Source organism: Mytilus galloprovincialis, chromosome 6 (assembly GCF_965363235.1).
Source record: "Mytilus galloprovincialis chromosome 6, xbMytGall1.hap1.1, whole genome shotgun sequence".
NCBI lineage: Eukaryota > Metazoa > Mollusca > Bivalvia > Mytilida > Mytilidae > Mytilus > Mytilus galloprovincialis.
Window position 1 is genome coordinate 48900200 of NC_134843.1, and position 54604 is coordinate 48954803.

General features: G+C 32.5%; 1 protein-coding gene across 1 annotated transcript; it reads right to left on the minus strand.

Moving 5' to 3' along the window:
- Nucleotides 1–40024: 40024 nt before the first annotated feature.
- On the minus strand, nt 40025–54158 carry LOC143079769 (uncharacterized). Its single transcript, XM_076255349.1, has 3 exons — nt 54043–54158; nt 42597–44269; nt 40025–40999 (listed from the first exon to the last, which is right to left on the minus strand). Exons 2-3 carry the CDS (start codon nt 44237–44239, stop codon nt 40054–40056), a joined length of 2589 nt encoding a protein of 862 aa, XP_076111464.1. The 5' UTR covers nt 44240–44269; nt 54043–54158; the 3' UTR covers nt 40025–40053.
- Nucleotides 54159–54604: the final 446 nt, after the last annotated feature.

Sequence of the window (54604 nt, forward strand, 5' to 3'; positions counted from 1 at the left end):
ACTCAACTGTTTGATTATTTTATCATCTTCTGCAGGAACGAAAAAAAGCACTGCAAAATCCAGTTAAGTTTTCGATTTTCTAAAGAATACAATGCATTTGAATTTCATTTATCTAGAGCATGGTATGCTTTAAAAAAAAATTTCCAGATGCGCAGGTTTGTCTGTACTCAGAGTAAATTTTCAGGTGACACTGCACCCATTTTAGCCATAGGTTGCACGTGAACCTTAAGTGAGTACATAGGAGAACGAGTAACTAAATAGGTTAACATACGTAACTTAAATCTATTTTTGAATTTATATTTCTTCCTGCGTGACGTTTACATTTTGACGTCAAACATGCGAAGCAATGACTGTGGTTTTTAAATTTGATAGATGCTTTTTTCTGCTTTAGTGTTAAATATTTGTTGTATTGAGATTGTGATACAGTGATGACTGCTATACCCCTAGTTTGACTATTTTACCTATTATGTCTGTTTTGAACACGCATTTTTGTAAATAAAATATAATGAAATTTGATGCGAGTGTCATACAAGTGAGAGGTTTAGCGCTATAAAACCAGATTCGATCCACCATTTTCTACAATTGAAAATGCCTGTATATGACAGTCGGTGTCTAGTCGTTTGATGTGGTTATCAATTGATTTTGCCATTTGATTAGAGACTTTCCGTTTTTGAATTTTTCTGATCTTACTTTTTGCATTAGACACCAAACACCAATATTAAATTATAGAAGTAACTAAAAAGTAAAATCACAAAAATACTGAACTCCGAGGAAAATTCAAAACGAAAAGTCCCTAATCAAATGGCAAAATCAAAAGTTCAAACACATCAAACGAATGGATAACCAATCTTTAGTGATAGTTGTCTCATTGATAATTCTATCACATATCATTTTTCTCATTTCAAATGATTTTATCTGCTGTTGTAGATATTATATACTTTAACAATCCAAAATATCAGGTGCAATAACTAACAGATTTTATACAGCTATGTTTTGAATATTTCTCAAAATCACGATCTTGGTGAATGTCGCTATTAAGGAGCATTCATACTTTTATTCTTATTGTAATTATTTCAATATATAAATACCATTTACGTACGGCATTCATAATTGAATAAAGCCCATACCGCGAGGCAAGCTATAAAAGACAAAATGTTAAATTGTTGAAAAATTTCACGGCCTGATTTATGGACAAAACAATAAAAGAAAAACAAATATGGCAGAAAGCTTTTAACGACAACGTCCTGACTCGGGACAGATCGATTATGCAGATATAAATACTAATGATTTTAAGATTTTTTTTTCCATATTGAAAGAGTTCTGATTACGTAACTTTTCAACATTGATACGTGTTTTCAAACATCTGTTGTTTAAGTGTTTTTTACGATATAACGATTTTTGTTTTGTCTTACTCGTTTGTCGGGTTGGTTCTTGTGATTCAGTGATTGTCGTTGACTTTACTGTTTATCATAATTCTTTTTCGTTTTTTTTTTCTTTCTGGGATCAAGCTGTTGGTTTTGTCGCAGGAATTGTTCTGCTTTATTCCACGCCATTTAAGAATCTGGTGAATATTAAAATCTCATTGGCAATATTACCACACCAGTTCTATTGTTTTTGTATTCTAATTTTCTTTCTTGGTCACATGTTGAGATTAAAGAAGTTTCTTTGATCCCATCGGTAGATTGGAGATAATGATTTGAACTATATAGTTATGTGTTTTTGTGTGGTATTTTTTTTAATTTTTTTTTTTTTTGGTTTTGGTTTTGTTCTTCGTATCCATCCAATCCTTTTTTCAATTGTTTTTATCTTTTTGTTCTCATGTTGCACTGTTACACCACCCATTCAGTTTCGAGGGTTGACATTTTGTTAGTATTAATCACCTCAATGGTATATAAAGTTATTGTGTGTTTGATTGCTGTATTGAGAATCATTTTGTACCGTTCATAGTGTTTTATTGTCATTTTTTTTTATATAAAAAGGAAATGTAGATTCATGGTATAGCCTAGCCGAGAAAGTTTATAAACATGATTACTCCCGATGTGGCCGTCACAAGTTTTAGTCCGTTGTTGTCGTTGGTTGTTGTAAGCATGACTGTTTTTCGTTTATTGTTTTTAGAATATCGTTCGTTGGTTCTTTCTTTCCAACTTTTTCAAATTTGTTCATGCCTTTCATAGAATAAGGTACTATACTTTACGAGTTTTGTTCATTGTTGAAGAAGGTCCTACGATGACCTATGTTTGTTTACAATCTCATTGTTTGGTGTAGGGTGGATAGTTTTCTCATTGGAAATCACACCAAATCTCTTTGCTTTTATATTTCAATTTTTGTTTGAACGCACTGTATTGAAAAATATCTGACATTGAGTTTACTTATAATCCATTTTTTTATTTTCCAGATATTTTTTTTCCTGGTCGAAAAGTGAAAATGACATAAAGATGGACATAAAAACAACAAATTATACACAAAGAAGGAAGCAAAACAATGGAAATAAACGCCATGAATAATCAGAAAGTGCCACAGAGGAAATAAACTAATGTAAAATAAACTTTGTCATTGAGAGAAAATGACATCTTACAGATAATGAAGCTAGATGAGTTAAGTAAATTTTCTCAATCTAAAGGAAACTCTGACACAATTAAGTTATTCTGTAAACGACTAGACAGAGCAAATAATATGTATACATAATGGTTATGCATAGCATTATTTTCATGTTGACATCTACAAAGTTCTGTATGATCACAAAAAGTCCGAAAATGGTTGTTCGTTGTTGTAGAGTTTTATAAAGAAGAACTGCAGAAAAAATCAATTATTAATGTCTGTGCAAAACGTGATTAAGGAATAATCATAATTGATAAAAAGTACTATAAGTCAGATGGAGTTTTCTAGTCTGAATTGTACTGACTGGTTGGAAATAGAGAATTCGAATCGAAGCTATTCAGCTGCTGATTTTAGCCATCAGGTCAACAAAAGAAACGTAGCCGCTGTAGTGTTTGTTGGCCTAATGATAGCCGTTGGTTTAGTTGGCAATATATTGGTGATCATAGTTTTTACCCTGAAATACAAAAAATCAACTTATCGTGTATATGTTTTATGTTTGGCTTTTTTAGATACATTAAACTGTTGTTTTACGCTTCCATTTGTAGTGACATATATTTTGTTTTCTCAAAATTTTCCAAGCGGAGCGTTATGCAAAATTGGGCATTTTGTTGGATTTTACATCGGTCTTGCATCGCCGTTTACTTTGATTTTAATTGCATTTGATAGATACAGAAATATTTGTCAGCCATTATGCTTGCAAATATCTGAAAAGAAGGCAAAAGTTTACTGCGTTATTGTTAACATTGCATCGTTGGCAATGTCCTGGCATGTTCCTGTTATATACGGAAATACAGAATATCAAGTTCCAAATACACATTTAATCGTTACGCGTTGTTACAAAGAGGATAATAGCATTGCACAGAAGATAACTTGGTGGCAGTATATAATATTGACAGCTATTTTAGTAATTGTTGCAGTTCTTCTTGCTGTTATTTATTTCATTATAATGATTCGTGTCCAACATAAATCAAAATATTTTACACAATTACAGACCACCAAAGGACGTGCAAAGTCTTCAACCGGAAATGGGCGTGTTTCATCTAATACAAGCGGAAGCAGAAATTCAGATGTCAGCAGAACGTCTTCAAATTTTTCAAATGGAGATGGAACGGGGGCATACGTCAGTAAAAGTATTCAAACAAGGAAGACGACGTTAACGTTCTTTATAATCACTACCGTGTATGTGCTTAGTTCCGTTATCCACCATGCACTAGCCATTGTACTGCACGTGGTTCCAAATTTAGAATGTAGAATGACATTTATTCAAGGTGCAGTATTCTGGACTTTCTTTTGGACAATTTTCATTAATAATATTGCAAACCCATTTATTTATGGTTTGTCTGACAATAGATTTCGTCAACATTTGAAAGCCTTTTTTCATAAGAAGAAAACAACCCCATTAGCATGGACAACACAACAACCGTTTCTCAAAACCAGAAATAGAGAAAAGAAATGAAAATCCTTGGAGAGAATATGAAACACTTGTAATATAGTTTGAGGATTTTAAAAGTATGTGAATTCGGCTTCACGTACTTATTCCTAGATAAAATATAGGCCTAGGTTATTTTCAGGCTCCAAGTTCAGACGAGACGTAATCGCACAGCTAATTGGAATTGGTAGTGATTTAAGAGACAATAACTTGCTTTTTTGACATGCTCGAAAATAAAACGTGACCAGGAAGAGGCTGTTTGAATTTCTGCTGGCTGCCATGGGTAACATTGTTGTTTTACAATTTTTATGCTGAGTGTTGTGTAACGACGGACTTATATAAAGATTGTAGTGCTGTTTGTGTATATTAAGCAACAATGGAAATGTAAGGTTTAACACATATAGTATATGTTGCTAAGGAACTAAAAAGTGAACACTTGTCTTCAAATATAGAATAACAGACATTGTAAGATCTTTGCAAGTTTTGCAATAATTAATTCTTTATTTGCGAAACAAACAAAAACCATTTCTTGTCATGGCAAATACATGGTCAAAACAAACATAATGAAAACTCGATAATAATAGAATACGTGTTAAAGTCATATGAAACGAGTTACTTGTGAAAAATAATGTTTATCCAATTCTTCCAATGCATGTATATATCATGAACGTAGTCTTCTGTGCACGATTTTATCATTTTTAGGCAAATATATCGTATAATCGTGATTTTTTTCTCTCTCTGTCTGTTATGATTTAACAAATATGGCAGCTCATTAAATGCCGTGTTTTGACTCTGAAGTTTACTGATTGTCACCTTATAGTAAACAATCAACAAAAAAGCATGGGTACTGAGCACCTGTTTAACATGTAAAAGCAGATAATAGTCTATTTCAGTGACAAGACAAGACAAGACAAAATATTTTATTTCCTCAGACACAAATGTGTACAAGAGGTCAAAACATAATAAAGTATACATTTAAAACGACAGCAGAGTATAGTACGATAATAGCACGTGATTTTTGTGACAGATCCATGAGTATTGCGATCATCGGATTTTTACGAGAGGGTTCACGCTAAGGTCACATTTCATACGGAAAATATGTCAGCGAATTGCTTCTTGGAAGCAAGCAATTAAAAAAAGTAAACTTCTTCTAAATGTGTACAAATTTAATAATTTACTTCAGAAAAAAGTATATGTACATAAGTTTAATGATGAAAACTATCCATTTTGTAATAAAAAAAAAACATATGCATCATTTTTTTTTTTAATTTAAGGTTTCATATGACTTTAAAAACAGTTATTGGTCTCCGTCAGTTCTAACGACTCTTTGATAAAAGAAACAACTGTTTTTATATCATTTGGTGTTGATGGATTTAGTATGATCACGAGTTTATCAGTTATTTAAGTGTATCAAATTTGATATATTTTTGTATATAATATTTTAGAAAGATTTCTCTTTTATTTTTAACAATTCTACAGTTAAAGAAAAAATGGAATTCATCATCTAAGATATTACATATGTCGCATTTCTTATATTAGAGAAGATGAAAAAACTTCTCCTTAAATTGTCAAGAATTCACAGAAAATTTAGAGCACTACTAACAGGATATGAAAACTACTTATAGTGGCTTCTTATTTAAACAAAATTAGTTAATATTCTATATCCACTTCAAACAACAATGTCTTTCAAAAAAACTGTCATTGCGGTCGAATGTCTGGATAATATGATTTAAATATCAACTATAGTCAGACGTTTAACTAGTTATACACATATAAAATGAAAGACACACACACACACACAAAGAAAAGGTAAAATTTGTAATATCATATATAATGAATACCATTTTTTCTTTAACTTTAAAATTAATAAAAATAATACAAAAACCTTTTTAAAATATCATATCGAAAAATATGTCAATTTTGATACACTAATAACTGATTAACTCGCGACTATACTGAATCCATCAACACCCATTGATATGAAACCAGTCTTTTCTTTTTATTTGTGAAGAGTCATTAGAACTGAGAAAATGGCTCCAATAAATATTTTTTTACACGGATCAGATTATTGATGCTGTATTGCAATGACCAAACATTGGTTTGCGTTTGTTTTTCAATAAAGAATTATTTATAAACAGAATAACAACTTGATAAATTTCATGCGTCCGAAGCGCTTATCTGGATTTAGTTTCACCAGCTATGCGCAATACCGAATATTTTAAAGCCAAAGATGTATAAGAACCGAAATAGTTTTAAAACTCTATAACCAAATAGGATTGAAGTATAAGTTCAAAAACATAGTTATTATTATTCTTGTTTTATTTTAATTTCTTTACATATTTATTGATATCCTTGTTTCTTGTCACGATCCTAGTGTTTAATTGTAATACGATATTGAATATAATTCAAAAGTTTTCCCTTTTTAGATCAAATTATTTCGTGGAGGTGGCATTCACACAAATAGACATTGTTGTAAATTGCGTACTTCGTAACATTTGCTCATTTCTAGCTTTATCGAAGGAAAATTACATCCTGATTGCTCAATAGAAAGTTCTTGTCATTTGTTTTTGGGGTCAACACCAGAGCTAAAAAAAATACTATTATTATGTTATTGATAACATATACATTTTTGACAAAAATTATTGTGAAAGATAAATGAGGGCCCTCATGGGGTTTTTGATTATGTGATTACTTGGCCGTTTTTTTAATGATTATTTGATTATTAAGCCAAATATTTCATGATTATTTGATTACCTAGGACTGTATTTTTAGTTTATGATTATTTGATTACTAAAGATAAGCAAATATTTAATGATTATGTGATTATATTGGCAAAAAAATGGTGATTATGTGATTACTAGGACCCCCCCCCCCCCCATGAGGGGCCTCATAAATTAATCTAGAGTTTACTTGGTTATAGAATCGTAGTAACCTTGATTTCTCCAATCCAACAGTAAATCCCATACTAAAAAGAGGCGTATATTTGGCTGTGCGGGATGTATAAATACTCAAAGTTGGAAAGGGAACGTTAAAATTAATGCCTAGTTTTGAGAGTTTCACTTAAGAACCATTGGGTTCTAAAATTCTTGTCAGCTCGAACATAACAATCTTATTCTTCAATTCAAATTTCCTAAAATTAATAACCCCCATGAAATATTTGTCTGTGGACGTTAATCGAATTATGGGATTAATGTGATCGCTTACAATTAAAATTCTGTAATAACGAAATATTCATAAAATACAACATTGTTCATTTCATATTCTTTGACGTCAGAATACTGAATTGTGTTTCTGTTATACAAATCTTTTTTAATCATTACATGTAGATAATTTTTAGTGTCTTGTCATTAGCACAAAATAAACTGACGAAATGGAGCGTAAAACTTAATTTACTACACTTTGTCTTTTAGAACTGTTTAACATTGTGTTATATGGGAATATGAACTACTAATTTGTCAACTGTTTGTAATGATATGTGTGGTGATTATGTACTGTTTAGATACGTGACTGAACTATGTTTTGTGTGGTGTACAGCCGTATCGAATTGTAGTTTGCGTGAATTACTTCTGTATTGAGGGGTGCTTTGCGTGAAGCACTGCTGTTTTTAACAGTACTTTGTTGTAAATTACTTCTGTATTGAACGGTGTGTTTTTGTGTGTGTGATCTGCTGCCGTATTGAATGACGCCGTGTGTGAAATTTTCTATATTGAGTGGTGCTTAGAGTTAAGTTTTGCTGTTTTGAAAAGTGATTTGCGTAAATTACTGTTGTATTAAGCTGTGCTTTATGTGATGTACTGCCAATTAACCGGTCCTATCAGATGAGTATTGATGTTTTGAGTGTGCTTTACATGAAGAACTGTTGTATTGAAAGGTGTTTTATGTGATGTATTGCCAATTAACCGGTCCTATCAGAGGAGTATTGATGTTTTGAGTGTGCTTTACATGAAGAACTGTTGTATTGAAAGTTGTTTTATGTGATGTGCTGCCAATTAACCGGTCCTATCAGAGGAGTATTGATGTTTTGAGTGTGCTTTACATGAAAAACTGTTGTATTGAAAGGTGTTTTATGTGATGTACTGCCAATTAACCGGTCCTATCAGATGAGTATTGATGTTTTGAGTGTGCTTTACATGAAGAACTGTTGTATTGAAAGGTGTTTTATGTGATGTGCTGCCTATTAACCGGTCCTATCAGAGGAGTATTGATGTTTTGAGTGTGCTTTACATGAAGAACTGTTGTATTGAAAGGTGTTTTATGTGATGTGCTGCCAATTAACCGGTCCTATCAGAGGAGTATTGATGTTTTGAGTGTGCTTTATATGAAGAACTGTTGTATTGAAAGGTGTTTTATGTGATGTACTGCCAATTAACCGGTCCTATCAGATGAGTATTGATGTTTTGAGTGTGCTTTACATGAAGAACTGTTGTATTGAAAGGTGTTTTATGTGATGTGCTGCCTATTAACCGGTCCTATCAGAGGAGTATTGATGTTTTGAGTGTGTTTTACATGAAGAACTGTTGTATTGAAAGGTGTTTTATGTGATGTACTGCCAATTAACCGGTCCTATCAGAGGAGTATTGATGTTTTGAGTGTGCTTTACATGAAGAACTGTTGTATTGAAAGGTGTTTTATGTGATGTGCTGCTGTGTTGAATGGTGATGTGAGTGATTTACTAATGTGTTGAATGTTTTTGTGCGAACAGTGTTTTCCGTAAAGTACTGCTGTATTGCACTGTGCTTTGTGTAAATTACTGCTGTATTGAACGGGTTTTTTTTTTAATGATCAACTGTCGTATTGAATGGTGCCGTGGGTGAAGTTCTGCTATATTGAGCAGTTCATACAAACTTCGGTGAAGTAATGCTGTCATGATTGAATTTTGTTTGATATAATGATGTCCTGAAAGATGCATTGTGTGATGTTTGGTTAAATTGGACTGTGGTGTGTGTTAAGTGCAGTTAATTTTATTTTGTGAACTGATGTTTTTTTTTTAGATTTTTTGTGCTTCGTGTGATTGAGGGCGTAAGCACGAATGAGTTTGTCTAATTTACACCAAGATTTTATTGTCAATGCAGAATGATGGTTTTCAATAATTTAGGGGGGATGGCTTTCAGCGATTTTATCATATGTTTTTTAAAAGCATGATTAATGCATTGTATCCAATTTCGTTTAACGACATATTGGTGTAAGTGCGAATGTAACTGTTCGCTGTTTTCTTATTTTAGCTTGTAGCTTGATGTAATGTAATAAAATAAAATATGAAAATGTTTTAGTTTATCTTATCATCCACTTACTTGTTTTTCTGCTGTTTTATTTATCATGACTTGAACATTTTTGGCCAAATCCGTATGTAAGAAATTGTCTTTAAAGCATATAAAAGGGAATGGATGGAGGTTCCTTCAAAATGAATTTAGTATTATTTAATTTTTTAAGCCACTTTTCTCTATTCGTTATACATGTTACTGTTATTCTCTATATTTTATATTTCAGCACCCCATTATTCTCTATTCTTTATTTATTTGACCTATTTTTCTCTATTTTTATTTGTTTAGCCCTGTGTTCTGCACATTTCGACAATTTTTCTCTATTCGGTAAACTCAAACTAGACCCTCGTGAAATTGACAAACAAACTTGGACAGACTATTTAAGTAGTTTTGGCATTTTGAGAATAAATTTGTTGAGGACAAATCGTTGATATATATTTAAAAAAAAAGAAGATGTGGAATTATTGCCAATGAGACAACTCTCCACAAGAGACCAGAATGACACAGAAACTAGTCATTATTTAATCTATTGAAACTTTTGCAGATTCAGAACGATTTTCAAGTTGACACAATGTATTGGTATCTGTCTACTAATTTCATTTCCGCCGATTGTATTTAACCGCATGATTTAAGTTGCATATTTGTAAGTTGTTTAGAAGATATGTGAGCGTACCGTACAATGTAACCTCATTGGGTAAACAGAGACTTGTGAAAATATGAGACATATCGGCATCATTTTATTTCCTGTTATTGCGGTAATAAAATGTCATTGTGATCATTTTACAATTCACCATTAAAATTATTGGTTGATATTGAGCTCTTTGTTTATAATGGTTCTTGATTATTTATTTAAGGTTTTGATTCACTCTTGTTATGTAACGAGAATATTGATTGATGATAAATTTGATTAAACTGATGTTGGTATGGAAAGATATAGTGTTTATGTCATATATTACAAATTCAATGAAAGAGTTAAATTTTTAATATTTATTTCCTGGAATCTCTTCTATAAGGAATTTCATTATTGATATCAGCTAAATAGTTCTGTTAGGAAACGATAATTCGAAGCGTCATTTAGTTTTTAGAACATATAAGTTATCCTGACATAACATTAAAAAAATCTGTATCGTGTTGAAATAAGGTATTGTATGTGGCAATATGGATCATTTGATATAGAACGCATTGACTGTAAAAGTGAGGCGAGACATTCAAACTCATAAGTCGAAAATAAATTGACAACACCATGGTAATAAAAGAAAAAGACAAACAGCAGTTCACAAAACACAAAATAAACTAAAGACTGCGCAACGCGAACCACAGCAAAACTGGGGTGGTGTCAGGTGCTCCGAAATAGTAAGCAGATTCTGCTCCACGTGAAACACCCGTCGTGTTCCTCGTGTAAGTAATAATCCGGTTTTCATAATTCGATTAGTCACATTCGGGGGAAAGGGGACGGAATTATAGTAACGACAATTGGAACATACCGTCGTCATCTGTGAAACAGATATTTTATAACAGAAATAGAATATCGCATTTTCAAGGAGGTATATACTCCGTATGCTGGCGATGCTGGAATGTTGTAATTGTAGCTCGATCACATGATATAAAGATTGACGATGTCTTACTTACTGTGGCGATAAGAATATAAAAGAAAATAACTATTATATATTCCGTGCTTTTCTGAAGTATTTTAATTGACGGACAGAGTCGGAGATTTTGTACAATAAATTGTAATTCATTGCAGAAAACTTTCTAGCAAATAGTATTTAAATTCTAAAGACAATATTCCTTTCTCCCCGCACTGCGCACAACCCATGTAGCAAACATAATTGTTATCAAAGGTACCAAGTTTATAATTTGATACGCCAGGCGCGCGTTTCGTCTACATAAGACTCATCAGTGACGCTCAGATCAAAATAGTTATTCAAACAAACAAGTACAAAGTCAAAGCATTGACGACATAAATTCCCAAAAGTTGTGCCAAATACGGCTAAGGTAATCTATGCCTGGGGTAAGAAAATCCTTATTACTTCGAATAAGTCATACTTTTGCAACGATTGTCACATAAATTACCTTTAGTAAGATAAAACACCACCCCTTTTTCTTGAGATGGAACACTGACAAAGACAAAACACATTTTAAAAAATGTATGTTCTTTGGTTCTTTGCTAATGTATTAGCATGCTTACTTCTACACCATTAATATTAGTGCATTTCATTCTAACAGGATAACATCTAATAAAATCATAAGAAATAAAACACATTACTGTGAGATTTTTAACAAAATATCGTTTTCGATTTCTGTATTTCTACAAACCTCTGAAATATATATCACATATATATTACATAGATTGGTGTTCAAATAAATAGAAGCTCATTGTTGAAGGCCAAATGTTGACTTTTAGTCATTTGGTCTCGCTGGAGAGATTTCTCATTGTCAATTATACCCCATATCATGTGCACTCACAGACATGTTAAATTCCGCCACATTCTAATACGTTGCTGTCAAAATCAGATCCCGTATTTCAGTAATTGTCGTTGGTTGATCTCTGGTGATGTTTTTGTATTGTATTGTTTCACATTTTGTCATTTCGAGTCAGTTTAAAGCTGATTAACAAAAAACGGTGATTATGATTCTTTATTAAATGAGAAAGTAAAATTGTATGCATAACTTTTTGTCACGGAAGGGCAGGACAAAACAGAGGTCGAAAAACTTTGTCAGTTCATAACAGATGAGGTAAGCACGCCTGGTAAACCATCTAATCTCAAATGGTTGAGACGGAAAAAAGTATTCTGGCACTTCCTGTTGAGCTTTTCTGGTTCAAATTATCCAAAATAAACACCGGGTAGGTCGATTTTTCGTCAATTTACTGAAAATCAATGCGGTTTTTTGTAAAATAGGATTGGAGTTAGAGTTTGTCTCGTGTATAACACGGATCAATAATGTTTTAAAATGACTTTTCTCCAGCAGGTAAATGTGGCCAGTACAGTCAGCTATTGTAGAATGACAGTGATAGCATTGTTAAACTAACGTATATCAGTAAATTAGTATTTTTCTAAAACCTTATAAACATAAAATTACAGTTTATTCTTTTTCTTTACTGATATAATTTCATTAAGCTAAATATATTATAAAGTATGTCATGTAGAGATTTTCTCGTATCGGTTGTGATATTCTGGAACAATGTTGAGATCTTCTGGTGAATGTAATTTTCAACTATATATATATAGCTAAGTATCAATTACATATACAGCCGTCAAAATTCATAAACTTGCCATATATTTTTTTGACATTTCAACTGTCATTTTAATCTTGTCCGTAGTTTAAAGAGACCTTTGCTTGTAATAGAGTCTAAATAGTAAATAACTGTGTTTTTTAAAGTATCAAGTTAAAGTTCTAGCGCTGGAGATTAATAGTCTAGCGTCAGAACTGGGTTTTAAAAATCGTAAGCACGGGACAATTTGCATCCCCTGCGCTATACTTACATAATCAGTGCTTAATGTCTCGCTACATTGAAGACCTGTTAGTGACCTTCTGCTGTTGTTTTTTCTATGGTCGGTTGTTGTCTCTTTGACACATTCCCCATTTCCATTCTCAATTTTATTTTAACTTTAAATCTTCAACACTAGACCTTTATTCTGACAGCCTCATATCGTGGTAGGGGGTTCCTTCTTTATAAAGAATACATAGACGTGCCACAGGAATTGGCCTCTTTTTCCTTGTCAAATTATATATCAAAGGGTAGCAATTTCACCAAAGTAAATGTCAGTGGTTCAGTAATTTTTCTATAACGTTTTCCTATTGTTTATAATCAACATGAACAGGGGTAAAACTGCGCAGATTGTAGTATTGATGTTTGAATGAGTCATTAACGCCCATTGTCTAACTAAATGCATATTCAAGACGAGTACATGAAAATGTTGCATGAATATAGATTTGCTAAGTCATTAATATCATAGCAGTTCTATCGGATTCAAAGAAAGTAAACATGATAATCCGAAGGAGAAAAGTGATTGTGACTTCAATTTTTAGATATTTTGAACCAAGGAGAGACATATTAGTTACAATTATTATTTATCTATGGCATGACATTCTCCTATTTTACAACAAGAGTGAACACACTGAAATGTCTCGCCTTCTTTACTAATCATTGATATTATGTTGATAGTCCTAAATATAAAGCTTTATTACAACTGTCAGATAAACTTAACATTGACCAATGAACCGTGAAAATGAGTTCAAGGTCAAACAAAACCCGCGCGACTGACATATAGATCATACAATATTTCCATACACCAAATAATTAGTTGACCATATAGTATTAAAAAAACCACCAAAACTCAAAAACTTAACTTTGACCACTGAACCATGAAAATGAGGTCAAGGTCAGGTGACACCTTCCAGTTAGACATGTATACCTTACAATCATTCCATACACCAAATATAGTAGACCTATTGCATACAGTATAAGAAAAACAGACCAAAACACAAAAACTTAAGTATAACCACTGAACCATGAAAATGAGGTCAAGGTCAGATGATACCTGCCAGTTGGACATGTACACCTTACAGTCCATCCATACACTGAATATACAAGACCTATTGCTTATAGTATCTGAGATATGGACTTGACCACCAAAACTTAACCTTGTTCACTGATCCATGAAATGAGGTCGAGGTCAAGTGAAAACTGTCTGGTGGGCATGAGGACCTTGCAAGGTACGCATATACCAAATATAGTTATCCTATTACTTATAATAAGAGAGAATTTAACATTACAAAAAATCTTAACTTTTTTTTCAAGTAGTCACTGAACCATGAAAATGAGGTCAAGGACATTGGACATGTGACTGACGGAAACTTCGTAACATGAGGCATCTATATACAAAGTATGAAGCATCCAAGTCTTCCACCCTCTAAAATATAAAGCTTTTAAGAAGTTAGATAACGCCGCCGCCGCCGTAGCCGCCGTAGCCGCCGCCGCCGGATCACTATCCCTATGTCGAGCTTTCTGCGACAAAAGTCGCAGCCTCGACAAAAAACGCATTGATTTTTAGTATATATAGAAAAGTCGACTTACCCTGGCGTGGTAAGTAAGAAAGACAAAGAAAGACAAAGAAATGGTTGAGAGATATATAAATATCTGTGAAGTAGAAAAGGTACTTTAATTACATAAACAGAACAAATCACCTGGCGAAGATGGTATAATATCAGAATTTTGTATTTTATGCTGGGAAAAGATTTCTGTAGTTTACTACAAGACATTTTTAATGATACCATAGTGAGTAACTATGAACATAATAACCGTAAAAGAGGAGAAAGGGAAGATATATTAAAAATAATGGAGACCACTATTTCTACTATAAATGATGATTATAAAGTTATTGTCGATGCTCCAATTATGTTTCTCCCACATGCTTACTTCTACACCATTAATATTAGTGCATTTCATTCTAACAGGATAACAGTCTAATAAAATCATAAGAAATAAAACTTATAACTGTTTCTGTGAGATTTTCAACAAAATATCGTATAGTGAGCAATCTCAAGACGACTGACCCTTTTTGTGTTACTAATAGTAATACATTGCATGTCAATTATCAATTTTAATATGAGGAAGTCGCTACCTTAAATTCCAGCTTTATACCAAAACTATGTCCAATATATTGACTGATTGTTGGTTGCTTAACGTCCAGTGGCAAATATTTCATGCATGTTCATGACGTATGCCCCACATATTATATAGTTTTTGTCTAAAACAAAATAATAAATTCAGATGGAAAATGTTTATGGAACGATCATTGCACTTCAAAAGGCTGGAGGGAGTATGGTATTTTTCTAGTCCAAACTGGTCTTGAAAGGCTATTATATTATTTTTTCTTTCACGCGTCGCAGGAAGGCGGGTCGCCAAAGCAAAAATTAAATTTCCCCTTACTTATTGTCATAATTATTTGAACTACCAGGGGCGTAGCTAGGTATTCAGTCAACTGTAGATACAAGGGTGACTGGGGTACAGAAATATGGTCACTTGATCTTCTTCCGACCGGCAGTAAAACGCTTGCCGAAGTGGTGCGTCCGTTTGGCTGTGCGGGATGTATCAAGTTCGCAGTCACGTCCGGTCAGATTGGGGACGTTAAATCCGATGTCTCGTGTAAAGAGAGTGCCACGCTCTTTCCACGTTAAGAACCCTTGCAACAACTCTTTGAAGGGTCCGTAGGTGGCCTGTTGCAAGGCACAATTTCTGTCCCTATCCAATATACCCTCATTTTCCAGTGGCAGTCCAAATTTCCCCGACCATCATCCCAGATGGCCTGTTTTATTTCAAGACCTACCTATGTTATTGTGAACTTGTTTTCGTCCTGAATATGCATGAAATATTTGCCACTGGGCGTTAAGCAACCAACAATCAATCAATCAACTGTAGGCTCCAATCGGCAGGGGGTCTAGGAAAACGGTTTTCAGTGTTTTAGCTGCAAAATTTTATGTACAAAAATATTAAATTTAGTGGTTATTTAATCATGATTAGTATAATATACATGATGAAAAGTTCGAAGAATTATGAATAATGTACCACAACATCCGATAATATACATGATGAAAAGTTCGAAGAATATGAATAATGTACCATAACATCCGACCGGTGAATTAAATGACGCAGTGCAATCCGTAATAAAAACAAAAATATTTACAATATGCATTGTCCAGCGTAAATCAGCGTATCCCTTTAATTAGACATTTTCGGAAAGTGTTTTATGTTATTGTAAACTTAGTTTCCGAAAACGTCTATTAAGCAGTACACCCTGTTTGGTATTATCATATCTATTCCGTTCTGATTGATATATACGTTTAACTTTATTAACAGTACATATTGACGATCCTTCATAAAATAGGCACGTAAACATTGATACTACTATATAATAGAACTATCCTTTTGGCTAGACATCTACCATCAATCTTTTGATCTTAAACCTTCACCCTAGCCACACAAATACATACAGACATAGTAGATGCCTAACAAAACTCAAGAAATTCTTATTTCTTTATATTCTCTACTGTAAAATACCTACCTGACTAGGAATTTTGAATAATTGTGGCCATTACACGCAGATTTGAGAGTACTCAAAATTACTGAAGCCAGTTGATTTATTGATTTTTTTTACATCCAGTGTCAAATACTTATGCAAGTTCAGGACCGTGGTATTTTTTAACAATAAATACAACTTGGAGCTAGGTCCTGTAATGGTTGTCGTCCAGGACGAAGGTCTGGAAATTTAAAAATGCCATGCATTGGAAAATGATGGATTATTGGATAGGAGCATAAATTTTGCCTCTCAGTAGACCAACTACGAACTCCTCAAGAGTTGCATTCTCTCTACAACTAGGCATCGGATTTAATGTCCCCATCCTGCACAGCTAAACGGACGACCAACATTGGCAAGTCGGGTGAAGACAAAGTGGAAAGCTAGTTGAAAACTAACAACAACTAATTAACAAACTCATGTGTCTAAGTTGAGGTTCATTCAAGATTTTGTTGATAGAAGTGAAATGATCTGAACCAAAGTTCTAGTTTATAGTTTCTATATAAGGTAAAATCGTAAAAACATTCAATTCTATCCCAAATTCCATTCACTAAGGACGAGAGACTAGTGTAAACATGACATTCGCAGGGGCGGATCCATGATTTTGGAAAAGGGGGGGCGAAATTTTTTAAAATTCGCCGAGCGTAGCGAGGTGAAAAATATTTGGGACCTGTTTTTAGCCTAAAAAAAACATAAAATAAGTGTAACATACACTTTTTAAACGGTTTCTGACGTGGGGCATGTATATTTTATAGTTGCTGTAAAGTGTAAGGGTAGGACATTTTTGATGCTTTATTCTCCCTCAGACTATAGTAGTCTCAGACTTTCCCTATTAACTGTCTATCATAAAATGATAGACCGATAGTATGAATACAAAGCTATGTACTGATATATTTGATGTGAGACGTCTTGTCAGTAAGGCAGGTTGCAGTCTGGCCTTGAGAAAAAAGTCAATATATCAGTTCGGCGAAACAGGCATTCAGGTCAGATATGCAAACCTCCCCCCCTAAAAAAATACGCCCGCTTTTTATTCATTGCTAAATAATTCTGTTGGAAATTTTCGTTTCTAATAGCAAAAATCAGAGTCAGATTTTGTTCACTCATATATCTCATACTGCCCCCTCAAATCAATTGGTTCGTACCTTAGACTTAAAATATATCTAGAGCATATACTGACTGGGGATCATTATTCAGCTACACGTATGTTATTTTAGACCACGTGAAAACTTCGACTCATCCGAAATTTCGAGTCAACCGAGTTCGATACAGCGAGAGTTAACTGTATGTTATTTTAGAATAGGCTAGGGTGTTTGGGGTTAAACATGCTTAATCCTGTGTCGCTTTGAAGGTGTCATGATTGTCAGTCTCAGCATAAGCAATGTGTTACTGTAATTTGAATTCCAAAATGACTGTAAGTGACGTTTTTTCGACCCACTCGTCAACTCCGCCATAGCGAATCACATGACTTTGACATGATAAGTAAATACCAGCGAAAAATATCTTAACAAGTAAAGAATTGTCGCATGAAAATTAAAGACACGGGAAATGGTAAAATTCACGAACTCTAGTCTGATTATTATTTTACAAAAAAAAAAAAAAAAAAAAATCCGAGCAAAAGGGGGGGCGTACGCCCTCTACGCCCCCTCTGGATCCGCCACTGATTCGATAATTAAAGAGTTTTGACAACTTTACCGGCCTTCATCTACAGATAACGTTGTTTCTTATTTTGTTTTAATAAAAAGAAATATTTGTGAAAAAAATATGTGTGGGCATGTGCCTAAAGTGCCTAACGGCAGCAACGCCCCTGAGTCTACTAGTAGTATTTGACTTAAAAACATATTCTGATTCCCAAATTGATGGAAAAATATTCTGTTCAAGCAGAGGACATTTTTATAATCATTCATCACCCATGATTTAGTACGGCTCTGATTTTCTGTCATTTTTTTTTTTACAGCACAGAAAACCAACAATGAAGTTTTAAAACTAATACCGAAAATTTAGGTACATGAAGAAGGGAACTTCCTAACTGAACAATTTATTCAATTCATTTATGTTACTAGGTAAATAATGGTATTCCGCTAATACCAACAATGATGCAACTTTAATAAAAGAACAAAGTTCCTATTACCTCCACGTAGCACTTATTTTATCTAACAAAAAGTAAAATAACAAAAAATACTGAACTCAGCGAAAAATTCAAAAGGCAATAGCTAACAATATTTTTATACGCCCGTAAACATTTTGACGGGACGTATTATGGTATACAAATGTCCGGCGTCAGTCTGTCCGTTGTAAACATGGTACAGCATTATTTTTTTTTATATATATTTTTCATAAGAAAATGGTATTATGCGCTCGTAGCGCAGCTGTTTTTTGTTTTTTGTTTTGTTTTTTTTTTAATGTTTTACAATTATATTAGAGAAATGACGGAATGACAGCAAATACAATCGTGCAATTTCCAATATAACTAATATTTCCAAATGGAATAACTCTTTTAAAGAATAGTTGATATGCACTGATTTTCGAACGTGTCCATACGATTTCAGTTTTAGAAATTTAAATGTGACGTCATTTTGGGCGTTGCATTGATATGGCTAACAGGGCTGTGATTTTGTAATGTATTCGTTTTTATTCTATAGCTAGTCACCACTTAAGTTTAATCATGTATATCTATTATATACTACTAGTAGTCATTTTATAAAATTAACTGTTTGCAAAACTCTGTATTATTCTTGATAATAATGATGTTTTGGCCCAGGCGGATAACCCTGGCCTCACAACTTTTTGGAACTTTTGGACCTCGGCGACCTTCATCTTTGTAGTTGTTATGGCTTTCAAACTTTTTACATCTGAGCATAAATTTGTGTGGACGAAGCGCGCGTCTGGCGTATAAAAATATTTTATAACCTGTTACATGTTGATGGCTCAGAGGCGTAGCATCCTAATTTATATTGGTACGGCAGAAAATTATGATGGTCGCGAAGCGACGCATCCCGCCTCGGAGAGGCGGTTATGCGGCAAGGGGTTCGGGGGCCGCTCAAGGCCCCCGAGAAAATTTTAATAAATAGAGCAAAATCCTGCATTCTGACAACCTCCAGATACTTAAATTTGGTTCTCTAAAACCCTAGTTTTATGGGCAACAATTTAAAATATGACTCTTTTTTTTTTAAATCAAAATATAAAAATTTATGATAAAAAGTGCAACTTGAATCCTGCATTCTGACAATCTCCTGACACTTAAATTTAGTTCCTAAAAAAACTTGTTTCATGTGCAATTATATTACTCTCTTGTGTTAAAATCAATTTCAAAATATAGAAAACAGAATTTGAAACATGAATCGTGTAGAAAAGGCAGCAATTAAACTTTATCAAAAAAGTTGAAGGCCGTTGAACATCTTAGCTAAACTAAATACACGCACTTTAACTTTGTGCTGGACACCTTGCCAGGCCTTGGCATGCTCCTACAATACTTTTGATTGTTTTTTGTTTTTGAAAATTTTTGACAGAAAAAAAAGCGCCATTCCGAATATGCATACTGGTTGTAGGAAATTATTAAACTATCAAATCTTCGCTAAAAGTATTCAGGAAGTAAAGTGAACTATGAACAGACCGATGAACAGATTTTCAAAATTCCTTTTACAAAGACCAATAAATAAAAATGATGGATAACTTTCAGAATTTCTCATACAATATCAAGTAAGGGTAAGACAAACGACCAATCTATGACACTGCGAAAAAAATCTATTTTCATTGTGAATATGGTTTCATCGCAATAACGATCAATAAGTTTATGACGACAATGCTAGAACTGCTAAAGCGATAATATAGTAGCAACATAACAATGTTCAAACAACTTAGAACAAACAAAGTAAGAACATTTCTAGAGAGGGACATCCCAATTTACAAGTCATTTATAAAGGCATCGTGATTACAGATTAGTTTGTATATATTGTATCACCATCACTGTTAGCGATCCGATGGATAAATCTGTTGTAGAGTTGTCACTCGTTCAGACGTATTTAAATATTCTAAACATCAACCCAACAATGTTAGAACTGTAAATTTGCATTAGCAAATTTTTTGTTTTTCCCTCACCAGAATTCGAACTGAGATATCGTGGTACCAAATTACATTGCACTATGATCGGCGCGCTAGACCAGTCGACCACTTTGGCTCTTATCAAAAGTGATAAACTAGAAAATATGCAACTTGAAGCGGCTATGCGAGTTACTGGCGGTACACTAAGCTATCACCCATAAACAAATTATACAATGAAGCAGGATGGGAGTTACTATCAGAAAGACGACGGTAAAAAACATGAAATGTTTCACAATAAGACCCCTGATTATTTAAGCGATATTATCCCTCACAACTGTGTAATATTCATAACTATGACCCAAAACGAACGAATGACACACAACATATAAAGTGTAGAACAGCATTGTATCAGAAATCTTTTCTTACGTCAGTCATTCGATCCTGAAATGCTTTTCTGGACGATATCAGATTTGGTCCCATCTAAGTTTACACTTAAACGTTACCTTAATCAAAATTTAAGTAAAATACCAAATTATTATTTATATGGAGAATGGAAAGGACAAATACTTCATGCCAGACTTCGGATGGATTGCAGTAATCTAAACGAACATGTATTAAGAGAAATCTTGAAGAAATTAAAAACTGTACTTGTGGTAGAATCGAAAGCAGTAAGCATTGTCTTCTCGAGTGTACTCCCTTGTCCGAAAACGTACAATAGAAACTATTCCGTTCCCATAAAATATAAAACACTCCTGTTTGGATGATCCTGTTTGGCAAAATAACCTCAGTCAAGAGGAAAATCTACTTGTGTTTAAACAAGTTCAACAATTTTTAGTAGATTCAAAGCCATTTGGAATATATAGTATTTCATGGTTAGGATCGTAATTGGGTAAGACAGTCTTGACAAAGTGCTGGACACACACCAACCCGGTACATATCATATAGGAAAGATCAGACAAAAAAATCAACTTTTTATATGCAGTTATTTGCCTTTTTTTTTTACAGGGAGACTGATTAATATATGAAGAGAAATACTGATTCGAATCCCTAAGTAATGTATTTCTGTAATTATATGCATATGACATGTATACATGTACATGTTTTTTTTTATATGATATGTTTTAAAAGAAAAAAAACCCAGGTATTTCAGGGGGAAAGGTTGGTAACCGGAAAAAAAATACATAACAGTTAGATGCAGAGAGTTCAGGGAATATAATGGAATAGCATTTTCTAATAGCATTAAACGTGTTTGTAAACCGTCGAAGATCAGACTTGGGGCTTCAGTAACTAAAATTTAAAAAAATCACTGTGACTAGGACTGGTCTATCATTATGTACTTTATTTCTAAGGATCATGCAAAGGTTGGCACGTCTACTATGTGAATGCTATGTGAATGCTATTATATCCACGGCGAATATTCGTAACACTTGCTTTCAGATTTTAGCGTCACGGAACGCTAAATACTTTTAGTTTTTTGTTTTTTTTTTCGATATCACACAGTAGATTGCAGATTTGTAGAGTGTAAAACTCCAAAATTACGAGAAATAATATACAACCAAGTGTCGCACGGAACTTTTGAACATTTAGTTTATTATATATAAAATTCGGTACGCACTGAAACCCGGACCGGACCGGACTCCGGACCCGGACTCAATATATAGTATCAAAGCATGTCCAATTAAGTTTTTGTAAGATGTTTGTTCATCTTCAATTAAGACTATTTTCATTTACTTGACTTACGATACCTGCAAGACACTTGCGATGCAGATTATTTTTTTTGTAACATAGGATCCGGACTAGCTTGAGGTTACTATACTAGGGATACCTGTGTGTATTGCAGTACGAGATTTAGCTATTAAACTGTATACAAACGGTGTATTGTTGTAAAGATTGTTGACGGAAAAGTGGATGAATTAATTTTTTTTTACTAAAATCTCACTTTATAAAATATATTAAGCCGAGATTTAAGGAAATAATTGAAAGTTGGTCAAATACGACGGGTCCGGGTGGTGACCTTACATGACCCCGGACTAAGTGTATTGCTAAATATGGCATCTAGAACAATGATACAAAACTGCAGAAATTATTTGACGAAGACATCTTTTTCATGTTTATTCATTTACCCGTTTTCTCATTTGTTTATAAAGGGCAAAAATAACAAAAGCCGGTTATAAGAGAAAGATAAAAAAAACCAAGGTGAGTCCGGCCCTTGACCTGAAATAACCCCCGACTTATATAAACAGCAAAACAGAAATAAACTCATTTAATTGTTTGGTTGAAATATTTGAGGTTTTTTTCTTCTTCATTCATTTCTTTATATATATGTTGAGGCGATGGTCCTCGGATAAATCAATAAAAGACAATAAATCCGCGATTATAACATGTAATAAACAATATTGGACAGGTGAGTCCGGCACTTGACCTGACATGACCCCGGACTAGCTTGAGGTTACTATACTAGGGATACCTGTGTGTATTGCAATACGAGATTTAGCTATTAAACTGTATACAAACGGTGTATTGTCGTAAAGATTGTTGACGGGAAATTTGATCAAAGGAAAAGTTTGGACTAAAATCTCACTTTATAAAACATATTAATCCGAGTATATACGAAATAATTTAAAGTTGGTCAAATATGACGGGTCCGGGTGGTGACCTTACATGACCCCGGACTAAGTGTATTGCAAAATATGGCATCTAGAACAATGATACAAAACTGCAGAAATTATTTGACGAAGACATCTTTTTCATGTTTATTCATTTACCCGTTTGCTCATTTGATTATAAAGGGCAAAAATAACAAAAGCCGGTTATAAGAGAAAGATAAAAAAAACCAAGGTGAGTCCGGCCCTTGACCTGAAATAACCCCGGACTTATATAAACAGCACAACAGAAATAAACTCATTTAATTGCTTGGTTGAAATATTTGAGGTTTTTTTTCTTCTTCATTCATTTCTTTATATATATATGTTGAGGCGATGGTCCTCGAAAAAATCAATAAAAGACAATAAATCCGCAATTATAACATGTAATAAACAATATTGGACAGGTGAGTCCGGCTCTTGACCTGACATGACCCCGGACTAGCTTGAGGTTACTATACTAGGGATACCTGTGTGTATTGCAGTACGAGATTTAGCTATTAAACTGTATACAAACGGTGTATTGTCGTAAAGATTGTTGACGGGAAATTTGATCAAAGGAAAAGTTTGGACTAAAATCTCACTTTATAAAACATATTAATCCGAGTATATACGAAATAATTTAAAGTTGGTCAAATAAGACGGGTCCGGGTGGTGACCTTACATAACACCGGACTAAGTGTATTGCAAAATATGGCATCTAGAACAATGATACAAAACTGCAGAAATTATTTGACAAAGACATCTTTTTCATGTTTATTCATTTACCCGTTTGCTCATTTGATTATAAAGGGCAAAAATAACAAAAGCCGGTTATAAGAGAAAGATAAAAAAAACCAAGGTGAGTCCGGCCCTTGACCTGAAATAACCCCGGACTTATATAAACAGCAAAACAGAAATAAACTCATTTAATTGCTTGGTTGAAATATTTGAGGTTTTTTTTCTTCTTCATTCATTTCTTTATATATATATGTTGAGGCGATGGTCCTCGAAAAAATCAATAAAAGACAATAAATCCGCAATTATAACATGTAATAAACAATATTGGACAGGTGAGTCCGGCTCTTGACCTGACATGACCCCGGACTAGCTTGAGGTTACTATACTAGGGATACCTGTGTGTATTGCAGTACGAGATTTAGCTATTAAACTGTATACAAACGGTGTATTGTCGTAAAGATTGTTGACGGGAAATTTGATCAAAGGAAAAGTTTGGACTAAAATCTCACTTTATAAAACATATTAATCCGAGTATATACGAAATAATTTAAAGTTGGTCAAATAAGACGGGTCCGGGTGGTGACCTTACATAACACCGGACTAAGTGTATTGCAAAATATGGCATCTAGAACAATGATACAAAACTGCAGAAATTATTTGACAAAGACATCTTTTTCATGTTTATTCATTTACCCGTTTGCTCATTTGATTATAAAGGGCAAAAATAACAAAAGCCGGTTATAAGAGAAAGATAAAAAAAACCAAGGTGAGTCCGGCCCTTGACCTGAAATAACCCCGGACTTATATAAACAGCAAAACAGAAATAAACTCATTTAATTGCTTGGTTGAAATATTTGAGGTTTTTTTTCTTCTTCATTCATTTCTTTATATATATGTTAAGGCGATGGTCCTCGGATAAATCAATAAAAGACAATAAATCCGCGATTATAACATGTAATAAACAATATTGGACAGGTGAGTCCGGCACTTGACCTGACATGACCCCGGACTAGCTTGAGGTTACTATACTAGGGATACCTGTGTGTATTGCAATACGAGATTTAGCTATTAAACTGTATACAAACGGTGTATTGTCGTAAAGATTGTTGACGGGAAATTTGATCAAAGGAAAAGTTTGGACTAAAATCTCACTTTATAAAACATATTAATCCGAGTATATACGAAATAATTTAAAGTTGGTCAAATATGACGGGTCCGGGTGGTGACCTTACATGACCCCGGACTAAGTGTATTGCAAAATATGGCATCTAGAACAATGATACAAAACTGCAGAAATTATTTGACGAAGACATCTTTTTCATGTTTATTCATTTACCCGTTTGCTCATTTGATTATAAAGGGCAAAAATAACAAAAGCCGGTTATAAGAGAAAGATAAAAAAAAACAAGGTGAGTCCGGCCCTTGACCTGAAATAACCCCGGACTTATATAAACAGCAAAACAGAAAAAAACTCATTAAATTGCTTGGTTGAAATATTTGAGTTTTTTTTTCTTCTTCATTCATTTCTTTATAAATATGTTGAGGCGATGGTCCTCGGAAAAATCAATAAAAGACAATAAATCCGCGGTTATAACATGTAATAAACAATATTGGACAGGTGAGTCCGGCTCTTGACCTGACATGACCCCGGACTAGCTTGAGGTTACTATACTAGGGATACCTGTGTGTATTGCAATACGAGATTTAGCTATTAAACTGTATACAAACGGTGTATTGTCGTAAAGATTGTTGACGGGAAATTTGATCAAAGGAAAAGTTTGGACTAAAATCTCACTTTATAAAACATATTAATCCGAGTATATACGAAATAATTTAAAGTTGGTCAAATATGACGGGTCCGGGTGGTGACCTTACATGACCCCGGACTAAGTGTATTGCAAAATATGGCATCTAGAACAATGATACAAAACTGCAGAAATTATTTGACGAAGACATCTTTTTCATGTTTATTCATTTACCCGTTTGCTCATTTGATTATAAAGGGCAAAAATAACAAAAGCCGGTTATAAGAGAAAGATAAAAAAAAACAAGGTGAGTCCGGCCCTTGACCTGAAATAACCCCGGACTTATATAAACAGCAAAACAGAAAAAAACTCATTAAATTGCTTGGTTGAAATATTTGAGTTTTTTTTTCTTCTTCATTCATTTCTTTATAAATATGTTGAGGCGATGGTCCTCGGAAAAATCAATAAAAGACAATAAATCCGCGGTTATAACATGTAATAAACAATATTGGACAGGTGAGTCCGGCTCTTGACCTGACATGACCCCGGACTAGCTTGAGGTTACTATACTAGGGATACCTGTGTGTATTGCAATACGAGATTTAGCTATTAAACTGTATACAAACGGTGTATTGTCGTAAAGATTGTTGACGGGAAATTTGATCAAAGGAAAAGTTTGGACTAAAATCTCACTTTATAAAACATATTAATCCGAGTATATACGAAATAATTTAAAGTTGGTCAAATATGACGGGTCCGGGTGGTGACCTTACATGACCCCGGACTAAGTGTATTGCAAAATATGGCATCTAGAACAATGATACAAAACTGCAGAAATTATTTGACGAAGACATCTTTTTCATGTTTATTCATTTACCCGTTTGCTCATTTGATTATAAAGGGCAAAAATAACAAAAGCCGGTTATAAGAGAAAGATAAAAAAAACCAAGGTGAGTCCGGCCCTTGACCTGAAATAACCCCGGACTTATATAAACAGCACAACAGAAATAAACTCATTTAATTGCTTGGTTGAAATATTTGAGGTTTTTTTTCTTCTTCATTCATTTCTTTATATATATATGTTGAGGCGATGGTCCTCGAAAAAATCAATAAAAGACAATAAATCCGCAATTATAACATGTAATAAACAATATTGGACAGGTGAGTCCGGCTCTTGACCTGACATGACCCCGGACTAGCTTGAGGTTACTATACTAGGGATACCTGTGTGTATTGCAGTACGAGATTTAGCTATTAAACTGTATACAAACGGTGTATTGTCGTAAAGATTGTTGACGGGAAATTTGATCAAAGGAAAAGTTTGGACTAAAATCTCACTTTATAAAACATATTAATCCGAGTATATACGAAATAATTTAAAGTTGGTCAAATAAGACGGGTCCGGGTGGTGACCTTACATAACACCGGACTAAGTGTATTGCAAAATATGGCATCTAGAACAATGATACAAAACTGCAGAAATTATTTGACAAAGACATCTTTTTCATGTTTATTCATTTACCCGTTTGCTCATTTGATTATAAAGGGCAAAAATAACAAAAGCCGGTTATAAGAGAAAGATAAAAAAAACCAAGGTGAGTCCGGCCCTTGACCTGAAATAACCCCGGACTTATATAAACAGCAAAACAGAAATAAACTCATTTAATTGCTTGGTTGAAATATTTGAGGTTTTTTTTCTTCTTCATTCATTTCTTTATATATATATGTTGAGGCGATGGTCCTCGAAAAAATCAATAAAAGACAATAAATCCGCAATTATAACATGTAATAAACAATATTGGACAGGTGAGTCCGGCTCTTGACCTGACATGACCCCGGACTAGCTTGAGGTTACTATACTAGGGATACCTGTGTGTATTGCAGTACGAGATTTAGCTATTAAACTGTATACAAACGGTGTATTGTCGTAAAGATTGTTGACGGGAAATTTGATCAAAGGAAAAGTTTGGACTAAAATCTCACTTTATAAAACATATTAATCCGAGTATATACGAAATAATTTAAAGTTGGTCAAATAAGACGGGTCCGGGTGGTGACCTTACATAACACCGGACTAAGTGTATTGCAAAATATGGCATCTAGAACAATGATACAAAACTGCAGAAATTATTTGACAAAGACATCTTTTTCATGTTTATTCATTTACCCGTTTGCTCATTTGATTATAAAGGGCAAAAATAACAAAAGCCGGTTATAAGAGAAAGATAAAAAAAACCAAGGTGAGTCCGGCCCTTGACCTGAAATAACCCCGGACTTATATAAACAGCAAAACAGAAATAAACTCATTTAATTGCTTGGTTGAAATATTTGAGGTTTTTTTTCTTCTTCATTCATTTCTTTATATATATGTTAAGGCGATGGTCCTCGGATAAATCAATAAAAGACAATAAATCCGCGATTATAACATGTAATAAACAATATTGGACAGGTGAGTCCGGCACTTGACCTGACATGACCCCGGACTAGCTTGAGGTTACTATACTAGGGATACCTGTGTGTATTGCAATACGAGATTTAGCTATTAAACTGTATACAAACGGTGTATTGTCGTAAAGATTGTTGACGGGAAATTTGATCAAAGGAAAAGTTTGGACTAAAATCTCACTTTATAAAACATATTAATCCGAGTATATACGAAATAATTTAAAGTTGGTCAAATATGACGGGTCCGGGTGGTGACCTTACATGACCCCGGACTAAGTGTATTGCAAAATATGGCATCTAGAACAATGATACAAAACTGCAGAAATTATTTGACGAAGACATCTTTTTCATGTTTATTCATTTACCCGTTTGCTCATTTGATTATAAAGGGCAAAAATAACAAAAGCCGGTTATAAGAGAAAGATAAAAAAAAACAAGGTGAGTCCGGCCCTTGACCTGAAATAACCCCGGACTTATATAAACAGCAAAACAGAAAAAAACTCATTAAATTGCTTGGTTGAAATATTTGAGTTTTTTTTTCTTCTTCATTCATTTCTTTATAAATATGTTGAGGCGATGGTCCTCGGAAAAATCAATAAAAGACAATAAATCCGCGGTTATAACATGTAATAAACAATATTGGACAGGTGAGTCCGGCTCTTGACCTGACATGACCCCGGACAAGCTTGAGGTTACTATACTAGGGATACCTGTGTGTATTGCAGTACGAGATTTAGCTATTAAACTGTATACAAACGGTTTATTGTTGTAAAGATTGTTGACGGAAAAGTGGATGAATTAATTTTTTTTTACTAAAATCTCACTTTATAAAATATATTAAGCCGAGATTCAAGGAAATAATTGAAAGTTGGTCAAATAAGACGGGTCCGGGTGGTGACCTTACATGACCCCGGACTAAGTGTATTGCTAAATATGGCATCTAGAACAATGATACAAAACTGCAGAAATTATTTGTAGAAGACATCTTTTTCATGTTTATTCATTTACCCGTTTGCTCATTTGATTATAAAGGGCAAAAATAAGAAAAGCCGGTTATAAGAGAAAGATAAAAAAAAACCAAGGTGAGTCCGGCCCTTGACCTGAAATAACCCCGGACTTATATAAACAGCAATACAGAAATAAACTCATTTAATTGCTTGGTTGAAAGATTTGATTATTATTTTTGTTTGTTAAAGCTATATATATTAACGATGACCATCATGTAACAAACAATATTGGACAGGACTATCTTGAAGTTACTACACTAGGAATACCTGTGTGTATTGCATTACGATATTTTGCTTTTTAACTTTATACAAACTGTTTATTGTAATAAAGCTTGTTGCTGAAAAAAAAAAACGAATGGAAAACAACATTCAATACCATTATTTTTTTATATATATATTTGCATTCTTTAATGTACAACTTAATTTAAAAAAAAAAGAATGAAAATAGTACTTACCAAGCAAAACGTCAATATCATCAGCTGAACAAAATGCACGGTCTCTATAAGTGTAAACTATTGCTGTGTCTGAATCCATAGTGAATAATGAAAGTATCACCAGAAATTCTTGGTTTTATATTCAAATAAACGTTGTCATGAGAAAATGTCATTTTTATTGCAGCCCCTTTTTGACTTCGCATAATAAGTAAGGGTAGATACCAGGTGTTGGAAGAGTAGGTTGACACGTCGGGGGTATATAGGTATATTCCAAATATACAAATCTCTAATTAACTTTTGACGCAAGAAATATACTTGATGTCAGTAAATTAATTTAATGAGTTTGAAATTATTTTGTGTAATGAGAAGGAGTTGGTCACAAGAATGCAGATTAATGCTGGCATGCGAATACATAGTAAATTGTAGTTTAGAGATATTACAAAATATTAAAACTTATATTAAAGAATGTTTTTAACTATCAATATAATATAAATGCAGCAATAACAGTATTTGCATAAATTCTAAAATATATTATACAACCTATTTTATTCCTGCTTTTTTAAATCTTCTACGACTGGCTTTTTTGGCGCATGACTTGGTCTTTCTATGGGTAAGATAATGGAATCATGCTGATACTTATATTCCTATTTTGATAAGATCGTCATTATGGTTTTTGTCTCTCAATTGAAAAGAAATTATATTTAAGCGCTTTGCTCATGGTAGATCCTTTAATTTGAATAAAATATGATCATTTACAAGTGAACACAAACAAACAAAATCATATTTTTGTTGTATATGTATGACATAACTTTTGTGTAAATGGTAATGGCTCTTATAAACACATTTTTATATAAATGAGGTTGTTAGGTTTCGTTTAAATTGTTTGACATTGTCATTTCGGGGCCTTTTATAGCTGCCTATGTGGTATGGGCTTTCCTCATTATTGAAGACCGTACGGTTACCTTTATATGTTAATATCTGTGTCATTTTGGTTTCTTGTGGAGTGTTGTCTCTTTTGCAATCATACCCCATCTTCGTTTTTTATAATTTTTTTTACATATTGACTATAATACATAATCTGAATTAAAGCATATCCCTGCTCCATAAGAAGGACTCTTGATGACGTGTGATATTAAACGATGTAACAGAGGCTTTGGTGGTAATCATAATCCAATTGACTCCTCTTATTACATATTTATTTTATTCTAATCCAAAAGAACGATGAGATACCTTCATAAAGATGCTTTTTAGTATCTTTCTCTCGTTTTCGTCTATTACGCTCTTGTTGCATATGAGTGTTCGGCGTCCCTGTTAACGAAGGGGAGATGTGGAAAGACTAACAGTTCTGTATCCATCTGAGTCCACATCTAAGACAGTTTTTTCGAGGATGGGGAGATTCATTTTTTTACGGAATCCAATATTCTGTTGATAAAATTTATGTCTCATTTGAAAGAACTCAATAAAATGTACGTGTATGTATAACTTAAGAACCAAAGCGGTATTTTTGGAATGGGTACGTCTAACCACCGCTCAGGGCCTCCTGAGTGCACTAAGGAAATACAAAGTGCAATTAGGACCCTTTATAGTCAACGTATTTATACCCAAGATTGATTTATATATTCGTTTATACACGCTGGTTATTTTAGAGTTAAATGTTGGTAGAATTTGAAATCGAACTTAGATAGATATGTTAATAATTATTGCAATAATTTTTAAGGAAGGAAAATATAATAATTTGAATTTTGCGATCAGCATTTCATTAATTTCAATTCTCTGTTTTATCAAATATTTTAGTCTGCAAAAAAATTAAAACGATTTTTAATTTGCTCTAACGAAAACGGAACAAATGGATGGGAATGGCAGTAATTTCAAAGGGAGAAAATTACTTTAAAGTTTTCAATCCGTGAACAGAATTTATTAAATTTCAATCATGCAATGGATATACCAAGCCACTTTGACTTTTTGAAAACAAGTAGTATACTACGTACATAGTTTGACTTTTAATCGCTTGAGTTTAATATCATAAAACTATAAAAAGGGTCATCATATATATGATGATAAGAATGCTCTCGAATTACACTCGGGACCTGAAATGAATCCAGAGTACGATTATAGATTTTAAAATATCGGTTAGCTGATAGACAGTCACAGGACAAATCACATAAAAAAACACAAATTTGATAGGACAAAAAGTCACAAATAATTCGTTGACGATTATTTGAATATATATAAGAGAAAGTGCTTGAAATATTTCTTTTTACTCCATATATATATTTTCATTTTTAAGTTAAAGAAATTTTTCATAAGCCTTGAAAATGAAAAGTGATTTAATTTTATTCCTGCAAAGGACATATTTCTTGGCACTATGAAGCAATTTAAGTACCTTAACATTTTGTTTTTATAACATTTTTCAAAAAGAGGAAAAACAATTCTAGGGAACTTTCCCTTTATAATGTTTTAACCAGTCTGTGTAAAAGCTTATTCTTCTTTATTTATATTGTTTCAACCGACCAGAAACATATATATTTACATGTATATATGTAAATATGTCTCTGACCTGACCGTCAATAACTGTTAATTGCATTAAAGATCATTAAATAGGTCAAAACAATTGAGTCCGGGTCCGGTATCCAGTCCGGGTCCGGCGTCCGGTCCGGGTCAGGGTTTCATACTTGAGTCCGGGTCCGGAGTCCGGTCCGGTCCGGGTTTCAGTGCGTACCATAAAATTCACACTATAACTGTTAAATGAAGAAAAAAAAATGTTATTTTCCAATAAAAAATGTGTTAAATTACAAGTGAAAATCGCATTCAGTTTTTTTTTGTATGTTTTGTTCAAAATGCAACATTCTTTGCAAACACTTCTTAAAATCTTGAAGGAAAACAAAAAGCCATATATACAACGCACATTAGCAAAAATGAAAGACGCGATCACAAAAATATACCATAGCACAAATTTAATGATATCACACATTCACAATGGCGGGATGTATAAGTACCGAGCCACGTCAAATAGATATTACCAAAACATGACTAATGATAAAACAGTAAAAATGTGTTACTGTATATGGTGTTGTTGAAGTTGGATTCTATTCCGATCGTTTTGGTGCCTAGAAGCAGAATGTGCATTTTAACAATGTGCAGATCGTTTATTTGTCTCTGTAGCGGATAGATCGGCACGCAATAAAATTGGGACAACTCGTTTATATTTTAGTCATGATTACTTAAACTTTATGGTGCATGCATACAGAGTAACTGACAATATTTTTCAGTTGCAAAAAATAAAATAGCAAAAATACCGAACCCCGCCCAGGAACATTCAAAACGAAAATACCGTTATCAAATGGTAAAGTCAAAAGCTCAAACACATCAAACAAATGAATAACAACTTTCATATTCCTGACTTGGTACAGGTATTTTCTAAAGTAGAAAATGCTGGACTAAAACTGGTTTTGTAGCTTGCTAAACTTTAATCTTGTATGCCAGTCGCACAAAATTCCATGCTTGCCGCACAACGTTTGTTTCTCCATTTGAGAGTTCTAACTTTGATTCTTCCATGCCATTTGTGTTTAAACCAGAACAATTGTAGAAAACAGTAACATGCTATTGATAGTACTATGACTGTTCATGACCATATGCATGGTCAATTAAAATCTTTTGTAAGTAAAACAAAATCCGTACTTTGATTAATACAGGGCAATTATTCGTTATCGTATATACTACGTATACGAGTTTTCGAACTTTGCTTATGAAGGTATACCGTATATGGCTATGACTTCTACATGGACCTTTCTATCATGATTTTTTTCTGTAAAATCTTTATTTTCTTTATTTCCGTTGAAAACCCTTATTTTTTTATATTTTTTATATAAATTTTAGGTACGGCATGCCGTACCAACGAACATTATTGGTACGGCGAGTGCCGTACCTGCCGTACCGGCTGCTACGCCCCTGTGGCTATTATTCTTTTGTTTCTCTGTCCTATATTTTCTCCCATTTATCTGTTTATTTATTGTAACCCTGTCGTGTAATGTTGTCATTTTAATGTTATAATTAACACTGCCATTAAAGCGGGAGGTTTGGCATGCCACAAAACCAGGTTCAACCCACCATTTTTTCATTAAATGCCCTGTACCAAGTCAGGAAAATGACCATTGTTACATTATAGTTCGTTTCTGTGTGTGTTACATTTCGGTGGTGTGTCGTATTTCTCTTATAATTGATACGTTTCCCTCAGTTTTTTTAGTTTGTAAACCCCGGATTTGTTTTTTTCTCTATCGATTTATAAATTTTTAACAGCGGTATACTACTGTTGCCTTTATTTATAGAAATTAAGCAAGAATTGTACACTTGAAAAATCTAACTAAACATTATAGTGCCTAACAAGATTTTGTGAGGTAGACGAAATTGACTTTAAAACGATCGTATTGACTTTTGATGTGCAGAAATAGGCAGATCGGACATATTTTGACTTTAGTTACTTACTTCTTAAGTTTGGGATTAATTGTAATCAACATATTCCAATGAGACTGAAAAATGCTTTTTTTTAGTATGATAAATAATAATTTTACCTGCCGTAGTCGTGCGTAAAATATATTTCGGTATTTCTCTTACGAAAATGACTTGTTTAATGGAACAAAACGTATTATTTGTAAACTTTCTCTTTACTCTTCACAATAGGCTTTTAAAAAATAACCTTTCCAACTGTATATTCCGAAAATTTTGTGAAAATCGAATAAGTGGCAATTCTTACCTTTCATACCTTAACTTTCATTGATAAAACATAATATTGACTCGTCCAGTGTCCAGTTTGAAGGTCATTTTAGTTACCGGTCACATTCATGCACGTTCTAATTAATCAATAGTCATGTATGAAAAGCATAAACAAGTTTGAAGGTAAACTAATAACAACTTAATCCAATCAAATTGCCTACGATTCAATAACAATGACCAGTCCACATCATAAAAATGTATAGGGGTAAACTGGGTAGGGAGAAAATGTCAGATATATTAAGTTCATTATTTTGCAATAACGAGTAAAAATTTGTTAACCAATAGATTTGTTATAATTTCATAATCATGTCGTTATGTATTGGTATAGTTTTTGGATCTTTCATTAGCGTATTTAAGGCTGTAGAAAGTTTGGCCTTCAAAAGTCAACATAATCATTGACTTTATAAAGAAAATTCGCCTTTTTAAAACATTGAATGTTTCACAAATAATACGCGACAACAAAGCAAAATCATTTCTTAAAACACTGCAAAAAAAATAATTATGATTGATGCAGTGGTATTGTCATAAATTGCACTGGAGTGAACAGTGGTCCATCAAACGTCGAATTCCCTCACACAATGTTATCACACACTAGGATGGAAAGGACAGACAGAGGAATTAACGTGCGATATTTTATGTACCCGTCAATGCGTCGCGCTTTGGTGAAAATATATATGTAGTTATTTACAAATGAAATTACACATAGGTAATATGTACAGTCCTCTCGCTATTAATTCAATCGTTTTTGCCAAATGAAAATTTTCAAAATTATGGTAGATCATGGTATTGTTTCTCTCTCTGGACAAAAGCATCCTTTAGCATATTGAAGATTCTCCTTTATAAGATTTTGTTTTTGTTTTCTGACAACATAAAAAAGAAGATGTGGTTTAATTACCAATGAGACAACTCTCCACGAGATACAAACATGACACTGAAATTAACAACTATAGGCCACCGTACGGTTTTCAACAATGAGCAAAAGCCCATACCGCATTTTCATTTTAAAAGCCGTAAACATTATTATAATGACGTTACGCACGATATTGCGTCCCAATTGGTAACGTCGAAATTTGACATTTTACGTCGGTAATCGAGTATACATTGTTCGTTTTGTTTGTAATCATTTTTGATCGATATGGATATACTTCAAAGTCTTGAATATGCATGAAATATTTCCTACTGGTAGTTACTCAAGCAAAAATAAACAATACAAAATAGGTATTTGGTTGAGAAAATAGTGCCTATAGTATATTATATAATGCGTTGGTCGCCCGTTTAAATTTAAGAAGAGAGGGAAGGGAGCAAGGAATTGTATATTTAAATATACAATTCCTTGAAGGGAGGAAGCAATTCATGTTGCTTAAATAACATAGTTTTTGTGTTTTGCGCTTTTATCTTTTATCTTTTTTTTAAATGTTGTTGTTTTTTTTGTGGTTTTTTTTGGGGGGGGGGGAGGGGGTGTGATGATAAGTGAAATGATTTTAATGAAAAAGACTTCTATTGTTTACAACGGAGTAATTAAATCAACTTCGGAAAGAGAATGATTGCGTGAAAAAATAATTATATTCATCTGATATGTTTACAAGTTTTCGATTGTATAATATCGAGGTGTAACTCCTCAGGTACAACAATTTTACTGCCTCCTTCAATTTCAGCACAAATGAACCGTATTGCAGATGAATAGCAGTCCGTAATCACTTTTCTTGAGATGTTTCTCACTTAGACCACAAACAAAGAGATGTATTTATGATTCACATGATTTTATATCCGAAAACAATATTACAATTTTTAGTTAGCTCTTTACAAGCAATTATACATCTGAAAAATGTCGTCGGGAATTTGCAGCGACGTAGTGCACTTTAGCGCTAAGGCAGCAACCATTTGATTTTCTGGGGGGGCTATGGTTTTTTTTGGAAAAAAAAGTTTGTTTCCAGTTTTTGGAGAAAAAAATAATTTGTTTTTGATTCTGAGAAAAAAAAATTGTTTGTTTCACCCTCAGCTGCCACTATATGTAATGCTAAAATTGAAAGAAAAAAATTGTTTTCGACTTGTCGCGAAAAAAATAGATTGTTTTTCGCCGCAGGCGAAAAAAAAAAATTTGTCCAGAAAAAAAAACCATAGCCCCCCCCCCCCCCCCCCCCCAGAAAATCAAATGGTTGCTGCCTAACGTTGAGGTTACAAAGGGGGGACGCAATTTTTAGGATAAATCGTGTTTATCATAGAATACAGCACTGTGAAATATATTTTTTAATTGATATTTGGAGAAAGCATGACAAAATGCAGTTTATGCAGAAAATGATAAAAATGACGTTTTCAGAAACACTTTATTTCCATATTTTTTGGATTAAAAAAATACCACTTTGAGCATCTGGTCCACAATATCAAGCAAAGCTAGAAAAATTGTATAGTCATTCGTGTAGGAATTTATATTTTTACTTATTGTCACTTATCACAGCTTCAAAATTGAACCCGATCTTAATAATTTACGACGTAGAATATTTGCTCCAAAAACTCTATAACATTGCCTAACTTTTTTGCAAAATTGCACAAACTCCCCTATTTTCAGTCTCAATTTTATGCAAAACGAGCACGGTGACCTATGTTTTATTTTGTGTTTTATTATATAACTCTCCAAGGCCTACAACATATTTCAAAACTATAACCAGGTGCTCCGCAGGGCGCAGCTTTATACGATCGCAGAGGTCGAACCCTGAACAGTTGGGGCAAGTATGGTCAAAACATTCAAGCGTGATACAGCTCTGACTTTGGATTGTGATCAAATTTTTGACATTATATGGTGTTTTTTTACACAAAACAAATGTCAAGATTTTACAAATCAATTAAAGATTTCTTCTTCAAACTTATTTCAATCTAAAATTAAATAGTTGACACAGCATAGGTTTCCGACACAGAATGAATGAGGTCTAATGAACTTAAACATTAAATTTTGCCTTTGAGCAATTCACTATGCAGTTGAATATTAATCCTCTCAAAAAAATGTTTGAAGACATTTTCTTTTTATTTATGAAATCTGAAATGAGAAAAATTTAACCCCCCCCCCATTTTTTTCTTCACATCCCCCTTTCCCTTTTTCCAAAACTGATATCAATTAAAATTTCTAATGGAGTTTGCAACAGTAACTACTCTTAAATACATCATAAAATATTAATATGTAAAATAAAGTGCTTGTTATCACTGAATGGTAAAGATTTGTTGGTAGTAAAAGTGAATATACATTGTATATTGTATAAAACAATGATTTAAGTTGAGTCAACTACTATTCTGAACAAAGAAAGATAACTCCAATTGAAAATTTCTTGCTATTGCACAATATTGTGCAATTAGATATTTTTTGCTATTGCGCAATACTGTGCAATTGAAAATATTTGCTATTGCACAGTACTGTGCAATTGAAGATTTCTTGCTATTGCGCAAAACTGTGCAATTGAAAATTTCGTGCTATTGCACAATACTGTGCAATTGAAGATTTCTTGCTATTGCTGAATACTGTGAAATTCAAAATTTCTATATATAATAATTTTGGATCCTGATTTGAACCAACTTGAAAACTGGGTCCATAATCAAAAATCTAAGTACATGTTTAGATTCAGCATATCAAAAAAGCCCAAGAATTCATTTTTTGTTATAATCAAACTTAGTTTAATTTTGGACCCTTTGGACTTTAATGTAGACCAATTTGAAAACGGGACCAAAAATTAAGAATCTACATACACAGTTAGATTTGGCATATCAAAGAACCCCAATTATTCAATTTTTGATGAAATCAAACGAAGTTTAATTTTGGACCCCGATTTGGAACAACTTGAAAACTGGACCAATAATCAAAAATCTAAGTACATTTTTATATTCAGCATATCAAAGAACCCCAAGGATTCAATGTTTGTTAAAATCAAACTAAGTTTAATTTTGGACCCTTTGGACCTTAATGTAGACCAATTTGAAAACGGGACCAAAACTGAAAAATCTACATACACAGTTAGATTCGGCATATCAAAGAACCCCAATTATTCAATTTTCGATGAAATTGAACCCTTTGGGCCCCTTATTCCTAAACTGTTGGGACCAAAACTCCCAAAATCAAACCCAACCTTCCTTTTATGGTCATAAACCTTGTGTTTAAATTTCATAGATTCCTATTTACTTATACTAAAGTTCTGGTGCAAAAACCAAGAATAATGCTTATTTGGGCCCCTTTTGGCCCCTAATTCCTAAACTGTTGTGACAACAACTCCCAAAATCAATCCCAACCTTCCTTTTGTAGTCATAAACTTTGTGTTTACATTTCATTGATTTCTATTCACTTATACTAAAGTTATTGTGCGAAAACCAAGAATAATGCTCATTTTGGCCCTTTTTTGGCTCCTAATTCCTAAACTGTTGGAATCAAACATCCCAAAATCAATCCCAACCTTCCTTTTGTGGTCATAAACCTTGTGTTAAAATTTCATAGATTTCTATTTACTTAAACTAAAGTTATAGTGCGAAAACCAAGAAAATGCTTATTTGGGCCCTTTTTGGCCCCTTATTCCTAAAATATTGGAAACAAAACTCCCAAAATCAATCCCAACCTTCTTTTATGGTCATAAACCTTGTGTTAAAATTTCATAGATTTCTATTCACTTTTACTAAAGTTAGAGTGCGAAAACTAAAAGTATTCGGACGACGACGACGACGACGACGACGACGCCAACATCATACCAATATACGACCAAAAAATTTTCAATTTTTGCGGTCGTATAAAAATGACAATATATCGAGAAAATGTATCGGATGCCCTTAATTAACCATTATATTAGCGCACAAAAATCATCATACGTTTGTGCACAGCTTTTGAAAACATTTGCGCGCATTTATTTGATATACATCTAGGTAAACTCGAGAAAATACCACACCAAATATGAAATGACAAATGTAACCACACAAGAGACATATTCTTCGGTCTACAATATGTTTTAACTCTTCGCGTTTTTTTTGTTTTTTTTTTTGTGTCTCATTGCGAGGATGAACAATAATTTAATTTATAATTAAAGTGTTTTAAATTGCATTTTCAAAGTACTAGTATGGTTATCCAGACCAAACATCCCACTGGAGTTTCTAGTATAAACAGTAGCAGCGTACATTTGTATATATAAATAGTGATAAATTAAGTATTTATAACATCTATATCATGTACAATAGCCATTTTTCAAAACATGATTTGCAATTAGCTATAGAAACCACATATGTAATTATATTTTTGACAATTAATCTCCTGACGATTTCTGTACAATTTAAATCAGACAAAATTTTTAATCGAATCTGAACATAAATCTGTCGAGAGTCATATCAAAATAGTTTCAAAATTGTTTACAAGTAAATAAATAAGATATGGCGACATAATTTCATTATCGACAGAGTTTTCAATTAATACAGAAAATAGGAATCATATTTCAATGTAAACAACACGTTTTTCTGCATTAACATTTGTGCATTACGGCAGTATATATAACTATAGATTATCGGTTGTCATTTCAACGAGATAAAATTTCTCGCTTGAGCCGGTATCCGAAAGTGAAAAAAAAGTAATTGAGTTAAGATGACCAATGATAACCTGTTTATCGCTATTTTACACATGACAATGTAACAAGTTAGGTAAAAACTTACTCCATTCAGAATTCCCATAATAAATAAGACATTAAACGTGAATTACTCTAAAATGATATTTCAACTTAAGGGTTTAAGAATACACGTACTGTTTCAAAAAAAATATATATATAAAAAAGAAGATGTGGTATGATAGCCCATGAAACATACATTCAAGAGAGACCAAATGACACAGAAATTAACAACTAATAGAACATTTCAATATTTATTTTCATTTTTGATTAGGAAGCTGCTTCAGACAAAGAACCATTAGTTTCAAACACAATACCATCTTTTACAATACAACTGATTTGAGCCAGGTCTTCGATAGTTGCAGTAGAAACTAAGTTGACAATTTCACCTTGTGATGTCATAATAACCTGTTGTTCATTAGCTTGATTGTTTCCTTCCTCGTCAACAGATTCAGTCACATCATCAAATGACAAAGCCTGAACTGGTATCTCTGATATTTGATTAACTTGTTCCAAAACCACTTCACTGCCATTGCTGTGAAAATGATTTTGAACAGGAACATGGAATGATATTGAATGATTTGTGACCCCATCTTTAGGAGGTGCTGTTGTAACAGAGATTTGAATGCCATTTATAATCTGAATAGAAGAGCACTCAGTATCAGACGTGGTATTTTGTGCTATGGCATTCAGAGCATATGTGATTAGCTGACTGGATGAAATATTAGAAGAACCTAAGTCTTCATAACTTGAAATTTTTGCAAAATCATCTGCACTTATTTGAGTTTCACCTGATTCCAAAGTTTGCACCTGCATTTGAAGATTAAGTGGTGTCCTATCTTGATCTAATTCGGCAGATTTTTGTTGTATTTCTATAATGTCCTGAAGTTGAATACCATTTTCATTCATAATCTGCATGGTGCTTTGATCATGAATAGTATTAGAGATATGTTCTTTTTCCTGAATTAACCCGTTTTCATGGTCTTTGATATGATTTAAAAAGAACTGTTCATTCACTGTTCTGTACGTGCATTCGTTACAACAGAAAACTCCTGCAGCATTTGGATGTTTGTTTTTCATGTGCATTTTGATTGAGATTGCTTGTATACACGTGTATGGGCAGTAATTACACCTGTAAGGTCTTTGTCCTGTGTGTCTCATAGAGTGTCGTCTGAGAGAATTATGGTCACCAGTGGCAAAAGAGCAGACTTCACACCTGAAAAAATACATTACAGTTAGTATATATGAATATCAGTATATATTTAAATATCAACAAAATATTAAAAAAAAACATGAATAATATCCGTACTTTCAGACAGTACAGTTGTCTATCGCTAGTATAATCTTTATTTGCAAAATATGCCCTTGCCCCAAAATATATTTTCTTGCCTGGTTTTGGCAAAAGTTTTCAATTTTTCTACAGAACTCCTCTAGATCTATGTACAGATTTTTTTAAGGCCTTTACATAAGGGCCCCGGGGAATTGTTAATAAGCAATTATTGTACATCTAAAATGGTATTAAATAACTTAATTTTTAGGATGATAAAAATATAAAAATTTCATCCTCAAATACATGTAAACATATAAATTTATATGAAACGAAAATATGTGATACATGTATGTGACATGAATAGTTGAAGTATAACAGCTGTCACAGTTCCAATCTTTTAATATTGTTATATTTTTTTTGTATATACATGTACTAATGATATGCTGTAAAAGAAAAAGAAGGAACATGATTTATTTTTCAAGTATTTAGCCTAATAACTGCCCTAGTCCTATATCATGTAAATATATAAGCAGCTACCCAAGATAAGTTGGTTTTCTCATCAAGGAAATGGAAGAAAGCCCTAAAAATTCTAGTTTAAACCCTAAACAGAGTCAAACTATATACATGTATAGCTACATTTACTATGTGCTAAAATGACCAAGAACAGTGGAAAATCATTTGCCAGGTAATGTATTCCTGCAAGTACAGTGTGCTACCAATTTTTGATGATACTGAACAGCCTAGGAAAACCCAGACCAGAGTTCCTCCCAATAAAATACCTACTTTTTTAACTTTGTATTCCTGAAGGCAGTACAGTGAAAGTTGTCTCATTCGAAAACATACCACATCGTTTTATTTTTTATAGTATTTTGAAAATAACAGACATATTAGGTGTCAATTTAAATTAATGTCCATGAAGTTTAGTTTTATGTCAAAAATACTATTTGAGACAAGCTTCAGTGAACTGCATAAACTTGTATGAGTATTAAAGACAGATTTTATACATGTATCTGTATATATATAATAGCAATATTAATGTTCTTTTATATTCAAAAGGTAATAAATAAAATATATGACTTATATACAATTTATATACATAACATTAAATAGATATTGGAAGATGTGGTATGAGTCTCAATGACAATGAATGAGACAACTCTCCATCCAAGTGACAATTTATAAAAGTAAACCATTATAGGTCAAGGTACTGCCTTCAACACCGAGCCTTGGCTCACACCGCAAGCTATAAAGGGCCCAAAAAATTACTAGTGTTAAACCAAGTATATATATTTTTAAACTATACCAAGAGAGACAACTCAACCACACAAATTAGTAACCTGTACAAATAATAGTAACAGAGAGAGAACATCTTTAAAGAAATAAAATACTGACCCTTGCATTTTGTATGACCAGTGAAGAAAAAAAATCATAATTCTAATTATAAACTGCTGGTAGACTATATAAACTATACAATCAGGGTTTCAGACAAAATATCACCATTGAAGGATTCAAGTATTCTCATGATTCTGTTGATGTTACTTACTTAAAAGGTTTTTCTTTGGTGTGTGTTCTTTCATGTAATAGTAACATAGCTTTCCTCGATGATGCATATCCACAATACATGCATTTGTATGGTTTAATTTGGCTGTGGACACCCTCAATATGTTTTAACAAACATTTCTGGTTGGCAAAGATCCTCTTACATGTATCACATTGCCTTTTCCCTTTAGACTTTTCATTATTTTGGTCATCTGTTGAGTGAATAAGTTGGTGGTTTTTCATCTGACTATACTGACGGAAACCTTTACCACATACATCACATGTGTAAGGTTTTTCTTCGCTATGGATTTCTTGATGGATCATTAATTTACTAAAGGCATCAGTTCTAAAGTCATGACAAATATCACATTCTAAAAGGTCTGTGTCAACTTTATGTGCTTTCCATAAATGAAAGCGAATCAATCTCCAATTTTGAAATTGATGTGAACAGTGTGGACAAAGGAAGGAAGTTCCACTGTCAGCATGGCATTTTTGATGAATATCTAAACTTTCTTTTGTTTTAAACTTAGCGTAACAACCAACCACAGAACATTTTTCATCATACTTGTCTGTAACTGGCTGCATTTTCATTGTTTTTGGCAGGTGTGTATAACTTCTTTTATCCTTATCAATGTCTATGTGTTTACGTTTTGGCAGGTAATAATCGTCTTTTAATGCTTTTGGCCTTCTTATCTTCCTACGTGAACGACTACCTATATAATAATCATCTTTGTCTTCTTCCCAATCAGAATCAGATAGTGGTTGGATTGTTATTGTTTCATTTTCAGCGGCAGGGACAGTTTCCGATTTTTTCTTCCTGCCTGGTTTTTTACCTGTATTTTCCACCTGAGTTCCTACACTTATTTTGATGTTACCAACAGTTGGATCTTCAATCTGAATATTATGGTCCTCCACCATATGAGATTTACAGTCTTCAATACTATTATAACCAATGCTGCATTGACCACATAGGAACAACTCTTTTGTTATAGGTGGAGTTGATTTTGGCGAGTTTGCTGATTCATATGATTGTACTTCTAAGGTGAAATCTGTCTGATTGTTATCATTTGTTTGTGTACTTCCATCACAGTTGACATCACAATTTGTTTCAGACAAGTTTTCCACCAAGCATGTGTCAACTTTCTCCTCATTACCAATTGTCTGGTTTCCAATGGAAATAATGTTGAAAGTAGAACTCTCTGTATTATCATCACCAGTAAAATTTGCCACTTGTTCATCTAATTGATCTACTGTTACTAATGTCACACTGTCATGTGACTGAAGTGAAGCAGAGGCTGATGTCTGATCAACAATAGTATCTAGCACACCAAAGTTTGTAGCAGCAGACTGTTCAGATATGACCTTGACCTTACTATCTGATTGTGGAATTTGCTGAATTTGTACACAACCGGTTTCCATGTCAACCGTAAGAGTAGAATTGATTGGTATTTTTCTGTTGTTGATTTGTATAGTTTCTGTTTTTGGTTTAATGGGCTGTTGAATATGAATCTGTTTAACGTGTTCACTTATTCCTTCAGGCGCTGAGCTTGTAAAACTGCAAAACCTACATTTGTAAGTAGTGACAACATCCATGTAATCCTCTATATCCAAATTGTTGGTGTCCTGCATAATGTTGATGGCCTCCATTTTCTTTTTGGTTGTTGATCAGTTAAAATCCTAAAACAGAAATATTTTAAAATGTACTACTTCTACAAAATTCAAATCTAAAATGAATTGCCTAGCTGTACCCATTCAATATTTATCAGAGGGATGGGACAATGCATTCTTAATATTGTTTCATTTAAAAAGTTGATGTCAAACTTTTAAATTCTGCAAAAAAATACAAAATGTGCTTGTTAATTCCATATATTATTTTTTAAATCCAGTATGAATATACATGTATAGATTTGATTTTTTTATCTGAAGTGCAGCCTGATACAAATTGTAACACTATATACATATAACCATCACAATTACTTAAGTAATAGTATTCTATATCAGCCAACCATTATTAAAGGCTAATGAAGAGCTAACAATATGCATAAAAGTCATAAACATATGAAGAAATATTAACCATACCATTAAATGTAATAAATTTATATTTATTCTGAAATCTGAGGTCTTTTTTCAATTTGAAACTGTTTAATGTATCTCTTTTTTAAAAGTCTCTGTTCTATTAACCAATTGCATACGTGATAGTTTTCAATGTTCAAAGCAGAATTATCAATCAAAAGTAGCAATGTCTGTAATATATCATAACTTGTGTAGTCATGTATATATATATTTGGAAAACATTGAAAAGGAGGAGTTGTTTCCCCTTTTCAAGAGCAAAATATATGATTGATTCACATCTACATATACATCAAAATATTTGTCATTTATTGTGCTGGATTTAGTCTGCATAGATTGTTACGATTTAGTCTGCATAGATTGTTTCATCTATCAATGTCAAATTGAATTCAGAACATAGTATAGATACATTTGTAAGACTAAAACATGTGAAACTCATCAATGATCTTTTCTTAAAATGACTGTTTATTATATTGCTAATCAATGGATTATCTCCCCTTTCTAATTTTCAGAATTTCTTTAATACAGCCTAACAGGTACCATAATTATATCCTGCTTGCATTGGTTCTTGAAATATAATAGAAATACTTGTAGGTGTAATACCACCAAATCATGGTACGTCACATCCAGTTGTATACGAAAGTAGGTCTAAAAAAATATTCCCTTGAATTTGACAGTTATAGGTAATTAATCCTACATTTTATTTCAGTAAAAACATTTCTGTGTCATAAACATGTGTCTTGGGTATTTCAAAACACCCATTATTTTTTATTTGGGATTTCTATAGAAAATTTTGTAATCTTGAGGTTACATGGTGACTAAACCTTGTACACAGATAAAATAAGGGGAGAAATTTGATTGGTTAACTTCCAATAATGGTTGTTTTCTTATATGCAATGAAATGTTATATGAAATTTTTTCTATAGTACTGGACAGGATAAAACTTTACTCATGCCAAATATTTCTTTATTTGAAATAAAGATAAATTTTCACATTTTTTTGAAAAGTGCAAATTTAACAAAGACTAATAGGGGAAAATCAATGGTGGTATTACACCTAATATGGGAAGCTGTACATGCACCTTTGACCTTGTGAGTAATCTCATGTGTTAAAATTTCTAGCTATTTAAGTGAAATATTACAAAAAATGAAATATTCTGAGTGGATCGAGTCTCCAAAACACATTTTATGAGAAAATTGTCTTTATATAGGACTCTACCATGAATATTCAGTTGATAGTCTCTTTTTTTTTTTTTGGGGGGGGGGGGGACTTTTTCTCCTTATTTCTTATATTCTGCTATGATAGAACATTATCCTAGAAAATATTTAAATAAATATATAGTTATAAGTAGATGAAATTATTTCTAATGCTGTAACAACAAATTATTCACTAAAAGAGAAGCCTTTTATGTCCCTGTCTGGAACGCTGCGTAAATAAAAATTTTTACGTAAGGACTTATTGAAACCTCCTTGGAGACAGTAAACTTTTATATAGATTATTCATTCTACTAAAATGCTTCAATTACTCATTTCTTATAACATTTCTACCATAAATGAGTGAAAGTTACCCCATTATTTTTATTTATTGGCCTGAAAAGTTGAAATTTTGAGGAAATAAGAGGTATAAATTGACCAAAAGAGACCTTATAAAGAAGACAAAGAGGTCCATTAGTGGTATTTATCTCCCTAAAATCATCTTGTGTGTCATATTTAACTGTTTGTAGGCAGATAAGATAGATATTTGATCATTTATTGGTCCACACTTTATTCTATCTTGATGCGGCTTGGTTTGGATTTGTCGAAGAAATTTGCTTGAATCGTCTTTCATTATACTAGATTTTTCTCAAACTATTGAACAGATTATGACAAAACTTGACAGAAATGCTTGAAATAACCAGTATAACAAAGAAAAAAGTTACATTCAGTTTATTGAACAATAATGTCTTCTTAGGTGTAATACCACCAAATCATGGTACGTCACATCCGGTTGTATACGAAAGTAGGTCTAAAAAAATATTCCCTTGAATTTGACAGTTATAGGTAATTAATCCTACATTTTATTTCAGTAAAAACATTTCTGTGTCATAAACATATGTCTTGGGTATTTCAAAACACCATTATTTTTTATTTGGGATTTCTATAGAAAATTTTGTAATCTTGAGGTTACATGGTGACTAAACCTTGTACACAGATAAAATAAGGGGAGAAATTTGATTGGTTAACTTAAAATGATGGTTATTTTCTTATATATGCAATGAAATGTTATGTGAAATTTTTTCTATAGTACTGGACAGGATAAAACTTTACTCATGCCAAGTATTTCTTTATTTGAAACAAAGATAAATTCTGCACATTTTTTTTGAAAAGTGCAAATTTAACAAAGACTAATAGGGGAAAATCAATGGTGGTATTACACCTGCATACTTTAAGACTGGTATTTGAATTTTTTTTGGAACAAAACATAGCTAAATAAATTGATCCCATATCTGTTTTTAATATTAATAAAAAATATCATCCATACTATAAAATTATCTATTATTGAATCTTGTTATAAAGGACAGCCTAGCAATGGTATATTATTTAAAGTAGAACATTTAATTTACTTTTTTTCAGAACATGTGCTCTTGGAATTATTCTGTCATTTTGAAATTAGTAAATATAAGTCAGTATGCAAATCTATTACCATAGTTATTTTATATGTTTAAGCATTTATCAGAAGCTATATACTGAATATAGCAAACAAGAATAATTTTACACTCTTTAATACATGGGAGATAACTCCATTCATGAGAAAATTGTTGGTTGATCAAAGTTTTCAAATGTTGTGTTTTCGGGTTACATTGTAAATGTACATGGATTAAATTAGGTGCCATCAAATTATTTCTAAAAATGTTTGTGTTTTCATGTTATATGATTAAATATTTTAACCAGATGCTCCGCTGGGTGCAGCTTTATACGACTGTAGAATTTGAACCCTGAACAGTTGGGGCAAGTATGGACACAACATTCAAGCTTGATACAGCTCTGAATTTTGATTGTGATTAAATAGTTGACACAACACAGGTTTCTGACACATAATGAATGTGGTCTAAGAACTTAAACTAAACCAGATGCTCCGCAGGGCGCAGCTTTATACGACCGCAGAGGTTGAACCCTGAACGGTTGGGGCAAGTATGGACACAACTTTCAAGCTGGATTCAGCTCTAAATTTGGACTCTGATTAAATAGTTGACACAGCATAGGTTTCTGACACAGAATGAATGTGGTCTAATGAACTTAAAATGTTTATTTTGCCTTTGAGCAATTCACTATGCTGTTGAATATTAATCCTCTCAAAAAAATTTAAGAAATAGCAATAACTACTCATTTAAATACATCATAAAATATTAAAATGTAAAAAAAGTGCTTGTTATCACTGAATGGTAAAGATTGTTTAATTTATCAGTTGGTAGTAAAAGTGAATATACATTGTATATTGTATAAAACAATGATTTAAGTTGATTCAACTACTATTCTGGACAAAGAAAGATAACTCCAATCAATTGAAAATTTCTTGCTATTGCACAATATTGTGCAATTAGATATTTCTTGCTATTGCGCAATACTGTGCAATTGAAAATATTTGCTATTGCACAATACTGTGTAATTGAAGATTTCTTGCTATTGCTTAATACTGTGTAATTGAAAATTTCTTGCTATTGCACAATACTGTGCAATTGAAGATTTCTTGCTATTGCTGAATACTCTGCAATTGAAAATTTCTTGCTATTGCACAATACTTAATATAATAATTTTAGATCCTGATTTGGACCAACTTGAAAACTGGGCCCATAATCAAAAATCTAAGTACATGTTTAGATTCAGCATATCAAAGAAGCCCAAGAATTCAATTTTTGTTAAAATCAAGCTAAGTTTAATTTTGGATCCTTTGGACCTTTTTGTTGACCAATTTGAAAACGAGACCAAAAATTAAGAATCTACATACACAGTTAGAATCGGCATATCAAAGAACCCCAATTATTCAATTTTTGATGAAATCAAACAAAGTTTAATTTTGGACCCCGATTTGGAACAACTTGAAAACTGGGCCAATAATCAAAAATCTAAGTACATTTTTAGATTCAGCATATCAAAGAACCCCATGGATTCAATTTTTGTCAAAATCAAACAAAGTTTAATTTTGGACCCTTTGGACCTTAATGTAGACCAATTTGAAAACTGGACCAAAATTTTATGGTCATAAACCTTGTGTTTAAATTTCATAGATTTCTATTTACTTATACTAAAGTTATGGTGCAAAAACCAAGAAAAATGCTTATTTGGGCCCCTTTTTGGCCCCTAATTCCTAAACTGTTCGGACCTCAACTCCCAAAATCAATCCCAACCTTCCTTTTGTGGTCATAAACCTTGTGTTTAAATTTCATTGATTTCTATTTACTTTTACTAAAGTTATTGTGCGAAAACCAAGAATAATGCTTACTTGGGCCTTTTTTTTTGCCCCCTAATTCCTGAACTGTTGAAACCAAAACTCCCAAAATCAATCCCAACCTTCCTTCTGTGGTCATTAACCTTGTGTCAAAATTTCATAAATTTCTATTTACTTAAACTAAAGTTATAGTGCGAAAACCAAGAAAATGCTTATTTGGGCCCTTTTTGGTCCCAAAATTCCTAAAATGTTGGGATCAAAGCTCCCAAAACCAATCCCAACCTTCTTTTTGTGGTCATAAACCTTGTGTTAAAATTTCATAGATTTCTATTCACTTTTACTAAAGTTAGAGTGCGAAAACTAAAAGTATTCGGACGACGACGACGCAGGACGACGACACCAACGTGATAGCAATATACGACGAAAAATGAAATTTTTTGCGGTCGTATAAAAACATTAAATTTTAAATTGAACATTACCTATTGTGGTCCAATATCCAAAATCTAAATACATGGTTAGATTCAGCATATCAAAGAACCCCAAGAATTCAATTTTTGATGAAATCAAATAAAGTTCAATTTTGGACCCTTTAGACCTCAATGTGGACCAATCTGATAACCGGGCCAAAACATCAAAAATCTAAATACATGGTTAGATTAAGCATATCTCAAAGAACCCCATATATACAATTTTTATTGAAATCAAACAAAGTTTAATTTTGGACCGCAATTTGGACCAACTTGAAAACTGGGCCTATAATAAAAAATCTAAATACAGGTTTAGATTCAGAATATCAAAGAACTCCAAAGATTCAGTTTTTGTTGATATCAAACAAAGTTTAATTTTGGACCATGATTTGGACCAACTTGAAAACTGGGCCCATAATAAAATTATAAGTACATGTTTAGATTCAGCATATCAAAAAACCCCAAGAATTTAATTTTTGTTGAAATCAAACAAAGTTTAATTTTGGACCCCAATTTTGACCACATTGCAAACTGGGCCAATCATCAAAAATCTAAGTACATGTTTAATAGATTGAGCATATCAAAGAACCCCAAGATTTCAATTTTTGTTAAAATCAAACTTAGTTTAATTTTGGACCCTTTGGACCTTAATGTAGACCAATTTGAAAATGGGACCAAAAATTAAGAATCTACATACACAGTTAGATTCGGCATATCAAAGAACCCCAATTATTCAATTTTTGATGAATTCAAACAAAGTTTAATTTTGGACCCTTTGGGCCCTTATTCCTAAACTTACTGTTGGGACCAAAACTCCCAAAATTAATCCCAACCTTCCTTTTATGGTCATAAACCTTGTGTTTAAATTTCATAGATTTCTATTTACTTATACTTAAGAAGTTCAGTTATGGTGCGAAAACCAAGAAAAATGCTTATTTGGGCCCCTTTTTGGCCCCTAATTCCTAAACTATTGGGACCTCAACTCCCAAAATCAATCCCAACCTTCCTTTTGTGTTCATAAACCTTGTTTAAATTTCATAGATTTCTATTCACTTATACTAAAGTTATAGTTCGAAAACCAAGAAAATGTTTATTTGGGCCCTTTTTAGCCCCTAATTCCCAAACTGTTGGACCAAAACTTCCAAAATCAATCCCAACCTTCCTTTTATGGTCATAAACCTTGTGTTTAAATTTCATAGATTTCTATTCACTTATACTAAAGTTATAGTGTGAAAACCAAAAATCTTCAGACGCCGACAACGACGACGACTACAACGCCAAAGTGATACCAAGTGATACCAATATACGACCAAAAAATTTTCAATTTTTGCGGTCGTATAAAAATGAAAATCATTACTTTTGTTTTTATTATATATATATATATATTTTTTATGTACCTGCATAAGAAACATCTTATACATGGACAAAATTTATAGAAAATTGTTTTTCTATTTAAAAAAGTTCTGGCCCATCCACTATGCATATTAAAAAAGAGATTTCACCCATCCAAACATTTACACAAAAAAAGTGCTTTTCCTGTGCAATTTTGCACAGGCCCATCCAATAAAATTAGTCACTGTTAAATTCTCATGATACATTTGTAAAGAAGATCTTCAATAGTCCATTTTAACTCAGTTGAAAAGACTTGTAACACATTGAACATGTTGAATACATATACATAATATATCATGTATATAGATTGCAACTGAACTAGTTTTTTTTTGTAGTTATTCCATTTAGATTTTTTTTGATTTTTTTGTTGTTGTTGTAACACATTCTAACCATGGATAAAAGTCAGAATTTGTATCTTTGATGTACTGATACAGATGAATACTGTACATTCTGAATTTAATGGGAATATTTATTTAACCCTTTCCTCCATGGATACTTTTTTTTTTAAATACTTCATTTGCATAGGATTTTTTTAATAAAAAAAAATCATTAGGTTTAAAGTATTTTAATACATTGTGAAAACAAATATTTCATTAATGAAATTTAAGTCATAGATTCTCATGAATATCCTTTTTATATCAGTTACAAATTTTATTAAGTCTGATAAAGTTTTTTCGTAGGTGAGACCTTTCAACAGAGGCACTACACAGGCGTCAAAAGGCGTCATTATGGAGTACAGGGGGTGGCGTCAAAAGGTGTCATTATGGAGGAAAGGGTTAATTTATTTATTTATTTATGAAATGCACATTTATATTGCAACTCCTTGAGTGTCGCAATAATAGAACTCACATTCAAATATATGATAAAAATATATCATGTACATCGTAACATGTAAAAAGAAGTTTTTCTTTTGATCGCAATAATTAAACTTGCATTTTTGTTAATTCTTAAAAAATCACAATATTAAATGATATGCAATAGTTTCTGAATTCACAGTAGATTCTATTGAAGCATGTACATCCTTGGTTTAACCCTCTAATTCATGTTAAGATGTTGAGTCTTCTCCCCTTTTCAAAAGACATATTGTTTTTAGAAATGAAGAGACTTTATTCAATGGCATGTCATTTTGATTCTACATAAAGAACAATAAAATTAAGTTTGTTTGATAGCTCTAGTGGACAATGAAATCAGTTTTATATATTTATGTAAAAAATGCTACATACTTAGCCTTACCTGTTCAAAAAAGTAACACTAGTTATAACTGGTCAATCAATGAATCAAATCATGTGATGGCTATCAAAAAGATGACTTAAAAACAGACTTGACTTGTTGTTTAAAAGTTAAGAAAATGCTTTAGCTGTATTTACAATGGCTAAAAAAGAAGTCCTTACCATAATAAAGGCATTAACAAATGTAAAATTATGCATGAAGTCATTTTTTATTTACATGATTTGCTGATTATTTTTTTATGTTTATAGTCTTTATCAATTAGGCATATGCAGTTTTCTGAAAAAAATGCATAAAAGGGTAAAAAAAAATATCATCATTTAAGGGCAGTCACTCCAATAAACACAGGAGTCATTTAATGATTTGAGGGAAAATTGACTTGTAGGTACATTTGTACTAATCTTCATATATTGAAATTGAACAATTTTGCCCAATCAGATTTTCTTTCTAAAATTGTTACAAATTTCATGTTCCCCTCAAAAATGTTGTCATTACCTCAACATTATGCACATTTAACTGTACATAATGTCTAATAGTCATAATTGTGTTCAAAACTATTATAAGGGGTAAAAAAAAAAATAGTAAAAATTTAACTTGTCATAGAATAAATAATTAATTTTGGCTGATACATGTATTGCTTATTGACGTTTAATTCATACAATGTAGGTGCACAAATATAATAATAATTCCTATTCTTGTTCAGGTATTTCAAGATATAATTTGGTTAACTGCACTAGAAATTAACAAAAAAAAAAACTAAATAGGGAAGATACCACTGTAATTTACTATCATTTAACCAAAAGTTATCTATCATGTGGAATTTAACACTATAAATTAATTTGTATATCAAAATGTCTGGTCCAATAAAAATGTAAAATGAATGTTAATTGGCAGGCCAAATTTTTTGTAAAACTTGTATTTCCAATTTTTTTTCACTTTGATCACTTTTTCATTCAAATTTAACCAGGGATTTGTATAGTGATTTAACATATGTTCTATGAGGGTCTGGTGGTAAAAGGGGGAGGTCTTTTATTTCTGTTTTTATTTTCCCCCATTTTTTAATTTTTTTTATCTTTATCCTCTAGTCTTTATATTTTAGCACATTATTCTCTAGGATAATATTATTTTAGGCCTATGTTATTGTTTTCTGAATTCATTAAATCTTTGCCTTTTATATTGCAGATTTTGTTTATTATTCTCTTTTGACTTTTCTGTAAACCTCTTTTAAGAGTGTTATTGTTAGCAATGATTGTAAAACCTGTGGAAGCGGAACCGTTACTTTTAGGGCCTTTTGAATATTAATTTTGCGGACCTCCATCTACACTTTTATGACAATAAAATCTTGTCAACCTTCAAGCTCAGTGCGATTCCAAATAATTATAACGTCTGTCAAGGCTATTTTAATTTTTTTCTGGGACACCTTCTAGTCCAAATAATTATGACGTCTTGAAAGGCTATTATAATTTTTTTCTTTGACGCCTTACTTCGACCGTCAAAGAAAAAAATTATAATAGCCTTTCAAGACGTCATAATTATTTGGACTAGGACACCTTCCAACCCCTTTTTTCTTTCTCCTCTCCACTGAAATTGAATGTTTAAAATGTTCGACAATAATGAAAGCGTGTAATGTTCTCGTAGCTACGACATAATTAACGATACAACACGCCGTTATTGATATTTTATAAAGATAGAGAAATAAAATTCAAATAATGTAGAGAAACCGAGAAGGTACTGGAACGCAAACATAGGATAAATTTGACCCAACACCGGTTGTCTATTCTCTACACCATTTTACCCACTTTTTTGTTTAAGTGTGAATTTTGAAAATAGTATGAATGCAGTGTATATTCTCAATACACAATAATTTACCTTAGATGTTTTCATATCAATTTAAATTATTAATTCATTCGGTCAAGTCAATACTTTTTAAGGTTTAACTTCATGGCTACATCCATCAATGACGTATTTGTTACATGTAATTTGATTGGTTCTTATATTGCATTTGTATTTGACTCCTTTAATGGGAGCACTACCTGTGCGGGAACCACTTGGTTAACACCCTAGTAATATGTTGACTGGTTAAAATTGCCATCCCTTTTCTTGTCTAATATAATATTTTATTGGCACAAACGCATTTACAATAAATGGTAATGACCGAATGGATAAACAATTTAATTGCTATACATGGTAGTAAAATACAAACAATTATATACATATGTGAATAAACGATTAAAGGTATATGAAAATCTATTACAATAGATTACTTCTTCACAGTGTGGGAACGGAACTGTACGGTTTTCTACTAATTTGGTCATTCGGGAGACTGTCAAGCGGGGCTCCGACATTTGCAAAATAACAAGTTGTTTGATGGAAACTTTGATGAACTCTTATGTTGCTATATAACGTTTCTGCTTCAAATTTTGATAGCTAA

Excerpts from the sequence above, each read along its gene's own strand:
- LOC143079769 (XM_076255349.1), bottom strand. The coding sequence starts at position 44,239 with ATGGAGGCCATCAACATTATGCAGGACACCAACAATTTGGATATAGAG. Across the intron at positions 41,000-42,596 it reads ACCAAAGAAAAACCTTTTAA|GTGTGAAGTCTGCTCTTTTG; the intron begins GTAAGTAACATC and ends GTATTTTTTCAG.